Source organism: Trichosurus vulpecula, chromosome 2, assembly GCF_011100635.1.
Source record: "Trichosurus vulpecula isolate mTriVul1 chromosome 2, mTriVul1.pri, whole genome shotgun sequence".
Taxonomy (NCBI): domain Eukaryota; kingdom Metazoa; phylum Chordata; class Mammalia; order Diprotodontia; family Phalangeridae; genus Trichosurus; species Trichosurus vulpecula.
Window position 1 is genome coordinate 59687085 of NC_050574.1, and position 70299 is coordinate 59757383.

The window sequence follows — 70299 nt, forward strand, 5'->3', positions numbered from 1 at the left end:
CTGCTCCGCCCGGCTCCGGGTGCTCGGAAAGCAAAGCGAACCCAGAAGGTTCTACGCGGCGCCTCCCAGGGTCTGGGTCAGAGCCCAGATGCCAGCCAAGCGCCTTCCTCAGCTTAGTTAAACACTCTTTGTCTCTGCGGGGATGCGGGGGGAGGGGGTGTAGAGTAGCTGACGTTGGGTCATTTGCATCAGCCCCGCCTTGTCCTCAGCCCCGCCCCTCCTCGGGGTGCTCTTGCAGGTTCTGGGGTGGGTTGGGCGGGGCTTCATTTGCATTCTCCCGCCCCTCTTTGGGAGCGCGTGTGGGGGGAGCCCGAGCGGAGTAGGGGGCGGGGCTTGGTTCTGCGGGGCGGGGCGGAGCCAGGAGCGGGCGGTGCGCCTCGCTGGCCCCAGCGGAAAAGTTTTTCCAGGCGGAGAGTTTTGGCGGCGGCAGCGGCGGCGGCCGGAGCGGGGCCATGGACGCGCTCAAGTCGGCAGGCCGGGCGCTCATCCGCAGCCCCAGCATTGCTAAACAGACTTGGGGAGGCAGCGGGCGGCACCGGAGTGAGTGTGCGCGCCCCTTGGAGCCCCCTTTCCTCCCCTCCCCCTTCCCTCCCCGCCCCACCCCCCGGAGGGAGGCCTCCAGCTCGGAGTTTGGCAAAGTTTGGCGGCGGCCCCGGGAGGTCAGGGCCTGCCGTGGCAGGGGGTGCTGCACCTGCCCGGGGATGCGTGTGCGTGTGTGCATGAGTGCGCGCGCGTGAGTTTGAGTGTGCACGCGCCCGCGCGTGTGTGTGTGCGCGCAGTGCGCGCGGGGAGCACTTAACTTTCGGAAGAGCACTTGACACCCCCCCCCCTGGGCCAGCGTCCTTCCCGATCCCGGTGCTTGGGGGGCCCTGGGGCACCATCTTCCCACCCTCCGTAGACCCAGACTCGGGGGCCCCCACGCCGCGGGGGGGCATCTCCAGGAGACAGGACAAGCGCCCCCAACTTGTCCCTGAACATGTCCTAGCTGTGAGACTGTGTGCCCACTGCTCCTCAGTTTCTTTCCCTGTACGATGGGGGCAGTGATACTTGACCTCCCTGGCCCGCGCTGTCCGAGAGGCCGGGGCTGTGAGCGGACATGTGGCTTTGTCATCCTTTCGCCCTCCCATTCCTCCTCCCAGTTTCTGCGGGGGCGTGGGGAGGCCTTCGGGCTATTTTTAAAACCTGTTGTTCCCTACCTTCCCCCTAGGGCATCTGTCCCCTGGAGCCCCGCCGGCGTCACACCTTTGTCGGAGCTGGCAGCCGCCCGCACTGGTGTGCCCCCCTGGGGCACCGGCCCTCCGAGATGCCAGGGCCCAGCACCGTCTAGATCCTCGGCTCCACCTGGTTCTTTTGGCCAGGTCTGTGGGCCAGGATAGGGGAAACCGCCTTCCCCGGGCAGATCCTACAAGTCCGGCTTGGCTGAGCTGTGGAGGCCAGGGAAGCCCCCAGACGCTGACCGATGAGAAGTTGGGTGAGGGACAGATGGAGAGAGGCCCGGCTAGCACGCCAGAGTGGCCTCGGCAACCCTAGCCTCTTGCCGACAGCCCTGGGAGCCTAGGAGAGAGATTAGGAGGCCGGGATCTTAAATCTGCCCGGGACAGGCTGGTTGATCAGGTTGGGACTCTCGGACTATCCACCCTTTGGCCTGACACCCCAGGAATTGCAGCGTCTGTTTGTCTCCCAGGCCAGGCCCTTTGGGAGTGAGATTTACAAACAAACTTCTGAGGACGCTGGCCGAAAGCCGCTATTTGTACATAGGCTGGGGTTGGTCTGCCAATGGCCACTGCGTGGTCCCCTGCTGGCTTGTGGGGAGGGGACTAGATAGGAGAGCTGTGGGGGCTGGGGCACAGGCAGAGGGTATCACTTTTCCTTGGTCTGTGTGTGTGTGTGTGTATCACACACGTGTAAGTGTGTGGGGAAGACAGTTTTCTAGGTGGGAGAGGGGGACAAGCTGTTGATGTTTTAGGGATTTGGAGTCAGAGAAACCTGGGTTCAAGCCATGTCTCTCATATGACTTTGGATAAGTCAGTTTCCTCCAGTGTAAAGTGAAAGGATTAGAGTGATTGGTCTAAGACTCATTCTAGCTTGAAACCATAAGATCCAATAAATTACAGTGGTGTGTGTGTGTGTGGTCAGTTTTGGAGCTGGAGGGCAATGAGCTCCTTCCTGAGACGTGTGTCTCAGAGGTCCTGAGGGGGGGGGGGAGGGAGAGAATGAGTGTGTGTGTGTGTGTGTGTGTGTGTGAGTGTGTGTGTGAGTGTAGAGGGGCAGGAGGGAATGAAGGGGTCTTTAAGTAAGACCCTCCTCCCCTGGATCCACGATGGAGCCTGCTTCCTATGGTTTAGCTTCTAAGGATTCTTTGTCTCAGGCTTTGGCCATTCTTGTCCACTTTTCTCTGTAAATTCCACTAACATACGGCTCTTTCTTTTGATATTTTGTGGATTCCAGGTTCACAGTGCCCCACAGCCCTGACTTACTCGCTTTATCTATCTCTATTACTTGTCTTCGATCTCTAATATCTATCCATCCATCCATCACCTGTTTCTATCTATGCCTGTATCCTCCCCTCCCCTTTGTCTCTCTAACTCTGTCTTCTCTCTGTCTCTTTCTCTTCTCTCTGCCTCTCTCGCTCTCTCCCACTTCACTCTGGTTGTCGTACTATCACAGACTTAGAGCTGAAGAGACCTTTAGAAAATCCTGGCCAGGGAAACTAAGACCCAGGGAAGAACACTGAGTTTTCCTGAAGTCACCTTAGATGGAGCCAAGCTCAGAACTTGGGTCTTTTGACTATAGAGGCAGCATTCTCTCCCTGACTTACGCTGCTGTCCATCCATTTTCTCTTGTTCTTGAGCCTGTGTCTTTTTTTTTTTTTTAGTTGATGCTTTTTAAAACACTGTCACCCTTGTGACAAAGTACAGTTAAGCAAACAAAGTGCTCCATTGACCATGGCTGTGGCTCGAAGACTTTCTACCAGAGCAAGCACAAAATGCCCGGAGTTGAGCATTGGAAGGGATACCAGTCTCTATTTAATCCAGTTTATACCCCCTAAAGAAGGCTTAGGCTTACAGGCCTCCGAGGAAGGGAGCCCCATCGCCTCCTGAGGCAGCCTCTTCCATGCTGGGATGGCTCTCCTTGTTAGGAAGAGGATAGAGGCCCGTTTCCTCGGCACACCTCTGAAGTCAGACTCCCCGTGTCCTTTCTTGATCAGACCTGTCTTCGGCATCTTTTCTGCCGCTACTTGCCCCCAGCTCTCCTTTGCTTGAGCTGAGCCTAGAAGGAAGCTAAGTATTCTAAGCCTGGGAGAATGCATTCCAGGCAAAGCATGGAGATTGGAGAGAGAGGTCGTGGGGGGGGGGGGGCGGGGCAAGAGCAGGTCCCCTTTAGAGAATGTGGAAGAGAATAGCGTGAACTAAGTCTGCAAAGGTAGAAGGGGGAGCCAGATTGTGTAGGATTTTAAATTCTAGTCTGAGTAGTTGGTAGTTATCAGAGGCAATAGGGAACCATTGATGGTTTTTGAAGGTGGTTGTGGTGGTGTGACATGGTCAGAACTCGGGCTCTGTGTGTACTTGGGACCATAGAATGGAAATTCCATAAGGAGAAAGACTGTTTTGATTGTGACCTTGTTTTCCTGGCACAGAGCCTACAAAATGGTGGTTGCCCAATAAATGCGTATTGAATTGCCATCCTGACCGTACACATTGTCTTTTTAATCACCTGCCTCCTGGCCTGGGCCTTGGATCTAGTTAATCGATTTTGCTCTTCTCACGGGCAATGGGGAACAGACAACGGCGTCTATACCCGAGGAGGAGAGGAAATAATTGAGTTCAGAGGTTAGCCAGTCAATAAACGTTATCACCTACTATGTGCCTGGCACTGTGCTAAGCCCTGGGGATTAAAAAAAAAAAAGAGGCAAAAGGCAGGCTTTATTTTCAGGAAGCTCACAATCTAATAAAAAAAAAGGAACCAACAGGTCATCTCAAACCATTGACACTGCCTTCTTGGTTCATTCATTCATTCAACACTTTTTGTAGGACTTAACGTAAAGTACTTCCTCTGGGACCTGTAAGGTAGGCAGTAGGAGTCTGGTTGGTTCCATTCTACAGATGAAGACCCTGAGGGTTAAAGAGGTGGAGAAGGGGCTTGGTCCTGGAGCCAGTCCGGGTCAGCTGACCTATAAGGCCATAGAGGCAGAACTGAACAGTACCTTTGGGTTTGGGATCATCTTGTTTGACAGATGAGGAAACGGAGGCTCAGAGATAAAGAGACTTGCCCAAGTTCACACAGCATAAGAGGCAGGGTTTGGGTCCTCTTTCCCCGCCTCCCATCTCTGTGTTGTTGTTTTAATTGTCACCTGCCCATGACGAATTCAATAGGTATCTGCTGTATGTTTGTATGAGGCCTAGGTGGTCAGGGTTGGGGGGAGGGGAGGTGGTTACCAAGTTTTATCCTACTTTGGTCTGTTCCTGTCCTTGAGGCTTGGAATGCTGGAAAAGTGCTGGTTTAAAGGACTGGTTGGATGTGGTTGTTTTCAGGTTGTTTCCACCGTTAAGACCATGCTCCTTGGGGGCAGGGATTTTTTGGGCTTTCTTTGTGACTTCAGCGCTTGGCACCCTGCCTTGCATGCAGTAAAAGCTTAATAAATGCTTGTTGGCTGACTAAGGACCATGTAGGAAGAGTTCAGAGTGCCAGGGGAGCGCTGGGGAAGGAAATTGGCTAGGTGTGATGAAAGCGGAATCTGGGGGTGAGCCATAGGCCCCTCCCACTGCCAGCAAAAAGCCCCAGAAGCCTTGGCTTATGTCACTAGACCATAGGACTAGAGTTAGAAGGCAATCTAGTCCAACCCCGAGACCCTCATTTTGGAGATGAGGGCAGATGTGTTGAGCGCAGAACAGCCCCTTCTCTCCTCTGACCCGGCCACCCCCCGGTGCAGACCGTCATCACCTCATGCCCGGGACTACTACAGCAGCTGCTGGGGAGGCTGTCTGCCACAAGTCTCTCCCTACTTCAGTCCATCTTCCATTCAGACACTAGTGATTTTCCTACAGCCCTGGCTGACCATCTGACCGACCCTTCTGCCCATTAAACTCCAGGGGCTCCCTATTGCCTCCAGGAGCAAATACAAAATCCTCCGGGGTTCAGAAGCTTTCCTAAGCGAGCCTCCCCCTCACCTCTTCCCCACTCTGCTCCAGACATTCTCTCTGGCTGCCCCCCATGGCTGGGGCTCTCTCCCTGACTCTGACCTCTCTGCTAAAATCCCAGCTTTTGCTTGAAGGCTTTCCTGATCCCCCTTAAAGCTTGTGCCTTCCCTTTATGGAATACCTCCACATTACCCACTCCATTATGTTAACAGAATTTTACTGAGCCAGTCTCTAACCTGGGAATGACGAAACAGCAGGCCAGAGGCAAAGCGCTAGCAATCAAATAGTGGTTTAATTAATTAGTTTCATTATGAGGAAACAATTCTGTAAACCATACGGTAGGTATACACAATGTATCGATTAATATGAAAATGATAATGCCCTTCACAGTCAGTAGCAGATACATCTACTGTATGGTTTACAGAGTTGTTTCCACTACAGCTTGGTCCTACGTAGTTGTTATCATGTGTCTCTACCATTAGATTATGAGCCCTTAGAGGGCAGAGACTCCCCCCTCCCCCATCCCTAGCACTTAGCACCGTGGCTGGCACATAGTAGGTGCTTAATAAATGCTTGTTGGCTGACTTTAAGTGGCTTGCCGGGTCCCGATGGTAGTTGGTGTCAGAGGCGGGATCTAGACCTCAGTCTTCTCTCAGGGGTGTTCTTTCTTCTGTGCTGTACTGCCTTCCTCTAACATTTCTTTCCTGACAGAGTGGTCCATGAGGGTTCCCACCTGCTGGGACCTCCTAGTAGGCCTCCCTGCCCCATCTCCCTTCTGTATCCCTTCCATTCCAGAAGCCATATAGTATGAGGGGAAGAGCTGGGTTGGAGACCTGAGTTCCCATTCCAGTCCTGATACCAGCTGTGTGACCTTGACCTCTCTGACCCTCAGTTTCCTCGTCTGAAATGAGGATATTGTAATACCTCTGTTACCTCCCTCCCTGGGTCCTAGGACCAGAGGCCTGGAGCTGGAAGGGGCCTCAAAGGTCATCTAGTCCAACCCCCTCATTTTATACATGAGGAGCAGGGGGACAGAGAGAGGATGGGGCTTGTGCAAAGTCCACAGGCACTGAGTCTCAGAAGTGGGATTTGAACCCTAGAATCAGTGCTCTTTCCACTTCAGTAAATGCTCCCCATTATTATCATCGTCATCACTCCGCCTCCATTATAGATAGTGTTGTGTTGTTCTGAGGCTCAAAAACCTCCCTATTGCCTGCCATCTGGGGCTACCTTCCCTTTCTAGTTGCTGTATCTCCCCACTACATCCTCTCCATTCCAGCCAAACTGGACTGTCCTCAGAATGTGCACTGTGTTTCCTCAGCTCTTTGCTCACGCCTTAGGTGCGGAAGATTCAGGCCTTCCTCTCCTAAATTCCTATCTCCGTCAAAGTCGAACTGACACATCACCAACTCCAGGAAGCCTTCTGTCATTCCTCACTCTCCCCAAAGTCAGTAACATTCTTCTCCCTCAGATGGAAGACAGCACTTAGTTTGTGCCTGTCACTCGTGTGGATTTTCATCACTAGATTTCTGTGAGAGCCTCAACTTAGCTGAATTTAAGCTTTCTCTTAGCTCAACATGGTAGGCATTTAAAGAAATGCTTACGTGGAATTAAATTGTTGAGGAAGCCTCTGAGTTGCTGGTTGTGGTTTGTACCCTTTGGGGTTTGCAGGAGGGGAGCGCCATGGGTTTGGCATCGAGTCTCTGGGCCTCCTTAGATGGGCTGGTGGCTGACGTGGCTCCTGCCCCCAGCCCCAGGGACACATGGAAAATGTCAGCTTTTGAGAGAGACACTAGCATTTTGTCCAGGGAGACAGTTAATATTAGATCTGACCTCAGGTCACGATTGTAACTGGTCACAATTATCCTCAGAGATGGTCTCAGTTCTCTCTGAGGGGGAAGAGGGGAGGGCTCTTCCAACGCAGAATGTCAGAGCCTGGAGAAACCTCAGGAATCAGACTGTCCGAGCCCGGAGGGGTTTGGGACACATTGTCAGAGAAAGGATCTTAGAACAGAGAATGTCATCACTGGGAAAAGTCTTAGGACATAGAATAACAGAGCTGAGGCGGGATTCTTAGGATATCGAATGTAGGAGATGAGAGGGATATTAGTAAATATCAGAACTGGGAGGAGGAGGAATTTAGAACACAGTGTCAGAATTAGGAAGGGACCTTAGAACATAAATAATGCCGGAGCTGGGGTTGGGGCTTAGAACGTAGAATGTCAGCCAGAAAAGAATTTAGAACATAGACTTTCAGAGCTTGGAAGGATCTTAGAATAAAGAATGAAGACAGAATGTCAGAATTGAGAGGGAAAAGACAATTAGAGCTGGGAGGAGGGAGAAACTTAGAATGAAGAATGTCAGGGCTGGGAGGGCCCTTAGAACACAGGATGTCAGAACTGGGAGGGCCTTAGAACACAGGATGTCAGAGCTGGGAGGGCCCTTAGAACATAGAGTGTCAGAGCTGGGAGGGCCCTTAGAACATAGAATGTCAGAACTGGAAGGGCCCTTGGAACATAGGATGTCAGAGCTGGAGGGGCCTCAGAGACAACCTAGCTCTTTTTGTAGACATGGAGCATTGAGGCCCAGAGACAGAGGAAGGGGCAGGCCATGCAGGTAGTTCAGGCTAGGACTGGTGGCAGGGCTGGAGCTCCTAACTCGACGTCCAACCATCCTCCTTATGCCATTGACACTCTCTACCTCTTTGCCATCTTTGCAGCTTCTACTTCCCAGGGAATTTTAATAGGGCCATAAATATTCCAGGGCATTCTTCCCCTTGGGCCTGCTTGGGGAGCTGTTCCTAGTTCCTGGCTACCTTGATCTTGAGCCTTTGGGGTGGCCTGGGTCTGTGCTTAGGCCCTGAAGTGAGGGTAGGCCCATTCTATTAAACTGGCTCTTGGGGGAAGCTTTTGGTGGAATGTTTGCCAGCCCGCTCATTCCCTGAGCAGCGGCCCAGACTCCCCCAGGTGAGGAGGAAGGTCTTTCCTTTGGAGCTTTGGAGTCTTTCCTTTGGAGCTCAGGTGACAGAAGCGTTGACAGTATGGACCATTTGGAGTATGGGGGCTTTCACCTCCGGGAGGGTGAGCCAGAAAGCTGAGAGAGAGCGACCCTGAATTAAACTTTCCATCGGCACCCAGTCACAGGGTATCCTAGCTCTAGAGCTGGGAGGGACCTCCGAGGCCATCCAGGCCAACCCCTTCATTTTAGAGATGAGCAAACTGAGAGGCCCCAGAAGTGACCTGCCCAAGGTCCCACAGGTACTGATTGAGGTGGCATGAGAGGCACTGAGCATCAAGACAGAGCAAGGTTTCTCTGCGGCCCAGTTCTTCCCAGCTCCCCTCCTTCTCTTTGCCTGGGCCATACTGACAGCCGGGAGGATGAGAAACCCCCTTTTTGATATGCCCCTTTAAATAGCAGTAGTGATCGTTATGCAACACTGTCATTTATCTCGTTTTCTTCTTCCCTGGGACAGGTGGCATTATTCCCATTTGACAGATGAAACTGAGACTAGGTTATTTGCTTAAGGTTAGAGGCAGAGGTGGCGGTATATGTAACCTTGGGCTCTGGACTCCCACCCCTGTGGTTTTTTCTCCTACAGTATATTGCCCCCCTTGCCCATTTCATCCCTGAGAATTTGGTTCATGGGGGTTAGGATAGATTTCCAAGGGCCCTCCCAGTTCTGACATCCTGTGTTCTAAGGGCCCTCCCAGCTCTGGCATTCTGTGCCCTAAGGGCTCTCCCAGCTCTGACATTCTGGGTTCTAAGGGCCCTCCCAGTTCTGACATCCTGTGTTCTAAGGGCCCTCCCAGTTCTGACACCCTGTGTTCTAAGGGCCCTCCCAGCTCTGACATTCTGTGTTCTAAGATCCCTCCCAGCTCTGACATCCTGTGTTCTAAGGGCCCTCCCAGTTCTGACATCCTGTGTTCTAAGGGCCCTCCCAGCTCTGACATTCTGTGTTCTAAGGGCCCTCCCAGCTCTGACATTCTGTGTTCTAAGGGCCCTCTCAGCTCTGGCATTCTGTGCCCTAAGGGCTCTCCCAGCTCTGACATTCTGTGTTCTAAGGGCCCTCCCTTCTCTTACAGTCTGTGTTCTAAGGGCCCTCCCAGCTCTGACATCCTGTGTTGTAGGGGCCTTCCCTACTCTTACAGTCTGTGTTCTAAGGGCCCTCACAGTTCTGACATTCTGTGTTCTAAGGGCCCTCCCAGCTCTGGCATTCTGTGTCCTAAGGGCTCTACCAACTCTGACATTCTGTGTTCTAAGGGTCCTCCCAGCTCTGACATCCTGTGTTGTAGGGGCCTTCCCTACTCTTACAGTCTGTGTTCTAAGGGCCCTCCCAGTTTAGACATCCTATGAACATGCTAGCTTCCTGGAGGGGAAGAGGCAGGGTCCATGGGCCTATGGCCCATATGTGGCCCACAGTCCCTTTCAGTTGCCCTTCTAGGAATCCTCGCAGCATGAGGGCCTCTCCCTTCCATGGATGATACTCAGCCTGGAAAGGCACTGTATTGAGGCCTGGCCCTGCACATCCTTCGTGGGATCAGATGATAATGAGAATGGACAGATCTCATTAACATCTGCCCATGGACCAACCTGAGGTAAAAACTCAGATGGAGCATATGGTTTGTCCTCATTTAGCTTCAGCAGCAGGTCATCTGTAAAATGGTGGAGTTAAAACAGTGCCATCCCTCTGCATCTCTACCAACAGGGCCAGCTGGAGTGGGGGCTGTGGAAAGCGGGGCAGGGGGCACGTTTTTTTGAGGGGTTGGTATTAGGCCTAGTTTGAGGCTCACCCTTCCTCTTGCCCTAGAGAGTTTGAAGGCCCGAAGGAACTCCTCTTGGGTGAATCATGATGTTGCTGGATGGAGCAGCCATTAGGAACCCTTGGCTTAGGGAGAGTGAGGAGGCGAGGGGCTCTGAATTTCCTTTAATTAGGCAGATCTCCAATGATCTCCTCCCATATGCTCTCCCTTGTGTGAAGTATATGAGTCTTTGACTATAGAGTGAAGCTGACTTTGTTTTGGGGGAGCCTGTAGGACAGAGCCCAAGATGAAGTGGAGGAATGGAGGGAGGCTTCCTGGAGGCCTCGGAGAACTGTGCTGTACGGCATGGAGAACACTGCTCCGGAGTCACAGCCTTCCTCTGACACTTACTGCTTGTGCCACCTTGGGCAATCCGCTTGGCCTGTGTATGCCTCAGTTTCCATTTCTGTAAAATTAAAAGGTTACAAGGTGGTCTCAAGGGTCCCTTTCAGTTCTGTGATGTTGCTGTCACTTGAGGTGAGCCTTGAAAGAGGGATAGGATTGCAGTCAGTAGGAGGCTGGCTGGTGGGAGGTTACTATGTCAGGAAGGAGGACGAGGAAAGAAGGCTTGTGTTGGGACTCTGGGGAGGTGTGAGGTAGGGCAGGTAGGGGGCAGGTAGGGGCCCAGCTGCAGGTGGAGCGGAGGCTACAAGTGGAAAGGAATCTCTGTGGAGCTTTGGGAACAGGGTAACTAATTATATGTGATCAGTGTAGGCTGCTGCTGGTCTTCTGATTCATAATCCCCTCTGGGTCCGACCCCTCCATCAACCTCAGTCACCACCTGGGTGGCCCAGAGGACTCCAGACCTCTTCTCTGAAAAACTGGCTTAGACTAGATGTCCTCCGAGGTGCTTTCTGCTTTGAAGTCTTTGACCCAGTGTTGATCCTGTGTAACTGGTGTCCATTGTAGAAGCAGAATTCTGGGTCGTGGAATGTTCTAAGAACCTTAGAACATAAATGGCCAGAATTGAAAGGGATCTTAGAACCTAGAGTATCAGAGCAAGGAGGAATCTTGGAACACAAATTGTCAGAGTTGTCAGGCGGGAGGGCCCTTAGAACCCAGAATGTCAGAGCTGGGAGGGCCCTTAGAACCCAGAATGTCAGAGCTGGGAGGGCCCTTAGAACACAGGATGTCAGAGCTGGGAGGGCCCTTAGAACCCAGAATGTCAGAGCTGGGAGGGCCCTTAGAACCCAGGATGTCAGAGCTGGGAGGGCCCTTAGAACCCAGGATGTCAGAGCTGGGAGGGCCCTTAGAACATAGGATGTCAGAGCTGGGAGGGTCCTTAGAACCCAGAATGTCAGAGCTGGGAGGGCCTTTAGAACACAGGATGTCAGAGCTGGGAGGGCCCTTAGAACACAGGATGTCAGAGCTGGGATGGCCCTTAGAGCCCAGAATGTCAGAGCTGGGAGGACCCTTAGAAGACAGGATGTCAGAGCTGGGAGGGTCCTTAGAACCCAGAATGTCAGAGCCAGAAGAACCCTTAGAACCCAGGATGTCAGAGCTGGGAGGGCCCTTAGAACACAGGATGTCAGAGCTGGGAGGGCCCTTAGAACACAGGATGTCAGAGCTGGGAGGGTCCTTAGAACCCAGAATGTCAGAGCTAGGAGGGCCTTTAGAACACATGATGTCAGAGCTGGGAGGGTCCTTAGAACCCAGAATGTCAGAGCTGGGAGGGCCCTTAGAACCCAGAATGTCAGAGCTGGGAGGGTCCTTAGAACCCAGAATGTCAGAGCTGGGAGGGTCCTTAGAACCCAGAATATCAGGGCTGGGGGCAGGGGCGGCCCTTAGAGCACACATTGTGAGAGCTGAGAGAGCTCTTACAACATAAAATCTCGGCTTGGAAGGGCCTTAGGAGAAAGTCAGAGCTGGGAGGGGCCTTAGAGATCCTTTCATTTGGTCTCCTGATTTCAGGGGCTGTATTCCTGCCTCTCATGCCATTGAGTGTCTCCTTGTCCATTATGCTTCTCCTAAGTTCTTACTTCCCACCAGAAGGAGTAGTAGGGTGACCGCTCCACTGACATAGATGATAATGCCTTCTGTACCTAGTGTTGCTACATCCCCTAGAATTGGTCACCCCATAGGGAAATTGGTGATGAATGAGCCCCCCGGCAGGCATCAGGGCTAGGCCTCAAATGGCAGATAATAGGGGAGAGTCCCTCCCTGGGCCTGAACCCAAAGCCTCTTGAGCTTATAGGGCCCAGTAGGCCTTGAGTTCCATGAATGGGAACCTTGTCAGCCCACATTTTCCTGCCGCCTTTCTGCTGACCCCACAGTGTCTTACTTGGCACCATGTGATCTCAGGAGAGTTAGGGAGCCACTGGTACTCATTGAGGGGAAGGTCAGATTTAGAGTGCTGAGAGACTTGAAGCAGGGAGGCCAGTAAGAAGGTACAGTAGCATCGGTCCGGGAGAGTTCATGAGAGCCTCAGCTAGGGTTGTGGCTGCATGAGTAGAGAGAAGCGGACATAGGTGGGAGACATCGCCAAGATTGAAAGGTCAGGGTTTGGTGATAGATTGGATTTGGGGGTGAGGCAGAGTGAAGAGTTGAGGATGCCATTGAGGTTGTTAACCCCAGGTGCCTGGGAAAGTGATGGTATCCTTCCCAGAACAGGAAAGTTTGGAGGCAGGGATTGGGGGGATTAAATAATGAGTTCTGTTTGTGCATGTTGAGTTGGAGCTGTCTATAGGACACCCAGTTCAGATGTCTAGGAGATAGTTGGAGATGCCTGATTGTAGCCCAGGAGAGAGATTGGTGGCTTACTAGGTCTGAGAGCATAACTGAACCCACAGGAGCTAGTAAGATCACCAAGGGAGATTGAGAAGAGATGGGGATCCTGCTCAGAGCCCTGGGGGACACCCACAGTCAGAAGGCTTGGAAAGACTAAACCTGTTTTATGGTAGAACTAAGCAGTGAGTGGAAGTTTGAGGAAACATTTGGACTCACTGTAAAGAAGAACTTTAACAGTTTTAGCGGACCGAAAGTGGACTAGACTGTCTTCAGAGGTGGTAGGTTCTTCTCCCTAGAATTCTCCAAGCTAAGGCTGGGGTGTACTCCCCTGGCTGTGCTGGATCGTTTGGTGTTATTGGCTTTGGGGCTGATACAGTCTGGACCAAGTGGGCCCTGGGATCTCTTCCCAATCAGATTCTGTGAACCTTCCCCCACTGCAGAGGAGGAGAGTGGCAGCTTGCTAACCCAAGGGCAGGCGAGAGAATGAATGGTGGGGAGCACAATAGGTTCTAGTGCCCATGACGCTGTTCCCATTATTCCAGGAAGGCTTCTTTTCCTAGGAGGGATTTCAGATTTTTCATTTGGAAAGGAGGAAGTCTGGCCAGTCAGGGAGGAATTTTGCTTTCCTGAGTGCCAAGCATCCAGAAGTCAAAGGGGAGTGGCAAATGTTTTGAGACTGAGGAGGTCAACAGGCGACCTTGGCAAGTGCCTGTTGCCATGGATTGGAGGGAACGGAAACTACATTGGAGAGGGTCCAGAAGAGTGCTGGAAGCACAGCGTATATTCTAGAGGAAGGAGAGGAGACAGCAGGACTGTGGGGGGCCTAGCACAAGAGAGAGCAGGCTTGAAGTCCTCCACAATCTGTTAGCAGTGGATGGGAAAGGAGTGCTGGAAAATTTTACAGGCCCCCCCCGCCCCGGGGAGTTGGTCCTTTGGAAGGAAATAGGAGACCCCTCTAGTAGTTGGAAAGAGAGCTGGAACGGATCTCTGAGGCTGTCTCATCCAACCCCCTCACTTTAACAGTTGAGGAAATGGAGGCCCACAATTCCATGGATAAGTATCGACAACAGGCTTTCGCCTGGGGTCTTCTGAATTTTATAGCTAACTAGTGGGTTTTCTTATATATTTAAAAATAGGCATTACATTTTTTTCAATGAACAATTTATATTCTTCCTCCTACCTCCCTTCCACTTGTTAGGGGGAAAAAAAGAAAGGAAAGCAAGACTTTTGTAACACGTAGGCATAAGTCAAACAAAATGAATCCCTGAGTTGACTGTGTCCAGTACTTCATGCCTCATTCTTCATCACGGGTCCTTCACTTCTCTGTTAAGAGGTGTGGCTAGTGTGGTTCTGGGTCACGCTGAGGGCCACTTTCTGGTCTGCAGTTGGCAGACTGATGAAGTTCAAGGTCCAGCCCTGGCAGCGGGTCACTCCAAGCCCCAATGTTTAATCTACTTTGCTCCATATCATTTCCAAGGAGTGGAGGGTGGAGACAGCCTGAAACCACAGTGTCTTCTGGTACAGCCACCAGAGGGTTAATTAGATGAAAGTGCCACAGCTTGTTGTGGCTTAGCAAAGCACACATTTCCAGAGACGCCCTGTCCCAGCTGCCTGCTTGGTCTTCCTGCCAGTTTGCTCATCTTGAAGTGGTCTCGAAGGTCTCTTCTAGCTCCAGATCCGATTCTCTGATCCCTGGCTCTAAAGCCGTGAGCCCATGAAACCTACTTCACTACCCAGAGAGCTGTTGTGACAAAGAATAGAATAGAGGAAAAAAGGCACATCAGCAAAACTGAAAGTATCACCTGAGTCTAACAGTATAGTGTTTCTCACAGTGTTCCACCTCTGTAAGAGAAGAGAGGGAGGTTTGTTTATAATTACATATCTTTTATTTTAATTATTTACTTCTGTTTTTTACATTTACATTGTTAGAGTCATTGTCTGTTGCTTACTTTACTTTGTATCTGTTCATATAAATCTTCCCATGCTTCTCTGCATTCAGCATTGTTTCCAGACCTTTGCTTTTTTGAAAAGTGCTGCTGTATCTGACTTAGGCCTCAAGCCCAGCGATGGGTTTTCTCCCACCTCTCCACTCTGCCTCCCCTGTGAGGTCAGCAGGGCACTGCAGGGCACTAGTGTTTCCTCTTTATCAAGGGGGCATGGCCAAAATCAGGGAGCTAGGAAGTAGATAAGGCCAGACTCAAGCCCAGGCTTCCCAGGGCCCTGTCCATTGTACCCCAATGTGTGACCAGGGCGTATATTTCACTGGATCCAAATAGCGATCCCAGAAATTCAGGCTGGGAGTTCATGCCCCACGTTGAACTGCATTGAGTTGTAGCTTCTCCCATCCAGGGGCTTCCATCATAACCTCAGGTTGAGGCCACCGTTTGCCCTGAATCTCAAAACTCCCAACGTTCAGCCTAATCTCTATCTAAGCATATCTCTATCTCCTCAGCTCTGCTTGGAGATATCCATCAAGGGAGGACCGCCCCCCACCCCCACCCCAGGCCGCCCATCCCACTTTTGGATAACCCTGATTGTCAGGATGTTTTTTCTTAACCGGCTGCTCTTAAATCTTCCTCTCAGTAACTTCCCTTCATTGTTCCTAGCTCTGCTCTATAGGGCCAGATGGACCAAGGCTAGTCCTTTCTCCTCAGGAAAAGCCTTCAGAGGCTTGAAGACCGTGATTCTCCTCTCCCTCAGTCTTCTTCATTTAGGTTTTAGAAGCCCCGCAGTCTTGACCACTGCTCTGTGATCTAGCCAAACCAGCCTTTTCTCTGTTCCACACAGGACACTCATTTCCCATCTCTCTAACTTAGCTTGGGCTGTCACCAGTGCCTGGAGCACCCTTCTTCCTTCCCTCTGCCCTAGAGAGCCCATCTCTGCCTTTAAGACGCAGCCCAAGCACCAGCTCCTGTAAGAAGCTTTTTGCTGATTCCCCCAGCTACCAGTGCCTGCTTCCCCTCCCCAACTGCCTTGTGGTTAACTGCTTGCATTTGTTTATTCTAATTCCCTTTATGCTGTATGGATTTCTGTCTGGACTTGCTGTCTCCCTTGTTAAGTTCTCTACAAGTAGAGAGGTGATTTTTTTGGTTTGGTATCCCCAGTGCCTAGCACAGTGCCTAGTAAAGGTTTGGCAATTGATTGATTCTCCAGGTCAGATGCCCCCATTTCCTGTGACTCATTGCTGTATAATGTGGCCTCCCCATCTCCCACTCTTCCTCTGGCCCAGCACCAATTTGTTAATTGTCTTTTCTAAAACTTAGTGCTCAGAGTGAACCAGGTGTTTGGGTTTGGAGTTTTGTTTTTTGTTTTGTGGTTGTTGGGTTTGGGTTTGGTTTTTAATCCCCAGCACTCAGTGCGGTGCCTGGACCACAACAGGTGCTTAATAAATGCTTCTTGGCTGTCTGACACAGTGCATGGACGGTAGGACTCTCACCTGCTTTGTTGTGGATGGTAGACTCTGAGGACATGCAGGACCACGCCACTGGACCACCCCACTCTGTGGAGTCTCCTGCTGCCCTTCATCTTTCAGGTCCTCTCGGGCAGGTTGGGTGATCCTCTCTGTACGTGGCCTTTCACAGGCTCTCCTGCTCTGCTGACCCTCCAGGCTTTGTGGCCCATTTGAACCCAGACTGCCCTCTGTCTTTGGCACCCTCAGGACCCCCACTGTTCTTCGCTCAGCTTTGCTCATCTCCCTAGAAAGCTCCCAGATGTTGCCTCTCACAAAGCCCTCCTGAACTGCTTTTCCAGAGGGCAATGTGGCTTCCCAACATGGAGGAGGGAGGTAGGGTGTGAATGAAAACCAACTTATTCTGCCATGCTAGGTCCAGAACATTCCTCCTCCTGCCTGCTGAGGCCCCCCGGGCCTTTGCTGCCTGCTGTCTGCCTTTTCTTTCCGTTGAATCATAGGATTTCAGAGCTGATTAGTGGTCATCCAATCCCAGCTCAAATATATTCACCAGTGGGGAACTCCCTGCCTAATCAGGCTGCCCAGCCCTTTTCTGGATAGTTCCACTCGTCAGGAGGCTGTTTCTTACCTGCAGAGGCAGTGGGGTTCAGTGGGAAGCGTGTTGGGCTTGGGGTCAGAAGACTCAGGTTTGAGCCGCCACTGTGTGAGGGCACTATGGCAGCTGGGTGATCTTGGGTAGGTCCTTCGCCCTCCTGGAGGAGCCTTGGTTTCACTATTTGTCAGATGGTGGATATTGGTAGTTAAACTCACATGCTTCCCAAGGCAGGGGGTTGTGGCAAAAGCACCTGCTGCAGAAATGGGTCCTCCTCTTATGTTAGGATCAAATCTTCCTTATAAATACTTTTTATTTGCTTGGGATTTTCTCAGGGCTCAGATACTTTGGAGGCAGAGCTGGTGGTCTGAGAGTATCTGATCCTCGCGAGCTCGAGTGTGTGTGTGTGTGTGTGTGTGTGTGTGTGTGTGTGTGTGTGTGTCTGTCTGTCTGTCTGGCTGTCCCTGTAAAGTGTAGTACTCAGCCTGGACTCAGGAAGACCTGAGTTCTAATCTGGCCTCAGATACCTAGGAGCTTTATGAGCTTCTGTCTGCCTCGGTTTGCTCATCTGTAAAATGGGGATGATTAATAGCAGGGTTGTTGCTCACACCAATTAACAATTAACTAATTTTAATATAAGGTGTTTTAAAAAGAATTGAACACTTTGCAAAATGTATCATTCAGTAAGTTATCTGTGAAAATGTAGTCAATTCATCAGGAAACCATCAGAGAAATGTCCTGGGGTGACTCGCTACAGCTCGGTGCTTACAATGCGCTTGCATATAACCTGGTTACTGAGTAATGCATTTTGCAACGTGTTCTGTTCTCTCTGAATCACCCTGGATATGTGAAGTAATTTGCAGACCTGCAAGTGTGATATAAAGCTGTGCGCTGTTGCTGTTTACTGCATTATTATCATTCTTTTTGTCCTCCCTGTTTGACCCCCCGATGGTCTCTGGGGGTCCAGGGACTGCTCCCCCCACCTCCAGTCTCCCCAGGGATGCTCTCTTGAATCCTTATCATCCTTGGTGATCCACATGTGGTTGACCCCATCTGCCATCCAGTTAATAAGCTAATACAGCCCCCAGCAATCCCTGGATCCGTGGGGATGTGGGCAGCTGGGGGCCTGCGGAGATGTGATTCTGTCATTGCCAAACTCTGTCTAGTTTGATGAATTAAATAATGTTCTCCCCTACTCCCATCACCAATAAAGACTCCCCCCCCGACTGCCTTGTCTCTTACCTTGTCTCCTGCCTCCCCGAGAAGCCCTCCCTCGGTCCAGGACCAGATGAGGATGCTGTCTGGCTGGATGGGAGCATCTCTTTGATGTCACTGAGGGACCCCTGGGGCTCGTGGTTGCTTTGTCCCCCACCCCAGTACACACACTCATGTATACCCACACTCCCTCTCCTTCCCATCATGGGGATATCCTGGGATATAGTTGTAGGATGGGATGTCATTGGGCAGCTCCCATAGTCACGGGTCCTCATGGTTGCTCTGTCCCCCCTCCCTACCCTCCCCAACCAGAACTGCCTGAGAACTGGACAGACACTAGGGAGACGCTGCTGGAGGGGATGCTGTTCAACCTCAAATACCTGGGCATGACCCTGGTGGAGCAGCCCAAAGGGGAGGAGCTCTCGGCAGCCGCCGTGAAGCGCATCGTGGCCACGGTGAGTGCCCCGGCACTGGGCCAGTTTCTACCGCTCTGACTTAATGGATAAGTGAGGGTTGGGCCTTTGCCTGTAGCCTGCGGTGGGGTGGGCCGTGTGAAGGAGTGATAAGTGTGGCCTTCACCTTGGGTGATGGATTGGGGCGTGAAATGGAGAAATCTTGGCCTGCCCTAGCCACGGGTCCCAGGCCTTCGGCTGCCTCCATACCTAGGTGAGGAAGGGGCACAACGGCCTAGCGGAAAGAGCCCTGACCTTAGAATCAAAGCCCTGGGTTCACAGCCTACCTCTGCTAAGGCCTGGAAATGACATGGGACAGATCATTTCTCTGGGGCTCTGGTTCCCTCCAATACAAAATGAGAGTTGAACCAAATGCTTCTTTCAGTTCTGACAGTCGGAGTCTGTAAGAACCCATTGTTCTGAAATCCTCCGGGAGACAGGCGGTGGCAGCTCCTGCTGTTGTCTGGGGGCACCGAGGGGGTGGGGGTGGAGTTAGAGGCCAGACTTGTGTGTGTAGCCTCCAGTGGATTCTGGATCTGTTCCCTCTCCTGCCCAAGTATGTCAGAGATGAGGAGAGTGGGCCTTGGGCCCAAGTTCTTGGTGGAGGGCCCCAGATGACAGGGAAGAGGGGGATGTGAAGCCCCCAGGGGCTCACCAGGTGAGGAGGTGTTTCTCGATGGCCTCCTCTCCTGGCCCTTTCACAGGGGACAGGATTGGGGCTCTTCTACGGTGACCATAAGGGTGGGGCATCCTTCCTAGGACTCCTTGGTGAGTTCTGCTTTTTGTTTAATCTCTTCCAAAGCCTCCTGCTTGACATTTCCCAGTTCTTGCGCCAACTGTCATAGGACCTTAGGGCAGAGACGGGCAGGGAATCCCAGTGCTGAAGGGCTGGGCTTAGCATTCCAGAGACATCCCCCAAGGCCTGGTCCCTGGGCACAGCCTGCCCCTTCCCTTCAGCTAGGTCACAAAAAGCAACCTACAGATGATCAGCAGCTCCTGACTGGAGAGCAGGAAGGAAGAGGGAGTGGTAGGGAAGGTGGAGAGAAGCTGCTCCAGAATGGGCAGTGCTTCATTTTTTTCTTTCTTAAACTCAAGGTCTTCCCTTCTCCATTCATCTCACTCACTCCAATTATCAAATATCAGAGCTGGGAGGGCCCTTAGAACACAGAATGTCAGAGTTGGGAGGGCCCTTAGAACACAGAATATCAGAGCTGGGAGGGCCCTTATAGAACATAGAATGTCAGAGCTTGGAGGGCCCATAGAACACAGAATGTCAGAGTAGAGAGAGTCCTTAGAACACAGAACGAACATCAGAGCTGGGAGTGCCCTTGGAACACAGAATGTCAGAGCTGGGAGGGACAACAGAACAGAGTGTCTGAGCTGAGAGGGAGACAATAGTGCGCCAGTAGTGCAATACTGCTCCTCCCCATCCCAATAGAGAATTAACCTAAGGCCCAGATTGGGAAAGCAGTATGCCCAAGGTCAGTTATTGTTGGACTAGAACCCAGCTCTCCTGACTATTCCTGTTCCATCATGATGCCAGAGGCCTCTGGAGAAGGCTTCTTGAGACTCCAGACATGCCGACCCTGTCCAGTGATAAGAAGCCATGGAGGCAGCTACTTCTGCCTGCTTGGTGCTCAGACCTCTGCAATGTTGGTGTGGGTGTCCATCCAGGGGGTGAAGTGGGGGGTCAGGACCTTGGAGACAGCCCTGGGAGAGCGTGGGGTCTCCCTCAAAGGTGGTGAAGTGGCCAGGCCAGACTGTCAGCCAACTTTGTCCTCTTCTCTCCCTAAGGCCAAAGCTAGTGGGAAGAAGCTCCGGAAAGTGACCCTCCAAGTCTCCCCAAGGGGCATCATCTTACAAGACAGTGGCACCAGTGAGCTCATTGAGAACGTTTCCATCTACAGGTAGGCCCAGTCCCCAGCACTGCCATCTTGAAGTGTGGATGAGGGGGTGTCAGAGGGGGTCACGGGATCACTGACTGAGAGCTGGAAGGGGCCTGCCGAGGCCGTCGGTCCAGCTCCCTCGTTTTACAGGTGAGGAACCTGGGGCCCAGAGAGATTGAGCGATTCGCCCAAGGCCACACCGGTAGTAAGTGCATGCCAGGGGCAGAATCTGACCCCGGATCCTCCAACTCCAAAGCCACTGCCCTTTTCCGTACTGCGCTGTTTTTAATCTGTTCAATGCCTGGATTACATTAGTGATCACTGATTTTATTAGTGCATGTATTCCCTCCAGGGCCTAGCACAGCATATGGCACGTAGTATGTGCTTCCTAAGTGTTTGTTGCCTGCCTGATGCATGCTGCAGCCCCTCTGTGCCCTGGGTGATGAGCAAAGCTCTTACCCTCTGTTGGCCTCAGTTTCCTCGTCTGTAAAATGAAGCGATTGAATTTGATCTGTAACGTCCCTTTCAGTTGTAGATCAGTAGCACATAGTAGGTGCTTAATAAATGCTTATTAACTGAGTGACTAACTGGCTGGCTTTTGAGTGCTGCAGTGACTAAAAAAATGTATCTCCCGATGTCACACCGGCCCCCTGGAGACCTCCCTGGGCTGGTTCTCAGTCCTGAGGGCCCCGTTGCCTTTGCTCTCTTCTTCCTCCAACTCTGTTATCCTGCTAAGTAGGAGAAGGCACAGAGTGGAGCAGAAACGCTGCTAGGTTTGGCGGCAGATCCTGTCTCCACCATTTTACTGCTTCCTGTGTCACCTTGGGGGTGTCCCTGATTCCTCCCTTGTGGAACAGAGGGCTCCTGGGCCCCTTGGGGGCTCGGAGGAAACCTTGGACGTCTTCTGAGAAGAATGCCTTTGAATGCATGAAATCAGCTATGTAGGATTACATAGAAAAACCATTCTGTTGAAATACAGCTATCAAAATTAAAAACAACAAACCCAAACACATTCTTAGACCCCAGGTTAAGAATAGATGATCTCTGAGGTTACTAAATCTTTGATCCTAATGGAGGCCTTTTGAGGGCAAGGACTGTTCCGTATCCCCATCGGACCAGCACAGTGCCTGGCGCATAGTAGGTGCTTAATGAATGTTTGTGGAATTCCGTTGACTAAAGAGCTTTCTTCCCAACAGTCCTGTGGGTTGAGTAGTAAGGGTGTCATTAGCCTCTCCCACGGAGAAGTAAAGGGTTGAGCTCAAGGCCACACAACGAATGTCAGAATCGGGACTCTGTTATAACACACACACCATGCATGAGGTCTCCCTCCACTTGTGCCTTTTTCCTGACCTTGTCTCATTGTATCTGTGGATGGTTGGGCATCCACTGGTGCAGGTCCCTGCTGCCAAGGCACGCGAGGTTCTCAGTCTGCTTGGGCGCCACAAACTTGCTTTTCCAAATATTTTGATAAGTGTATTTCATTATAACTGGTTTCCTCTGCAACTGTATGGATTTTGTTTTTATGCATTTAAACATGTTCTACTGAGAAGACATCTGTGGGCTTTCCCAGACAGCCAAAGCGGGCATGACACAAAAAGACAGACCCTCAGTAAGAGAGTCACGTGGTCATTTGGCTTGTGTCAGCCAGTCTGCTGGCGATGAGCCTCTCTGAATGGAACTAGGCTGGCCCTCAGATGATGGCCAAGCCTTGCCCGGCTGGGGTAGGACTCAGGGCAGCCTGAGCTCAGCCAGTGGAGTCTTTGAAAATGTCCCTGCCACACTCAGTTGTCACTCTATGTCACGGGACCTCTGTGGTTAGAGCTTCTGCATTTGAAAATTATTTTAGACTTCCCTTCCCTTGAAACAACCCTGGGAGCTGGAGTGTGGGAGTTTTGTATTATCTATTTCACAGATGAGGAAATCGAGTCTTAGAGAGGGGAAATGACCTGATGAGTGTCACACAGGCTTGTCTGAACAACAGGTTTCATTAATAAGGACAAGCATTCCTGTTTGAACCAGGGCCCTTGTTCTGTCACCAGTTTTGATTGTGTGTGCGTGCACATATGTGCACATGTGTGCATGTTTTTGTGTGTGTGTGTGCATGTATGTATGTACATATGTGTGTGTATGTGGTGTGTGTGTGTGTGTGTGTGTGTGTGAGGTCTGGTCAGGCCCAGCTGGAGCTGGTTAGCAGCGTCTCTCAAAACCTATGGCTACAGGTTCTTTAGGCACTGGGTGCAGACCTGTATTCTTTGGGGACCAGCCTCCCAGCAAACAACTTAGACATGGTCCTTGGTCAAGACGAATGGCCCCTGGACTCTGAGGTTGCTGCCCTCTGGTTTCTTGATCTGCGCCTAGAAGGCCCCAGGCGGCGGTATCAGATGACAGAGGAGGCCCTGTTGCCGGCCCTGAGCAGAATGCCGCCTTGTCATCCTTCCCCTTCCGTGGAAACATCATGGCTCCCATCGAGTCAACCAGAGGGCCTGAGGAAGAGGCCCTGGGGAGCCTTTCCTGGGTGATTCTCCCTGACCATCTTCTCCCTGGGCTGCAGCATGGGGCAGGGAGCTGGGAGCTGTCTGGCTGTGGGGCCAATCGGGACCTGAGCGTGGACGATGTCAGTCATTCCCCTTCCCTTGGTCGGCCTCAGTGTCCTCGGCTGTAAGAGGTTGGACTGGATGGGACCGTGTGGTCTCTACCGTCCCCTTTTACAGATGAGGACACTGAGACCAGCCAAAGGAAGGGATGGTGACTTTGCTGTGTCCTGGCACCCGGTGCCCTTGACTATACCATCTGTTCTGCCCCTCTCTAATCATCCATTTGAGCTGTCCAGCAACACGCTGCTGCTGAACCATTGTGGGGCCCTTACCCTATTGCTGTTTCTGTTGTGGTTATTGTTATCATCACCCTTTGGAGACTGTATGGAGCGGGGGTAGAGTTAAAAGGGACACAGTTTCTCCCCTGAGAAAGCTCAGGCCTGGCACACTCCTGGGCTCAGTCTAGAACCGTGGGAGGTAACACAGCCTTGTGGATCATTGGGCAGGGCCCCGACACGGTGGAAAGTGGTGGATTTGGGGGCGGAGGACCTGGGCTTGAAACCACCCCTGCTACCCCCTCCGCCTTCTCCTTCCTGTGTGACTGTGGGTCAGCGGCATTATCTGTCTGGGTCTTCATTTCCTCATCTGTGAAATGAGGCATTGGGCCAGCTGGGTCTCCTGTCTCTAAAGTGGGGGCTGAAGATCTTTACCCCACCTGCCTCCACGGGTCACTGAAAGGATGTGGTAACTCATTCTCACTAAAGCGCCTGCTGTTCCAGAAGCCTGGCCTGTTGTTTGGTCATGTCTGACTTTTCATCGCCCCGTTTGGGGTTTTCTTGACTGACATACTGGAGAGATTTGCCATTTCCTTCTCCAGCTCATTTTATACATGAGGAAACTGAGGCAAACAGGGTTCAGTGACTTCCAGGGTCACACAGACTCTTATGCATGTGAGGCCAGATTTGAACTCTAGCTACCCTTGAAGCCTGGCCAACTTCCATCACTCAGTGAATGATGGCCTGAGGCTGAGGGCGTGGGGAGTAGGGCCCCAGGTTCTCGCTTCTTTTTTGAAGCCTGCTGGCTTTTCTTCAGATCAGATCAGGATGGAGTCATTGAGACCCAGAGGACAATTCTTGCCTAAGCTTGTGTGATGAGACAGTAGGGCAGGATGTGGCAGGGAGCTAAGCTGAGTGAGCCCAGGCATGGGCTATCCTGGGGGAGGAAGCCAGAGAGAAGGTGGGAGTAAGTGTTCTCCTCTGATCAGCCTCTTCTCTCTCATCACACACAGGGACACACATGCACAGACACATGTACACACACATGGACATACACGTACTTATGCATGCACACTTGTGCATGCCCACATGTAATTGGAGAGGAAAACCTCTGGTCTTTTCTTTCTTTGCCAGTAACTTGGTGTATAAACTTAAGCTGCTTCTCTTCTGTGGTCCTCAGTTTATTCATCTGAGTCCCTCCCAGCTGTGACATCCTGTGTTCTAAGGGCCCTCCCAGGTCTGACATTCTGTGTTCTTAGGCTCCTCCTAGTTCTGACATCCTGTGTTCTAAGGGCCCTCCCGGCTCTGACATTCTCTGTTCTAAGGTCCCTCCTAGCTCTGACATTTTCTGTTGTAAGGACCCTCCCACTCTTAACATCCTGTGTTCTGAGGCCCTCTTAGCTCTGACATTCTGTGTTCTAAGGGTTCTCCCAGCTCTGACATTCTGTGTTCTAAGGGCCCTCCCATCTCTGGCATTCTGTGTTCTAAGGGCCCCCCCTTCTCTTACAGTCTGTGTTCTAAGGGCCCTCCCAGCTCTGACATCCTGTGTTGTAGGGGCCTTCCCTACTCTTACAGTCTGTGTTCTAAGGGCCCTCACAGTTCTGACATTCTGTGTTCTAAGGGCCCTCCCAGCTCTGGCATTCTCTGTTTTTAGGCTCCTCCCAGTTCTGACATCCTGTGTTCTAAGGCCCTCCCAGCTTTGGCATTCTGGGTTCTAAGAGTCTTTCCAGCTCTGACATTCTTTGTTCTAAGGACTCTCCCACTCTTAACATTCTGTGTTCTAAGGGCCCTCTCAGCTCCGACATTCTGGATTTTAAGGGTCCTCCTAGCTCTGACATTGTGTTCTAAGGGTCCTCCCACCTCTGCCAGTCTCTGTTCTAATTCTGTGACTTAACTTCAGTAGATGTTTATGGGGCATCTGCCATGGGGCCTTAGGGCTGGGTATGCTTTGAGGCCTTTTGAAGCCTGAAGTAGTTCACAGTAGCCTGGCTCCCATTTTTCTTCTAGCACATTAAGGCTCCCAAAAAGGTTTTCTCACGGCAGCCCTGCCAGGCAGGAAGGGCAGGTGGTTATCCCCACTGTCCAGATGAAGAACCAGGCAGACAGAGGAGTTGTGGGGCCCAGCAGCTGGCCAGTGCCCCAGGCAGGGCTCCAGCCGAGGTCTCCTGAATCCAACACTAACAGCTGCCCTCACAGCCTAACCCACAGCCTCCTGCTAATGCCCTTTCTAAGAGTCACTGTTAAGAAATAACAATGCTTACCATTTATAGGGCACTTTACAGTTTGCAAGAACACTTCTATTAACTTTTTTGAGCTTTATTCCTAAGAAGGAGAAATAAAGACTTGCAAAGCAAGACAGGAATTGAGTGAGTGGCCTGGGGTTCCTGATGGCAGCAGGAGCTGGGGGGAGGGGAGGCTGGGATGGGGCCAGGGTGGAGGAGCCACACTGGGAGAGCAGCCCCTATTCTAGGACAGTCTGAGCTTCTCACAATTAACATTTATGCCCAGGGTAAGATGGGATGGGTGAGCACTACTACCGGCCTAAGCTATGATAGTTCTTCCCACCTTCACTTACTCCCTGCTCTTTTGGCCTCACAACTTTGTCCCAGATCTAATGAGTCGCTTCTCTGCTCAAAGACATTCAGTGGCTCCCTGTTGCCTGCCAAGTAAAGGCTTGTGCTTGCTAATTGAGGCCCTCCTTGTCTGGGCTCCAGAGCAGGAGGAAGAAGAGGGGGAGGCTGGCGAGTGCCCAGGTCCTCTGATTTCCAATCCAGCTCTCTGTTCGCTGACCTATACTAGTACCCCCGGAAGTGGGGGGGGGAGCATCTGCTATCATTCTGCCTTCTAGCTCTGATACCCCCCTAAGTCAGCAATAACAGCTCACATCACTATAATGCTTTGCAATACCAAAATGCCTTCTTCGTAACCCTGCTCTGGTGCAGGCAATGAAAAAATCACTTTTCTCCTTTTGGAAATTAGAAAATTGACACTTGAAGAGTTAACTGACTCACCCAAGGTCATACAGGTCACATGTGGCAGAACCAGGGTGTGAAGTCAGGTGTTTTGCTAGACCATTGTTCTGTCCACGCTCATGTTCTATATCAGCTGAATCTGTATGTGACCCTGCTTGGTGGCAGGGGGATGAATCAGATGACCTAACTTTTCCAGCCTTGGCCTCCCCAGAGAGCCAGCTTGGTGAAATCCAGCCAGCCTGCCTCTCCCTTCCCACTGCTACTCACTCCCTAGGCTGGAAGGTGTGGACCTGCCTGGGGGAGGGTCTGGGGTTGGACCAGGGAGCGGGCTCCTAACCCTGTCCCCTCTCTGCACTTCTAGGATTTCCTACTGCACTGCAGACAAGATGCATGACAAGGTTTTCGCATACATTGCCCAGAACCAGCAGAGTGAGAGTCTGGAGTGCCACGCTTTTCTCTGCTCCAAGCGGAAAATGGTTAGTGGGAGACCCAGGGCTCTGGAGGTGTGAGCTGCTTGAGGTCTTGGGGAGGGAGAGGGGGAAGAGCGGGAGTTGGGAGTCACTTGTTTGGGGCCTACACACCTCCCTCCACTCCCCTCCATTCCTTATTTCTTCCCCCAGGACCTTGGACTCAGGGCATCATTTCATTTGTCTTCTGAGACCTACGGAAATCTAGAGCAATATATGACAGTTAGTCTTTGTCCTCAGGGAGACCCTAGGCTGGAGGTGGGGATGGAAAGACTTCCTGTTCTTAGCTTGAGAAGGAGGAGACACAAGACCCTGCCCTCGGGGATCAGTCCCCTGGTTTGATCATGGAGGCATAGCCCCCTCTCCTCCTAGGAGGGGAGAAAGAACATGGATGAGAAAGTGTCTTAACCCTCAGAATGCAACTGGGCATGAGGTCCTGTATGCTGGGGGCAGGAGGGGCCTCCAGGGTTGCCCCTGGCATACTGACCAGGGGACTCGGGGCCAGGCCTTTGACCTGTTCCCTAGATAGAAACTCTCCAAGACTGTAAGTTGCAGAGCAGATTCCAACCTGCTTGGGCAGAGGGAGTTTCTTCATGGAGAGTTCCCTTTGTGAATGACGGCACAGATCCAGGAGATCACGAAACAAAACTGGGTCAGGGTGAAGTCAGACAGGTGGGGTCTGCCAGGGAGAACACTTCTTTTGCATCTCCCAGCCCTCTAGCTATGTACAGTCAGTCTCCTGTGTTCTGCCTATGGGACGGGCCTGCTCTCTCCACCTTTTCCTTTCCTGCCAAGTCCATGCTGAGTCCTCTAGAATCCTAGAGTTATGGAATATCAGAACTGGGAGGGCCCTTAGAACACAGAATGTCAGAGCGGGGAGGGGCCTTAGAACATAGAATATCAGAGCTGGGAGGGCCCTTAGGACACAATGTCAGAGCTGGGAAGGGCCTTAGAACACAATGTCAGAGCTGGGAAGGGCCTTAGAACATGGAATGTCAGAGTTGGCAGGGCATTCAGAAACAGAAAATGTCAGAGCTGAGAGGGATCTCAGAACTCGGAATATCAGAGCTGGGAGGGCCCTTAGAACATAGACTATCAGAGCTGGGAGTGGCCTTAGAACATAGAATGTCAGAGCTGGGAGTGGCCTTAGAACATAGAATGTCAGAGCTGGGAGTGGCCTTAGAACAGAGAATGTCAGAGCTGGGAGGGTCCTTAGAACATAGACTATCAGAGCTGGGAGTGGCCTTAGAACATAGAATGTCAGAGTTGGGAGATATAGTCTATCTTTATTATACAGAGTAAGAAAACAAGGCCCAAACTTACACATTGAGTTAGCTGCTGAGCTAGGACTGCAGCCGACATCCCTGGCCCTGTCTAGGGTTCTGTCTGCTGCTCACATTTGCCCCGTATCTAAGGAACGCTATATGGCCCTGGTAGGAGGGTCAGGAGAGGCCAGGGTGTCCCCCTATCTCCTCCTCTGTAAAGTGGGGTGATGATGAACCTAGAACCCTGTGAGTCAGGGGGGATGAGCAGTCTGTAAGGGCTGAGCGTGAGCCTCCCCAGAGCAGCTTCCGGGGGGAGGTCAAAGGTCACCGGACAGACTCGGCCATCTCCAGAGTGTGGGCATTCTTGCTCTTGGCTGCCCCTCCCCAGGTTTGGTGGCCTGCTCTGCCCACAGCCTCTCACATGATGCCCAAGCAGCAGGGCCCAGAGAGGCCCCCTCATCTCAGTGCCCTTTATGGCATGGCAAGAGAAACTGAGACCCAGGAAAGTGACTGGTCCGAGGCCCAGCCTTGAGTCAGGGGCTGCACTCGTACCTCGGCCTCCTGCCTTTGCCTCTGTGCTGCTCTGAGACCCTCACCAAGGTGCGTCCTGGGAGACCTTCCTCCTGAGGGGCTCCAGAATTGGAGTGGCAGAGTGGATAGAGCTCTGGGCTTGGTATCAGAAGAACTGAGTTCAAATATCACCTCAGACATTAGCTGGGTGACCTTGGGTGAGGCCTCTAAGTTCTTTCAGCCTCAGTTTCCTTAGCTGCAAAATGGGATAATAATTGCAGTCATCTCAAGGTTTCAAGGGTCAAATGAACAAATATTTGAAAAGTGCTTTGCAAACCTTAGAGCCTCATAGAAATGTTAGCCTTTATTATCATTAAATTATTTTGGGAAAATATTGGTTTGGTCCAAATCTTCACTTTGTGAACTCAGGTTCCTTGGTGTTATGGGCTATCTCATTTTTTCACTTCTCTCTCCAGTACCTGGCACCTAGTAGGTGCTTAAGAAATGTGTACTTTTCGGTTGGTGTCATTCTTTAGTACATAAGGACTTCACACTCTGAGGAGAGCACAGGACTTGGAGGTGGAAAGGTCTGAATTCAATTCATGTGCTTGCCAGCCTTGGGACCCTGGGTCCTCCTAAAACCTCCCTCCGCCTTGGTTTCTCCAACTGTAAACTGAACCTGGTGATAGCACCTACCTCCCAGGCTTGCAAAACCTTTAAAGCAGGAGATCTCAGACATTCGTGTGTCATGGACCTTTTGGGCACTCTTGTGAGATCTATGGATGCCTTCTTGAAATAATGTGTTTGTTTAAAAAAAGTTCATAATTGACTGAAATGCTATAACTTCCTGCTAGAGGTTAGCGAAAATAAAGATGTTGGTTTTTTGCCCATCCAAGCTCATAGATCCACGAAAACATCCCATGGCCCCCCGGTTAAGACCTCCTACTTTAAAGCAGTATATAGAGCTTAGCGGTTAGTATTTTGAAATTCAGATGAACACTGTGTAAATCATGTCGCAGTTCTTCAGGGGACCTCTGTCACTGAGAGCTCGATGAGGAAGGTGAGGCCCCTGGTGGGATGGAGGAGGTGACTAAGGTGGCACAGCAGTCCTCTGCTTCCCCCTCTAGCACTTTCCCTACCGTTTGGGGCCGTCTCTGTCCATCTCTCTCTCTGTGTCTTGTGATGCCTGCAGTTCTGGGATGGGGCACGTTTCTTTCACATTTCTGTTCCCTGAGCTGAGTCACCAGTGGCCAATTGCTCAGCTTCTGAGATTCTGCTGGCTCAGATTTAAAAATACCAGCTCATTAATCCTCTTTGTTACCCTCATCCTCCCATCCTGGCATGTGCAGCTGGCCAGGCTTGGGGCCTGGGGATGGGTTGCAGGTGGGAGGCAGGATTGGGACTGAGGGAGCAGGGGCAGGTTTCTCAGAAGCTTAGCTCCTTCTCGGGCTGGCAGAGTTTATAACTTGACTAAGAGTAAGGGAAAGATAGAGCCAAGAGTGAGTGGCTCAGTCCTGTAAGTAGTCAGTGTGTATTAAGCACCTACTATGTGTTAGGTGTGGGCTGAGGCTACAAAGAAAGGCAAATGTGCCCTCAAGGAGCTCGTAATTTGATGGGGGATGGGGGGGGTGGTCCTAGCCTAATGGGCCGGCCTGGGAGGGGTGAGGGCAGGAAGGAATCAGAGCAAGTAGGAAAGCATTGATGGAAACAGAAATGACTGGCCAGCACTGGCTAAGTGGTCTGCCTGGGAATTTTGGGGCCTGGGTGGTTCCTTTCTTTTTTTATTGGCACAATCTACTCCAAGTTATTCCAAAACTTGATAGTTTGTGCATTATTGAGATCCCCCTTCTTGGCTTTTCTCTTCCTGCCTCAGCCTTTTAGATTTCATTGCTTTTGCATCTGGAGGACTTTCCAAGCTTGATCAGATCTATGACACCTCCTCCCTCCCCTCTCTCAGGGCAGCATGGGAGGGGAGTGGCAATGAAGCCTCCCACCATCTAAGCCCAGCTCTTTCTTGTACAGATATCTTAAAAAACAGGGGGTTTTGTTTTGTTTTGTTTTTCTTCTAAGAAGGACCTCAGCTCCCTTAGCCTCAATGGATGAGCAGATAAGTGAGACATAGATTGTCAGAGCCAGAAGAGCCCTTAGAACCCAGGATGTCAGAGCTGGGAGGGCCCTTAGAACACAGAATGTCAGAGCTGGGAGGGCCATTAGAACACAGAATGTCAGAGCTGGGAGGGCCATTAGAATACAGAATGTCAGAGCTGGGAGGGCCATTAGAACACAGAAGGTCAGAGCTGGGAGGGCCCTTGGAACACAGAATGTCAGAGCTGGGAGGGCCCTTAGAACCCAGGATGTCAGAGCTGGGAGGGCCCTTAGAACACAGAATGTCAGAGCTGGGAGGGCCATTAGAACACAGAAGGTCAGAGCTGGGAGGGCCATTAGAATACAGAAGGTCAGAGCTGGGAGGGCCATTAGAACATAGAATGTCAGAGCTGGGAGGGCCATTAGAACATAGAATGTCAGAGCTGGGAGGGCCATTAGAACACAGAAGGTCAGAGCTGGGAGAAACCTTGGAACAGGGAGTGTCAGAGCTGGGAGGGATCTTAGGGACTGTGTGGTTTGCTCCTCCCACCTCCCTCATCGCCCGAGTTAACACTAAGAATTCGAGGCCAAGCTGAGAATATATTCCCAGACTCCTAATTCTTTGTCCAGCATTCTTGTCACCCTACCATCATCGTCATTATAATGTTTTTTAAAAACCCTCTACATTTATTAATTTCTTACTGTATGCCTGGCAGTCAAAAACTGCACCTGCCCTCAGGGAGCTCCCTTTGTATAGGAGGGGGCAGCAGGGAAACTTCCTGTATTGGGGCTGTTGGAGCATCCATTTTCCTGGCTCGTGGTGTTTGAAGGAGGCCTCCCTTCAGCACAGAGAAAAAGATGCCTACCAAGAGAACTTGGCCACCTGCTGTGGCCCCTGCCGAGGAAGGCATTGAGCTGCCAGTCTTCTTTGGAGATGACGCTCACACACCTAGGCCTCCCTCGGCACAGAGCAGCCCCTAGCCCTGCTCTGCTAAGATAAGGTTCTCTACAAATTAACATTGGCCTGGAAAAATCTTACCGTCAGCGCCAAGCCTGTCTCTGCGAGGCTAGAGGAGAGGAGAGGGAAGCATGAGGGTGTGTGGGTGGGTGTGGGTTTCCTGGAGCCGTCCCCTCCCTCCCTCCCCTCGGCCTTCAGCAAACATTTACTGAGCACCTGGGAGGGCCAAGCCTTTATCTAGGTTCGGTGAGTCACTGAGTGATCAATGAGGCTCTGTTGTTGGCCCCAGAAATAAATGTCACATTTTTTTCTAATTATTCTGAGTAATGGCCCAGCCCCCATTATGTAGCCTGTTCAGTTTGCAAATCACCTTCATATATATTGATCCTCATAACCAGGTTTCCAGGTGTCATTATCATTGGTCCCATTTAACATGTGAAGACTCTGAGGCTGACAGATTCAGTAATAACAGCGTCATTGTTACTGAGTTGTTCAGTTGTGTCTGGCTCTGTGACCCCATTTGGGTTTTTTGGGCAGAGATACTGGAATGGTTTGCCATTTCCTTCTCCAGCTCATTTTACAGATGAGGAAACTGAGGCACACAGAGGTTAAGTGACTTGCCCAGGGTCACACAGCTAGAAAGTATCTGAGGCTGGATTTGGACTCAGGTCTTCCTGACTCCAGGCCCACCGCTCTGTCTACTGTGCCCCCTAACTGCTTGTTACTCTGGTGGCAATATAGTTATTTATTCCAGAGGGTCATAGATTTAGTATCAGAAGGGGGTCTAGAGGTAATTTAATCCACCCCCACACTGGTTAGGTCCAGAGGCCCACCAAGGTTAGAGGATGAGTAGAATGAGAAGCTCCTTGAGGACAGGACAGGGCCTGACAAGTCCTGGCTAGCGGCAGGCACTTCACAAATGGACATCGATAGGTTTCTGGTGGTCAGGTTGGATACTGGTCCTCCTCTGTCTGTTACATTATCGGGTACTCTCAGCATCACTGCGAGATAAGGAATATTCCCCCCCCCCCCATTTTGCAAATGAAGAAACTGAGGTTCATAGAAATCAGGTGAGTTATTAAAGTCATACAGCTGGCCAGTAATGGGGGTGGGACTTGACCCAGGTCTTCTGACTCTAGGTCTGGCCCACTTTGCACTAACAGAAACAATGTGGAACTTGGTATCAAAAGATTCAAGCTCAGATTCCTGGCCTGACACCAACTAGGTAACCTTAAGGTTAAGCCTTACAACCTCTGGGCCTCAGTTTGTACAGCTGTAAAATGGGAGTGATTATCTGCTGTGTTCCTCACCAGGTTATTGTGAGAAAGAAATGAGGTATTGTAGGCAAAGGGCTTTGCAAACCTCCCAGGAGCTGTGCAAAGTGAGTCCCCTCCCATTGTCCCTGTGGTCACTGATAGCCATCTCAACTCTCAGGATTCCTATGAGAGAAAGTGAAGTGCCTTACATGTGATGGGACAGGAAGAGGATCTGGCCCTGTCATTTCATTAGTAATAAGGAACTCCCAGAGGGGGAAACTCCCTCTCCCAATTCCTTAGGTCCTCAGGTCTCCCTATGTCCATCTCCAGTTCCCAGGCCTTGCCCCAGATCCTGCTTCTCCCCTCCAGAGTCTAGACCTGCTTATTCTGCTTTATTTACCACATTAAGCCTGGACTGAAAGACTAGGGACTGGGGTTTTAAGCCCAGCTCAGCCCCCAGCTCATTGTGGGACTTTAGGCAGATTCTTTGATTTTTGGGGCCTCCCCTTCTCCATCTGTAAAATGAGGGGGCATTGAAGGTAGGGGTCATTTTCGTCTCCTCATCCCTAGTGCCTTGTGCTGCAGCTCAAAGACAGTGGGTGCTTAATAAATGCTTGTGACGCTCCAAGGTCCCTTCCACTCTGGCATTTTCTCTTTTGGGGCAGCCCCTTCTGACTCTGACATTCATTGCTTTAAAATCCCTTTTGGCTGTCCGATTCTGGGATGCTCTCAAATCTCTCTCCCTTCCAGACTACAGCCGAGTCAAACTTCGTCCTCTGTAGGGAAGCCCAGTTTCAGGGTCCCCTCCTGCTTTTAATGGCAGTTGTCACAGGAGTCAGGGCCCAGGTACAAATCTGGCCTCTGCCTTTTACTGTGTGGCCTTGGGGAGTCAGTTCGCCTCCTCTCTGAGCTTCCATTTGTTTCTTTATACAATGAAGACTGGATGAGATGAGCTTGTAGGGCCCTTCCTGCTGGATGGCGTGTCTGTGACTGGCCTTGTCATTTCTGGGTTTTGGTGACTCTCAATGGCTCCGGGTGAGTCTGTCGAGGGTTGTTTGGAGCATGTGGCCTTGGTTCTATCTGGGCCTGTCTTATGCTTGGAGGAAGCTCCATTGAAAGCACCTAGGCCTGGGCAGAAAGTCTTAGCCTAACTCCCCATCCCTTGTTCCCTTGTGGAGTATCTGGACAGTCAGCTCAGATATCCCTCTTCCCTCCCCTCCCTACCCCTTCCTGAGCCTTCCCTCCATTCCCCAAGGTCCATTCCCCAAAACAACATGATTTAATTGAGATGTGAATTGTCGCCTATTGCCTTTTTTTAAAAAAGAAATAAAAGTGGGTTTTTTTGTTTTGTTTTTAACATTGAAAATCCCCCAACAGGCTGAGTGATTTGTGCCAATTAAACTTCATGAAGTCTAAAATCTCATTTGAATGTCTCTGGCATTTACATTTTTGATGGAAATGCGAACACTTTATGGCAAAACTCAAATATGGTAATTAAGTATGAAACTCTTCCCAGCTGTTTACAATTTAAGCTGTCACGTTGGAATCAAGTTTAATAGATCCAGTTACCATCGAGAATTGGCCATGAACTAAAAATATGGACTAATTATATACCCGAGTCAGACAGCCCTGCATCTTGGCAAGACTTGGGTGCCCGATGCTAGATTCCATACCCCAGCCCCTCCCAGGAAATCAAGGGTGAGTGAGGGCTTTTGGTCCCGGTCCCTTTGTATGGTCTGCAGGTTCATTTACAAATAGTCCCATCTTCCTGCCCAAAGGCTCTGATCCCCCGCTGACACCCACATCGTAGGTGCAGTGAATGTTGAAGTTACAGGGGACGTTGAGTCATAGAGATGTCAGCTCTGGAAGGGTTCTTAGAACCTAATGGGCCTTTAGAACATGGGGTAGTGGAGCTAGAAATGGCCTTAGAACAGCTGCATGTGGCTCCCTCAGGCTGGGCCTATACAAGAAGCAGGGAAGAAGAAAAAGGAACCCTTGGGGGAAGTGTGGGTATCTTGTCTACCAGTCTGGTGGGATGGGCATTGGGAAATGAGCCCACAATGAGTGTGCAGAGGGCTGGGAGGACCCTCATATCAGAATGTCAGAGCCAGGAGGGCCCTTAGAACACAGAGTATGGAACTGGGAGGAGTCTTAGAACAGAATGTCAGAACTAAGAATCTTAGAACACAGGCTGTCAGAGCCAGGAGGGGCCTTAGAACACAGCACATCAGAGCTGGGAGGGCCCTTGGAACACAGAACATCAGAGCCAGGAGGACACAGCGTGTCAGAGATGGGAGGGTCTTTATACTTAGAATACAGAGTTTCAGAGCTTAGAATACAAATATCAGAACTGGGAGGGCCCTTAGAACATAGCATGTCAGGGTTATACCTGAAGTGTCAGTGAACTCAGGTGTCTTGACTGACCCCAGTCCAAAATTCTTGTTCCTTAAAGAAGGGGGCACTGTATAAGCTAAGGCCAAGAAAGCAGGTTGAGCAAGGGGTGGGTACCCTGAGATGGTGACTCTCTTTGGTGAGCAGTAGGAAATGAGGTGGGTGATTCCTGCCCTTTGCTGCTTCTGGAACCAGAATCTTTGGTTTCATTTCTTACTTATTTATTTCTCCCTGTTGAGCTGCCTGGATCATGTGTGTTATTCCTCATTAGGGATCCCAGATCCTTTCTGAAGACTGGTTCTGTAGGAGTCAGTCTGGAAAAAAAGAAACCTGAGGGAGCTGAGCTGATGCCCTCAGGCTTCCCCTGTGGCCTTCCAGTTCCTCCTGGCTGGGAGCTGCAAGCAGCCCTCCAGCTTGGCATTCTGCCCCAGCCCTTCGTGGTAACCCACCCTCCCCAGCCACTGCTGAGTCACCCAGTTTGTGGCCCCTTGTCTCATGGTCTGGCTCTGTCACAACCCTCTCCCTCCGCCCCCAGCACTGCCTGCTTGCCAAACCCCAGAAGGAGAAGGCCTTGGTGGGGGAATGAGACTGGAGCTGCATCATCCCAGGAAGTCAACAGAGGCTTAGAGAAAGTACTTCACAGGGCAGTGTTCAGGTTAGGAAAGCCGAGGAACAAGGCTTCTTTCTGGCGTCCTTTGTTTTTGTTTCTCTCGTTTTGCAAAGCGCTGTTGTCTTGTTCTTTTCCGCTAATCTCCCAGCATCCCTGCTGAGGGATCCCAGCGCCTCCCTCAGCTAGAGGCTGGGTCTTAGTGGACTGCAAGCTCATTGCAAGTCAGCCGTGTGTCCAGGAGGGCCCGGGATCTGAACAAGGAGCCGATAGCACTGCTTGTTCCTCTGTCTTTGCCAGACCTCAGCCGTCCCTTCGTGTTCCCTTCTGGGGGGCCGCGGTTCAGGAAGGAGGCTGATGAATTGAGCTCATCTGGGGAGGGAGATCAGAGAGCACCTGAGAGTTGGGGGTGAAGGGGAGAACCAACAAGGTTGGTTAACTAGGCTTCCTTAGGCTGGAGGGGAGCCGTCTTGGAAAGAGAGAGCAAAGGATACAAAGAGGGGAGAAAGGAAACAAGCATTTATTGAGCACCTGCTGTGTGCCAGGCACTGTGCTGGACACTTTACAAATAGTATCTCATTTGCTCCTCACCACAACCCTGGAAGGTAGGTGCTGTTCCCTTTTTACAGATGAGGACGTTGAGGCTGGTGGAGATTAAGGGATTTGTGCAGGGTCACATAGCTAGTAAGTGTCTGAGGGTGGATTTGAACCCAAGTCTTCCTGACTCCAGGCCCAGCACTGTATCCCACCTTGCTGTCTCTTAGGAGGTGATGTGACTGGCTTTCGCATATTTGAAGGGTTGTCATGTGGAAGAAACGGGTGGACTTTTTTTGGTGTAGCCACAGAAGGCAAGACGTGGAACACTGGTGTGAAATTCCAGGAGGGAGGATTTCAGTCTTAGTTTGAGGAATGGGTGTCAAAACAAACAGCTGACCCCAAATAGAGTGGACTGCCTCAGGGGGTAGTGAGTTCCCTGCCCCTGGAGTCCTTCAAGGAAAGGCTGCATAGCCATTTTTAGAATTTATTTTCAGAAAAACGTTCAGTTAAGCAAAATAAATCCCCGTCTGGAAACGTCATCCCCATTCAGCATCTGTAGGTCACCACGTCTGCTGATGGGCAGGAGGCACGCCTCTCCATCACTCCTCCGTCTTAGTTCTGAAGTTTTTCATTGGAAGCCCATTTGACGACAATGTTCTAGAGGGAATTCCTGTTTTGGGTACAGGTTGCAGGTACTAGGTACTTTCTGACGATGCCCTACCTCTGAGGTCCTGTGATGCTGGGTCCCCCACATCTGGCCACTAGGATCTCCCCAGACAGGCCCTCTTCATCCATTGGCAGTGGTTCAGGGTTCATCTCTGTTGGCACTTGCAGGGTTGGGGGTTGGGGGATGACTCCCTCAGCCCAGGAGGGGAGTCGACACTTCCTTTGCCAGGCCCCAGGTACGTTGTCTCCCCAGAGGGGCCTCTTGAGTTCTAGACCTCAGCCCAGGACCTCCTGGCTCCATTCCATATTTCAGCCAGTGTAAACTAACACGTTACTCCAGGCTGCTGTAGGGCCTCATCTGGCTGAGTGCTCGACCTCTTCCTTTTCCTCTCCCACAGGCACAGGCAGTAACCCTCACAGTGGCCCAGGCCTTCAAAGTCGCCTTTGAGCTTTGGCAGGTGTCTAAGGAAGGTGAGTCTTGCCTGGGCATGGAAGGGGAACTCACAGGCTCAGTCCTGGCAGTTTGATCGGTGGACATGCTCACCCCATTCCTCGTTTGCCCGGCTCCATGACCTCTATCCTCAGCCTTCCCAGACTGCCAAAAAATCCTTCCTTCCCCGACCCCCCTGGTGCTCCTTCCCCTGATAGTCCAGGCCCTTCCCCTGCCTTCCCCCCAAGACCCTGACCGCTGTGCTGTTGCTGCTTGTAGAGAAGGAGAAACGAGAGAAGGCCAGCTTGGAAGAGGTCGCCTGTGGGGCTCGGCTGGACGCTCCCCCTTCCCTGAAAGGCCGTGAGTCTCTGGGTTTGGGCGGGGTGGGCTTGGGCCGGCAGGGGGCTCCTGGGGAGCTGCAGCAGAAATCCAGCTCTGCTCTGAACACCTGCATGTGGGCTGTCTCTCCTCCCAGCTCCCAAGGCACAGTCCACAGATCCCAGGGGTGTCCATGGTTTCTGCCACCTGCAGAGGAGTTTTTGTGGGTGTGCTGTTCACGGCCTGAAATAGTGACTTGCTCTGTGACCCCGGACAAATCACTGACCTCAGGTTTCCTCGTCTCTAAAGTGGGCATAATCAGCTCTCATTTATTTAGCCTACTGTATGGTGGGAACTGTGCTAAGCTTGGATAACATAATACCTACATCTAATACCTTGCCCACAGAGTATTGTGAGGGTCAGATGAGATCTGGTTTGCCAAGGGCTTTAAAGGACTGAACAGATGGAACCAGCTATTCTTGATTTATCTGTCATTCTCATTAATAAGGCACCCGCTTTAAGGGCCTAAGGATGAAACAGCAGTTCTGCTGAGGACAGGAATGGAGCTGGAAGGAGCCTCAGGCGGCTCCCTCAGGCTGGGCCCAAACAAGAAGCAGGGAAAAGAAAAAGAGGGACCTTTGGGGGAAGTGTGGACACCTTGTCTGCCAGGCTGGTGGGGTCGGCATTGGGGCAGTCTGAAGGAAACTTGTGAGCTCCTGAGGAGTGTGTAGAGCTGAGAGGGTCCTTAGAAAACAGGATGTCAGAGCTTGGAGGGCCCTTAGAACACAGAATGTCAGAGCTGGGATGCACCTTAGAACACAGGATGTCAGGGCTGGGAGGGCCTTTAGAACAGTGAATGTTGGTGTAGAGCTTGGCAGAAGACCCTGTAGTTAGTGTGAAGGTTGGAAGATGTTGGGGTGAACAGTAGGGCCAAGACCAAGATCTGCTCCTTGGCACCTCTGTGACCTTGAACAAATCCCTGAGCCCTGTTTGGTCTGGGTCTATTTCTCTGTGAAGAGGCAGACATTGCAGGTGACCTCTTAGGTGCTTCCCAGCTCTGACACTGTGCCCTCATCCTACTCTGAGCTGTCTGGTCAGTGGTGACAGGCCATTCCTTTCCCACTCAGGACACATGGCGAGAGTTGAGGGGAGGGGTCTGTCTGCCTAACTTCTTTTACTTTGGGGTCTCCTCCATAGCAATCACTACTGGAAACCTGCTGGACCTGGAGGAAACAGCCAAGGCTCCCCTGTCCACTGTGAGTGCCAATGCCACCAACCTGGATGAGGTGGGGAAGCCTGAGCCCCTAGCCAATAACAACGTGGTCTGGGTGAGTCCCCTGAGTGGGAGGATACTGAGCCTGGGGAGGCTGGCACGGTCACTCCACCCCATTCACCTTGACTGTCCTGTCTGACCCACCTTGCTGTCTGCTCAGACAGCTCCAGTGCCCAGCCCTACCTGGGCTTTGTAGGGTGTCAGTGTTCTATTTGGGCTCCCAGATGCCTGGGGGGAGAGGGAGGGAAAGACCTCTTGGAACAGAATACTTCCTCTCTAATGGGACTGGTCTTCAGGGTCCAGCTATGTCCGTACAGAGCTTCCCTCTCACCCACAGCTGCTGTAACTTGCCCTGATCTGCTCATGTCCAACCCAGCCTGGGAGATTAGCTCCAAAGCCCTTGCCCCTGGCCCAGACACGGGAAGTTAACCTCCCTGATGGCCGAAAGCTCTCCTTCCCGGTGCTCAAAAGGGGAACCTCTGGGAACAAGAAGGTCTTAAGTGCAAGGCAGTGTGTTTTAGAAATCTGGGAAACCTGACTTTCAGATCCAGCTTGTTCTCTGCCTTGCTGTGTCACCATGGACAGGTCCGTTCCCCTCAGCCTCAGTCTCTTCACCTGTAGAAAGGGCATTTTTATAGTACCTGCTTTGCAGGCAAGGATCAGCCAAGATAATTATGTGCAGCTCCTTAAAAAATACAAAGTCTGGGATAATTGCAGAATGGCATTTTGGAAGATAACCCAGATATTTCATAAGAAGCGTAGATTTATAGCTAGAAGACTTTGAGGTCAGCCATCCTCACCCTTTCATTTTACAGATGGAGAAACTGAGGTCCAAGGTCCCTTCTGACTATCAGCTATAGGATGCTGTCATCAGTTATTTGAGGATAGAGGCCCTCAGCCCCAAGTACCCAGGCTAAGGGCGGGTTTGGGAGTCCCCTCAGCCTTAAGACACACAGCCATATGGCAGTCATTGCCTGCCCCTTCTAATTCTGGAGAGCGGAGGTGAAGTGGATGGCAGTCCAAGGACAAGTCCTAATGCAGGCCTTTTGTTTTGTCTTAGGAACTCGATGACGGCCTTGAGGAAGCCTTCTCAAGGTAACTGAATTGACGCTGTCTTTGTTAGGAAGAGCTTAGAGGGACGCCAGAGGGAGGCCTCTTGGGGGAAGGTGGAGAGACCCTCCCTAGATTGATGGGCAGAGAGAGACAGAGACCAACCGAGGCAGACAGAACCTTCCCCTTTTAATCAGGAAAAGGGAAAGATGAGAAAAGGGGGAGGGAGGGAGAGAGAAAGAGAAAAAGGAGATGGGGGAGGGAGAGAGAGAAAGAAAAAGGGGGAGGGAGAGAAAGAAAGAAATAGAAAAGAGGGGGAGGGAGAGTAAGGAGAAAGAAAGAAAGGGGAAGGAGAGAGAAAGAGGAAGAAGGAAGAAGAGAAAGAGAGGAAAGGAGAGAAAGAGAGAAAAGGAGGGAGAGACAGGAAGAAGGAAAACTGGCCCCTTTCATCAGGGGAGGAGGAAGCCCTGGTGAGTGAAGAGGGATGAGGAGGTATCGCTGCCCACTAGACAGAATGACCCCTCTTGTGTTCCATTCTCTTCTCTTCTCCCCTTGTCATGGCACAGACCACAGGGCGAGTCCCAAGCCCCCACGCCCCAGCTTCCATGTTAGCCCTTGGCATTTATATTTGAAGGGCCGCCAGGGGTCATGGGAAGCCCAGGGATTTGTAGCAACTGAAGCCCCGAGAAGGGTGGGAGGGAGGCAGCCCCTCTTCCTCTCCCCCACTGCCTCCACTAACAGGAAGGGGAGAACAGTAACGCATCATTGTGTGGCACTTTCTGGTTTAGCAAACTCTTGTTTTAGTGTTCTGTTTTTGTTGCCATCTCTGGTTTGTATATCCCCATTTCCAAATGGATCCCTTCTCCTGTCTTCCCCGATGTGGAGCCATACCTTGTAACAAAGAACTAAAAAAAGGAAGACAGACAGTTCAGCCAACTCGAGCGAGACATCAGCTGAGTCTGGCATCGTGTGTAGGTTTCCACAGCCATAGCCCCCCACCTCTGCCAGGAAAGGGAGGTAGCTGCATTTTTCTCCTCTCTTCTTCGGGGATGCAGATGGTCATTCCATTCATCGTTGTGGTTGCTCTTGACATTTGCATTCCCGTGGTCATTCTCTAATGTTCTTTTTAAAAATAGAATTTGTTGATATCTTTTGTTTATGTTTTAACATCACCCAGATTTCCCCATGGCAGCTCTCCCCTCCCGCTATCCACAGAGCCATCCCTTAGAATAGAGAGGTTTTTTTTTTTTTTTTTTTAAGAAAAAAAGAAAAGAGAGAGAAAAAAAGTCATCACAACCAATCAACCCCTGGAAAAAAATCTGATGTTCTGTGCTGCGCTCCGACCGCCCCCTTCAGAGGCTGGGTTTTCTCCTAGCGCTTGTGTTGGAGTCAGCTTGGTTCCTTATCATTTCACAATGTTTGGTTTTGTGGTTTTGAGTTGACTTGTTGTCTGACTTTGTTGTCACCCACGTGTGCTGTTTGCCTGGCTCGGCCTCCTTCACTTTGCCTCCCCTGCTTTGAATTCATCCTATTCGACGTTTTCTTGCAAAAACTGCGAGTGTCCTCTCCCATTCACAGGCCATCCCCCGATCAATGGGTGTTTGCTTTTTCTCCCAGTCCTTAGCACTTCCCCTGCCTATGAGATAGGCTGGTCTAGAGATGTCCCGTTTTACTGACGAGGAACTCGAGAGGTTCAGAGAATTTAGATGGGTTGCCCAGACAGTAATTACTGAGCCCCGCCACCCAAACCCGGGTCTTCTGACTCCAAGACCCAAGTTGTCTCAGGCAGGATATGGGGCGGAGAGAGGTTGGGTCAAGAGACAGCTGACTTTTTTCTTTCCTTTCGTCGTGACGTGGCTGAGTAGAAGGCCTTGGTCATTAGAATCTGTTTCTTTTTCCCCACTCGGGGGATCTCTCTTCCCCAACTTTCCCACCCCCTACTTCCTCTTTAAGTTCCTACTCTTACTCAGGGCATTTCTTAACCCAAGCCCTCTTAGGGAATGGTATAACATTCACCCTACTGTTCTTACCGCCAGGATTAAGGGAAGGAGCCCCAGCCTGCAAGGCAGGAGGTGGGATTTTGTAACCCAGCCCACCTACTAACTAACTCTTGTGACCTTGGACATACCGTAGACTCCGTTTTCTCATCTAGGAAGGGAACAAGTTGGATTAAATTTAAAAATATTTTTTTTTCAATTAACAAGCATTTATTTTTCTCTCCCTCCCACTTCCCCTACAAAAAAAGAAAGAAAAGAAAGGAAGGAAGGAAGGCAGGGGAAAGGAAAGAAGGGAAAAAAGAAAGAAAATCTCTTGTAACAAGTAGGTAGAATCAAGCAAAACAAATTCCCCCAGGCTAGAGTTTATGTCATGGGTCCCTTTAGTAGTCTAGGGGAGCCTCTGGACCCTTTCTCAAAAGAATGTTTTTAAATGCATAAGATAAAATACATAGTTTTACAAAAGAAACCTGCTGAAACACAGTAATCAACTTATAAGTTCATGGACCCCTGGTCGAGAAGGTCCCTCCCAGCTCTGTGTTCTAAGGTCCAAAGGCCCCAATCTGGTTAAAGCCAACGGCATTTTGTATATACTCCCAATAGGCCAGGTGGAAGCGGTCAGAGACAGTCTTTGTTCTGTGTCTGTCCTTGCTGCTGCTAAGTCTTGTAGTGTTCTTCCAGGCCTGTGGGCCTCCGTTCTCACATTGCTCTCTTGGACTCTTCCAGGCTGGCCCAATCACGGACGAATCCACAGGTGCTGGACATTGGGTTGACGGCCCAGGACATCCAGTACGCCCAATGCCTCTCCCCTGTGGACTGGGACAAGCCGGACTTGGGTGCCTCGGAGCAGGACGACCTCTTTGGCTTCTGATCGTCCCTCGGGCCAGTGAGGACAGCAACCACTACGCAAATGGACCAAAGTCATGCTCCTGGGGAAGGGGAGGAGCAGGTCCCCTCATGCTCAGAACGTCGGCAGCCCCCCGTGGCCCCGTCAACCACTAGACCAAAGGCATTATTAACACAGCTCTTTTTTTTTATCCTGCTTTTTTTCTTCTTTACAAACTATAGGATGCTTCAAGCCTATTTATTCAGTGGATTCCCACTCAGACACAAGCGTTGTTGAGAGTTTCCTGCCGTGTAACATGTACAGTGTTATAACCAGCCTTTTGGCTCCTCTCAGGGGGAGGCTAGCTTTTCTTTTACCTCCTCTTTCTACAAAAGCAGGTCCGCTTGGTCTTAACTTGTTCCTTCCCCAAAGAGCCACCTTGGGGTCTCCTCCCGTTCTCCTATGGAGAAGAGGGGCCAAGGAGGGAGGGTGGGAGCCCTGCCGGCCTAGGTGAGTGGACTTTCCTTCCACAGATGCCAGCTGGGAGCTGGAGGCCAGAATACTTCTCATGTAACAGCCCAAGTAAGAGCTGACTCCAAGAGCCTTTCTTCATCCAAAGACTCAACAGCTTTGCACTTTAAGAAACAAACCCAAAGCCAGGTCTGAAGATTGCAAAAGGAAGGTGCTGAGTCTGTAGACAGCTTTTAGTTCTCATCCTCAGGATGGGTTAGGGTTTAGACCCCTTGCAGCGGCTCACCCAGAACTGAGAAAAACAGGGTAGTGTGGTGGGTGGAGCTGGTGCCGGGGAGGCAGCCCTGCCACCTCCTCTTCATGACCTTGAGCCAGGCCCTTTCATTCACCTTGCTGGGCCTCAGTTTCCCCATTCAGCAAAGGGGGAGAGGGCTGGACGTCCAAGTCTAGCATCTTGTGATTCTGCCTTATTAAAAGTTAACTGACCTCTGACTTCTGTTGTGCCGTTCCGTCACATTGATGAGACTTGTCCTGTGACTGGCCTTAGACCTGGCTTCTGCCAGACTCTTCCCTGCTCCCACTGGGGTGGAGAAAAGCAGCCCCTCGTGGCTGTGAATTTCAGGAGCTCTGGGTCCCTTTTCTCTCAGTTCCTTGTGGCGGGGAAGTCACTAGTATGACATTCGTCCTGTTGGTATTGGCCGGGTCCTCCCTCTTCTCTCTCTGTCCCCCAATAAAAGAGCACACTGGGTCTGGGCTTTGGTTTTCTGCTGGCCCATGCCAGGTACCCAGCCCCCTGTGCCTTGGCTGCCCCGGAGGGGGCCCGAGGAAGCCCCTGGGCCCTGCTCTTCCACCGTAGACATGAGCATTCATGGTAACGTGTGAGCCCTGCTGATGAAACCCAGTGGGCGAGGAGATTGTTCTTAGGGGCCTTGTTATGACCTGGTTGGTTGAAACACAAAGTTTATGAAATTTGGCATTTGGCTTTAAAATATTTACTTGTTGTGTGGCTGAGGGCAAGCTTCTTCCCTTGGTTTTTCTTCGTCTGTTTGATGTGGGGGTTGGGTTAAGTCATTCCTTCCAGCTGTTGTCATGCTTTAAGATCTTTTCCAGTTATGACATTTTATATCCTAAGTAAGTATCCTCCCAGTTCTGATATTCTGTATTCCAAGGGCCCTCCCAGCTGTGATATTCTGTGTTCTAAGGGCCCTCCCTGCTCTGATATTCTGTGTTCTAAGGGCCCTCCCAGCTCTGACAGTCTGTGTTCTAAAGGCCCTTCCAGCTCTGACATCTTGTGTTCTATGGCCCCTTCCAGCTCTACTATCCTCTGTTCTAAGGCCTCTGCCAACTCTAACATTTTGGGTTCTAAGGGACATTCCAGTTCTGACATCTGTGTTCTAAAGGCCCACCCAGCTCTGACATCTTGTGTTTTAAGGGCCCTTTTGGCTTTGACCTTGTGTAGCTACCATTCTGTCTTGTCCCACCCCAAGACGTCCTTCAGCTCCCTAAAACACATGAGCTGAGAACAATGCTAGAACATCTCAACATCCTACAGGCCTGTTAGCAGAGCCCATCACCTCTGGCTGGGAAAGTTGTTTTCCTCTGTGTTCCTGCCTCCTCAGGGCTTGAATTTGTACTTGACCCAAGTGGCAGCCCCCCAGGGGTCTGGCAGAGGCCTTGGCACAGCCTGGAAGGGGAGGTGCAGTCGTTGGGGGAGGGGGACACAGGAATTCTTTCGAGAAAGATCAGCCCAGGCATCTGCACCATACTCGGGTAGCTCCTTTCCTTGGGGGTCACTGGTGTCTGCTGCTAGCCCTGCTGCTGGCTGACTCTTATTGGGATTTTGTTTTTTAATGTTGTAAAGAGCATTTTGTCGAGGAAAAGAATTAAAAAGTTCACTCCCTTTGGGGAGGGGGGAATAGAAATAGATCTAGTACATTGAGGTTTGCAAAGCACTTTAGATTAAGCAGTGAATCAACCAGCTGAGCTGCCCTCCACCAGCCAGTTTTATGGTGAGACTGTGCATATGTATACAAACACAATAAATTTGGCATAGTGGATAGAAAGCTGGCCTCGGGATGACCACCTGGGTTCAAACCCCACCTCCGATGGTCTATGTGACTGTGGACAAGTCACTTAACCTCTTAGTGTGCTAGGCAATTGTCAAAAGATGGCAGTTCTTTTTGTGTGTGTTATTATGGACCCCTGTGGCGGTCTGATAAAGCCTCTCACAATCATGTTTTTAAATACATCAAATAAAAACACAGGATGACAAAGTAAACCAGTTAGGTTGAAATAGAATGATCAAAGTGGTTAATGAATGGAGTAAACAAATGGAAGAAGCCTGACTGTCCAGCCTCCAGAATAGGTGCCTTTGAGGTAAGGAGAGAAGGTCAGGCTGGCTGCCTTGATAAGCTCCAGGAACACTGAGATCCTCGTTAGAGAAGGGATGTGTCCAGGACAGGATTTGAGCAGGACCTGCTTGTTAATTTAGTGAGAGAGGGTGTGGGCAGAAATGTGAATAATTCTGCCTTCCGGTCTTTGAAGGGCTGCTGTGGGGAAGAGGGCAGAATTGGGAACGTGGGTTCAGCTACAGAGGCAGAACCAGGTGGAGGTAAGAGCTTCCTAGCTATTGTGTGGCACTCCCTTTCAGCTCCCCTAACCCCAGCCTGCACTGGAAGGTTGGGTTCCCTGGGGGTGAGAACTCCAGGTTCAAGGTACCCTCTGGGTCCACACTCCTAAAAACTATAGCTCATGAGCCTGCATAGATGTGTTTTCCCCATTTCTTAAGCCAGAGAACACAATTAGCTTGAAGCAAAGGCATTTATTGGAATGACAGTGTGAGAACAGTAACAATAAAACTCCCCCCTCCCATAAACCCAGGGTTCACTGTCATACCTACAGCATCAGTGCACATGCATAGATAGGGTTAACATATCGAGGGCCACATAAATGTTCAGAGAGGTACTATAGGGCTACAGGTTCTTGGTCTCTATCGGATGCTGCTTTATTCATTGCCATCTCCGTCTTTGAGCTCGCCAGGTGTCCTGCCCTGGAGTGCCCTGCCAAGCCCCTTAAGGAAAGTGAAGCCCACAGCCCAAGACCAGCACGAATCTTGTTTCAGGAGCTTGTCGTTTCCCGAGCAGCAGAGTCCAGGCTCTAGCTGCCAGCCTCTCTCGATGCCAACTTGACCCTCCCTCGGTCGGCCCCCACTCCTTTGGCATTACCGAGTATTCCTACCACAAGACGGCAATATTGCTGATTTTGGAGGGAGGAGAGAGAACTCGTTTCACCTGGATGCGTGTGCAAGAAATAGAAGGCAGAAACGCATGGGCAAACACAGCTGGATTCACTCCTTCATCCAAAGGCCTTGGTGTTCCCTCAGATGGATCGAGAAACTCCTTTACATTTGGTTGTTGGGTCTAGAAAGGCTCCTTAATTTGATCAGAAATCGATCTACCCCTTTCACCACCTACATTACAATCAGCAATGTCCAAACAACAGGCTGCCTCAGAAGGCAGTGAGTTCCCCATCCCTGGAGGTGTTCAAGCAGAGGCCAGATGACCAGTTGTTGGGAATGTTGTAGCTGAATGTTCATTTGTTAGAAGAGGCGTTGGGCTTGATCACCTCCTGGGTGGTGTCCCAGCTGCAGGATCTGAGCAATTTTACCTTGCTTTTAAGGCCTCGAGATCGCTTGGTGGGTATAGACCAAGTAAGCTGTTGGGGGCAGCTAGGTGGCAAAGTGGATAGAGCTCTGGACAAACAGAAAGACTCTTCTTAATGAGTTCACATCTGGCCTTAGACTCTAGCTTTGTGACCCTGGGCAAGTCACTTCACCCTGTCTGCCTCAGTTTCCTCATCTATCAAGTGAGCTGGAAAAGGAAATGGCAAACCTCTCCAGTATCTCTGCCAAGAAAATCCCAAACGACTCACGGATAGTCAAACAAGACTGAAAACAACTGAACAACTGGTGTTATGGGGCTGAACACCATTTATTAAGTACCTGCTGTGTGCAAAGCACTGACCATTCAGGCAGGACTTGAGACCCCGTGACGAAAATTGACTGTTGTTCCCCTTCAAGGGGTTTACAGTCCAGTGGCGTGTCAGTAGAAGATAAAACACGCCCGTGAGAGAGGATGAGACGAGGTGATGGAGGCAGGAGAGCTCTGGCGATGCACTGTATCCCGTTTGAAGTGGAAGAAGGCACTTTTACCTGGGGAAAGGCAGAAAAGGATGCACAGCTGGGACTCAAAGGAAGGATGGGAGGGACTTCAGCAGATGGGGCAGAAGGAAAGGAAGAGAGAGGGCAGGACAAGCGCAGAAATAAAGAATATTGGAGTTGGAAATGAAGCTGGGAGCTAGATTGTAAAAGGCCTTGAATGCCAGAGCCAGCAAGGTTGGAAAGGATGAAATAAGCATTTATTAAACACCATGTGCCAGGCACTATGCTAAGTGCTTTAAAAATCTCACAACAACCTGGGGAGGTAGGTGCTGTTATCCCCATTTTACAGAAGAGGAAACTGAGTTAGGAAGGTTAAGTGACTTGTCCAGGGTCACCCAGCTAGTAAGTGTCTGGGGCCTGATTTGAATTCTAGTTTACCAACTCCAAGCCTAGGGCTCTGCACTATGGCGCCACCTGGTGGCAGTGATAAGAGTTTCTTAAAATGAAGAGCAACCTTCTGGAATCCCAGCAAACTGGAAAAAACAGTGGAGGGATCTCCAACTGGTTCAGTAACTAGGTTAAGCCTTTTGAGTTCTACCCAGGTCCTAGGAGGTCTATCGGGAACCATCTCTCGCTCGGGATAGGAGATCTCGTGTGATAGGAAGCTTTAGGGTCGGAGGACCTAGATTCAGATTTTCGACCCGATGCTTTTGAGTGGTTTGGAAGAAAGTCTCTTCTCAGAGGCTCAGCTCCTTGCTCTCCCACTGGTCTCTAGACCCAGTAGCAGCCTGAGCTGTGTGGAGGAGTGTCTTTGGCTAGAAGTCTGCCGAAACCATCTTGTTCTTGGTGGCAGGAGCTGAAATTCCCTGACGAGTCACACCTGGTTATATCTTGCCTTTGACTCCCTGGGTTGACCCTTAATGGATAAACAAGACCCTTTCAAGTTCCTTCCAAAGTCAGAATTGACATCCTGGCCCAGAGGGCACTCATGCCCTTCTTGTGCCAGTCTGTGCCTTGTGAAGGTTTCCTTTCCCATTTATCTTTCAGTCTCTTTCAAGTGTTGGAGATATAAAATATTTGCTGCTTGCAAGTGGCTCCCAGAACATAAGACCCAGACACACCGAGGTTTGATGTCGGGCATTGGACAGATACGTGCAGCATTCTGAGTGGATAGGAGATGGCAGGGAAATTGGCTCCTTTCTCCCTCTTCCCCTAATCTGAAAAGACACCCAACAAGTTCAACTTTCTAGTTAAATTGGGCCAGTCCTTCCAGTCTCCTGATATCTCCAATTATAGATGCTAAGTGTATTTGCCATCTGGCTGTTCATGCATAACTGATAATAGTGGGGAAAGAACAAAGGCATCTTTTTGCTTTGATATGACCTTTTCCGTTTGATGGTGCACATCTTGGGGGTCCCTGTTTCCTTTAAGGAAGCAATCTTTCCCAATTAAGTCTTTCAGGGGACTTGTAATCTCTGATAAACGGCAGTGTTCCCTGTGCCCGGGTGGGCCTGCCAGGATGAGTTAGAAGGCCAGTTCTGCTGGCTGCCCTGCCTGCCCCTGGCAAGCTCCAGCCCAGCTGCCCAGATACAAGTCAGAATGGTAATTTCCTTAAAGAACTAGGAAGAGTCTTCTCCGGAAGCCAAAGCACATGAGCTCAGTCCCTCAGCCTCAATAATGCTGTCAGTCCTCTTAAGCACCTACTATGCGCCAGGCAATGTTAAGTGCCAGAAGGGGTGGGGGTGGGGGTAGGGGTAGGAGGAACATACCATAACAAGAAAGGTGGCCAGATGCCTGTCTTGGCTAGTCTCTGGTGCCCTTCTGGGTGGCTGGATGGGGTGAAGCACAGTCTGATGGGGGTTGGAATTGGCATACCACCTTAGGAGGTAGTGAGTTCCCCAATATTTGGAGGTATTCAAATAGAGGCTGAATGACTAATTATTAGGCAATAGTAGGCATTTTCTATAACCATGAAATCACTGGTCTGGTCCCATTTTTCTCAATTCGGACCAGTCTTCCCTTACCATCATGATTTTATATTTGGCAGTGAGGGTAGACAACTAAAGATCCATCATGGTGTAACAGGAAGATTTGGAATCACAACCAGGGTTCAATTCCCTAGTCTCTGCCTAGCTGCAGTCATTGAGCCTCTCTTCATGTTCCACCTCCATAAAGGGGGGAGGGGTTGGAGTAGATGGTCCCTAAGGTCCCTGATCAATATATGTTAGCAATGACTGGCCCCTTTGTAATCACACCTTAAAACAAATAGGCCAGAGGTTCTACCAAGTGAGGGCTGTCCCCTTGAGAGGCCACACATGAGAGGGCTAATGGGATTTCCACTACTCAAAGCCATTGTGAACTCTTTGGGAATAGCCTTTAGAGCCAATTAACAAGCCCCTAGCAATGTCACTGCCCTATTGATCATAGTAATTTGGACAAGGTGCCTTCTAGGGCTATTATTCTTTGTTCCAATGTTGTGTGGCTTAGCTTCGATGTTTGAAAGCCTTTCCCAGCTCTGACATTCTGTGTTCTAAGGGCCCTCCCAGCTCTGACATCCTGTGTTCTAAGGCCCTCCCAGCTCTGACATTCTGTGTTCTAAGGCCCTCCCAGCTCTGACATTCTGTGTTCTAAGCGCCCTCCCAGCTCTGACATTCTCTTCCTTCAAGGCCCCTGATTAGGTGTCATCTCCTACATGAAGCCTTCCATGATTTCCCTCAACTAGAAGAGAGTTTTTCATTGAAATTTCTATGGAATTTTTAGAAATTCCATTTGATCTGTGCTATGCACTTATTGTAACTTGTATTAGAGTCAATCATGGACACATTCCTACCCCTTCCCATCCTCAACTAGATTCTAAACTCCTAAAAGGCTGTTACCTCATGTGATCCACGGGGCTTGATCGTGATGGGTGCTTAATCATTATTGTTGGAATGGGGGTTGATTTGGGGGAATCCCTGATCAATTAGATGACAGGCCATAGACCTTCATTGGAAGGGGCACCTCTCGTGGGGGTGGGGCCTTGCTGAGAGAACACAGGAAACTCCTCTGATTGTTCCCCAGTGACTGGGCTTCCTCTGAGCTCACTAGTGACTGAGGGTCAGAGGGTGGAGAGGCACTCTGGTTAGAAGTGGTGTCCCCTCTGCTCTGTGTGATCAAACTGGAAAACAGCCGTCACTTCTTTTTTTCTTTTCTCTTGCTTTTTCTCCCTTAGACTCCCATCCTGACCAGCAGCAAGGGGGAGGGGGGAACGCAGGAATTTCTTTCTCTCTTCAACTAGAAAAGAAAATGGTCATTTTTCAGGGGAAGCAAATATCAAGTGTTTGGCATGCTTGGCTATTTGTTAGGACGTGTGCTCTCCACTCCAGGGTAGGATGAGGGGTAAAGAGGACTCCTACCTGTGCCTCCAAGGAAGGATCTGCTGACTGTGACACATCCTCTACGTTCATGGCCATGACAGGTGCCAACAAATGAAGAGAAACCCAATAGAATTTCAGAACTTGGGGGGTCCTAAGAACCTAGAATGTCAACGAAGGAGAGGATCTTAATTCCGAGGAATGTCAGAGCTGGAAGGGCCCTTAGAACACAGGATGTCAGAGCTGGAAGGGCCCTTAGAACACAGGATGTCAGAGCTGGGAGGGCCCTTAGAACACAGAATGTCAGAGCCAGAAGAACCCTTAGAACCCAGGATGTCAGAGCTGGGAGGGCCCCTAGAAAACAGTGTCAGAATTAAGAGGGACTTGAGAACATGAATGTCAGAGCTGGGAGGGGCATTAGAATGGGGGAATATAATAGTTTAAGAGGAACCTTAGAACCGAGAATTTCAGAGCTAGAACTGGACCTCCAATTCCTGGCTACTGTCTCCTGCCTTTTTCTTTGCTTAGTCATCCTGACAATAGACATTTCCAAACTTGCAACTTTCGTCATGGGTAATTCCAAATTCAAGAACCCCCAAGAAATCTGATTTGAGATTTTTTTGAGTTCAAGAAAGGGGTGCTGGTCCCCTAAAAGGAGATTTCCTTATCATCCCAAATCTCAGAGAAGAGAACAGGATGTTCTTACAAGTGAAAGACTAAGGGGCTGAGAGAGCTGGCCCTTGCTATCCTTCCATGATTTCTTACTATCAGTCCCTGGGATGGTCCAGGTCAGAGATGAATTAGAAATGTTTGGTCATCGGTCCCACAAAGTGCCTTTACCTTCTGGGGAGAGGCTAGTGAGTCCAGTGGACCATGGGAATGTTTTCTATTTCCTGCATTTGTTCATTCAGGCCTGTGAGTCACAGAATCTCTGCATTTAGAGTTGGCAGGGACCTTCGTACCATCCAGTCTAACCCACAGTGCAAAATAATAACCATTGTCACATACCTGATACGTGACGATCCAGCCTCTCTCTGTGGCTTCAGCTTTTTCTGTGATGGGGAAATAAAAAAAGATGCCCCCGTGTCTGATTCTTGTATTGAATACATTGAATATCTTTGCAGGAAGGGACCCTGTTACCCTCATTTGGGGGCATCTCGATACTAGCCACATTTAATGTTTATTCAGGAGATTTCCCCAGCGTTTCCTGATGGGGATAAGCACCAAAGAGAAAAGGGTCAGGCCTCTAGGATAGGATTGAACCTGGTCTTGGCCCAGATTACCTTGGGGGGCCCTCAGCCATGGGGGATATTGTGTTGAATCCTTCAAAATGAGCCTGTGTCCAGGCCCCCTCCCTATTGTTTTTGCTGCTGCTGCTTCCAAAGTGGGGCCTGAGGCCAACCTTGCCCTCGATGGGGGTCCCAAATAAGCTATTTGAGTCCAGATAGGGAGCAGGAACTATCAGATGAAAGAGGGTGGATGGAAACGAAGATTATTATGCACTGAAGGAGAGAGAAAGGCCAGCCTCTGTTTCCAAGCACTTACATGAATATTAACTAATCAGCTCTTCATTTTCCCTTCTTGAGGGCCCTGGATGATCATCTATGACTCTCAAGCTCCACAGAGACCCGGCCGATGCTGATGTTGCTGGTACCAGGGATGACACTTGTTCTCTGCTCCAGGGCAAGATGGGGAGTAGAGAGGACTCCTGCATGTGCCTCCAAGGTGGGGCGACGTGGGGAGGTGCCCCTGGCCACCACATTGTTGGCCATTTCTTCTCTTTCTTGGCATCTGTCGACAAAAGAAGGGAAACCGATAGACTGTCAGGGCTGGGAGGGGCCTAGGAACCTAGAATGTGAAGCTGGAGAGGATCTTAAGAACACAGGATGTCAGGGCTTGGAGGGAGCTTAGAACATGGGGTGTCAGAGCTGAGAGGGCCCTTAGAACAGGGGATGTCAGAGCTGAGAGGGCCCTTAAAACACAGGATGTCAGAGCTGAGAGGGCCCTTAGAACAGGGGATGTCAGAGCTGAGAGGGCCCTTAGAATACAGGATGTCAGAGCTAAGAGGGCCCTTTTAGAACACAGGATGTCAGAGCTGGGAGGGAGCCTTAGAACACAGAATGTGAGAGCTGGGAAGACCCTTAGAACACAGAATGTCAGAGCAGGGAGGGGCCTTAAAAACACAGGATGTCAGGTCTGGGAGGGCCCTTAGAACACAGGATGTCAGAGCTGAGAGGGCCCTTAGAACCCAGGATGTCAGAGCCGGGAGGGCCCTTAGAACAGAGAATGTCAGAGCTGAGAGGGCCCTTAGAACACAGGATGTCAGAGTTAGGAGGGCCCTTTTAGAACACAGGATGTCAGAGCTGGGAGGGCCCTTTTAGAACACAGGACGTCAGAGCTGGGAGGGCCCTTAGAACCCAGGATGTCAGAGCAGGGAGGGGCCTTAAAACATAGGATGTCAGAGTTGGGAGGGCCCTTAGAACACAGGATGTCAGAGCTGAGAGGGCCCTTAGAACACAGGATGTCAGAGTTAGGAGGGCCCTTTTAGAACACAGGATGTCAGAGCTGGGAGGGAGCCTTAGAACACAGAATGTGAGAGCTGGGAAGACCCCTAGAACACAGAATGTCAGAGCAAGGAGGGGCCTTAAAACACAGGATGTGAGGTCTGGGAGGGCCCTTAGGACACAGGACGTCAGAGCTGGGAGGGCCCTTAGAATCCAGGATGTCAGAGATGGGAGGACCCTGAGAACACAGGATGTCAGAGTTGGGAGGGCCCTTAGAACAGAGGACATCAGAGCTGAAAAGGCCCTTAGGACAGAGGATGTCAGAGCTAGGAGGGCCCTTAGGACACAGGACGTCAGAGCTGGGAGGGCCCTTAGAATCCAGGATGTCAGAGATGGGAGGACCCTGAGAACACAGGATGTCAGAGCTAAGAACAGCCTTATAATCAATATTTATTAAGTGCTTCCTACGTGCCAGGCACTGTGCTAAGCCCTGGGGATACAAAAAGAGACAAAAGCCAGTCCATACTCTCAAGGAGCTCACAGTCTAAGGGAACATGGGGCATCAGAGCTGGAAGGGGTCTCGTAGACTGGAATGTCAGAGGGTGTGGGGAAGGATGGAAACTTCCAAGACCATCCAATCCATTTCTCTCATTTCATAGAAAATCCCAGGCTGGGGAAGGGAAGGAACTCGCCCAGAGTCGCACACTGAGTTAGCGGCAGGGCCAAGGGTAACATCCAGATCTCTTGATTCCAAGTCTCGTGTTTCAGGGACTCAGTTCCTCATCTGTAGTGGGATGCTGTGTAGGGGTTCCATGTTGGGCTTGATCAGAGTAGGTTTCTCCAGGGTGAAGAATTTGCCTCCAAAGGGCATCTGGGCAATTCTTTCAAACTCACACTCTTAGTTGCCCAGGGGTAGTGTGGGGGATGGGAGTGATGTGGAGAGGTGGGCTGACTTTCCCATGGTTACACTAGTAACTTGTGTCAGGGGCAAAACTTGAACCCAGGCCTTCCTGATTCCAAGGCTGCTCTTCCATCCAACGTCTCAGATCTGTATTTTATATGTGAGGAAACTGAGAATGGTTTTAAGTTACTTGTCCAGGGTGACACAGCTTATAAATATCAGAGACAGAATTTGAACTCGAGTCTTTTTGCCCGAGTCCATCATGTTATCTGAATTGCCCAGGCCCCTTCAGCTCTAACACTCATGATCCCTCCCAAGATGCCTCCTTCACCAGGGAAGTCATGCATTTGAAGTCCCTTGGAGATGAATGAATTACTACCCGAAGGGGGCAGTCCAATCATAGGCCATAGAATTTAGAGTTGGGGGGGGACCTAAGAGATTGATCAGTCCCTCCACCCCCCACCCAGTTTACAGAGGAGGAACCTGGAGCTTAGATCTAGGACGTGACCTGCTCAAAGTCACGCAGTCTGCCAGCCACTACGCCTGAGGTTTGCCTTCAGCCCCTTCCTCACCTCTCACCCCACTGGGTGCCCTAACAGGACCTGGTTATTTCCCGGGCCTCATGCCAGCGATGTTTCTCATCGACACGTAGCACTGTCGTCTGCGCTCTAGACGTCCATTTGGGAGCCTGCACGTATGTGTCCATCTGCCTGCCCATCTGTCACCCAGGGCCCTGGGAGGTTGTGATGGCAGAGCATCATCGTGCTCAGGAGCCAAAAGAGACCTGAGACATTTCCCGGTCCTACCCCTTCATCTGAGAGGGGATCGAGGTGATGACCGGAGTTCAGAACTAACTTGCAAGGATAATAAGTCACAAATGAGAGGCAGCCGAGTGTGAAGCAGCAGATGTAGAAGCTACTTAATCTCTGCCTGCCTCAGTTTCCACGTCTATAAAATGGGGATAATCATAGCACCTACTTCCCAAGATCAAAGGACAGAACACAGGTACAGTGCTTCGCAAACCTTCAAGAGCTGTGTAAATACTAGTCTCTACTTCGGGGCCGGCCTGGGTATCTGGAAGTGCTGGGTTCAAGTGTAGCCTCTGAAATACAGTGGCTTAATCTTCGGTGCCTCTCTCTCTCTCTCTCTCTCTCTCTCTCTCTCTCTCTCTCTCTCTCTCTCTCTCTCTCTCTCTCTCTCTCTCTCTCTCTGGCGTGGCCAGCAGAAAGCCTGGTCTGGAGACAGGGCTGGGACCTGGGCTGGACGGGCACTTAGAACAGAACTCTGCCTCTGCCTCCCTGGCATCGGGAGCACACAGGACACCCCTTTTGGGCCTCACCCCAGTTTTTGTTCCCTGTGGCTGGGGAAGGAAGGAAGATTGAATGGGAACACTTGGGATTCTCTCACAAAAGAGACTGTAGGCAAACTGGGGTGTTGCCAGGGATCCCATTGAGGGAGATTTCACCCACGGATGAAAACGGTGACCCAGGCCCCACTTTCTATTCTTCCGGTTTTCTAGGGCATTGGAGACACTGGCCCAGCAACTTAGAGAAGACCATTCTTGGGTCTGCCCCTGAGGGCCTCCGAGGTCTCTGCAAACAATCTCCCCCTTCAGAGCTTTGGTTTCCTCTCTGTGCAGAGGGGGAGACAATCTGAACGAATTGTAAGGTCCATCTATGATCTGAGGTTCCTCCCAGGCCTGACCTTCCCTGGTCCAACGTCCCTTCCAGCTTGGACATTCTGTTGTTGCAGGTTCCCTCTGGTTCTAGTAGTCTACATTCTAAAGTCCCTTCCCTCTCTGACTTTCCCTGTTGGAAGAATTCTCTCCGCTTTGATGCTCTGTGCAATAAGTGGTGTAGTGAATAGAGAGGTGGGCCTGGAGTCAGGGAGAGCTGAGTTCAAATCCAGCCTCAGACACTTACTAAATGTGTGACCCTGGGCAAGTCGTTAATATTGTCGTTTTTTGTCCTTTGTTTTGGAAGAGGACCCTGACATCGGGAAGGTGATGCCATGACTCGCAAGTGAATTGGATTTAAGAAAGGCAGGGCTGTGCAAAGTCACCAGCCTCACTCTCTCCTCCAGAGCCAGCTGGGTCCGGTGGCCAGAGATGGATCAGGACAACTGGAGATGGCCCCGGCCCCCGGGCAAGTCATGTCCCCACTGTCCGCCTCAGTTTCCTCAAAGGTAAAATGAGTATAATAATAGAACCTGCTTCCCAGGGTTGTTGTGAGAAGCATTTGGCACAGTGCCCACTACCTAATGGGCATCGAATGTTTGTTCCCTTCCCTCCCTTCTTCCCCCTCAGGTCCTTTCCAGCTCAACATTCTGTATTCTAACGTTCCTCCTATGTTCTAAATTCCTCCCAGCTCTGCCATTCTATGCTCTAACGTCCTTCCGACTTTTCTAATAGCTTCCATTTTTACAGTGGTTTAAGTCTGCAAAGGATTTTACACGTTCCCTCATTTGAGCCTCAGCACAACCCTGGGAGAGTAGGTACTGTTATTATCCCCGCTTAACAGAAAGGGAAATTAAGATTAATTGGCTTGCCTTAGGTCTCACAGCCAGTGAGGATCTGAGCTAGAATTCAATTCAGGGCTTCTTGACCCCACTCTATCCCCGGTGCCTCTAAACTGCCTGGTCCTTCCTACTTTACCATCCTGCGATTGAATGAAACTATCAGATCCCTCAATGTCCTCGTCACCTCCCCAGGGTCTCAAGACCAAGTGCTCAATTCAAGGCATAATTGGACACTAAGGGAAAGTTCCAGCATGGAACTCCTCCTTGTCCCCCAAGACTTCCTTGGGCCAGAGAAAGGTCCTGGCCTAGGGTTGGTGCCTGGATATATCAGAGCTGGGAAAAGAGACAGAGCTCCTGAAATGCCTCTGGAGTGTAACGGGTCCTCTTGTTCACTCTGGGTTGGATTGGGACTTTTGACCGAAGGTCTTAGGGATGGCACTGCGTTTACTTCTGGGTACCATGTTCTAGGAAGGACTTATTCATACTGGAGAAGGAAAGGACAAACTACTCTGGCGTCTTTGCCAAGAAAACCCCAAATGGGGTCACGAAGAGTCGGACGTGACTGAAAAATATTCAAACTGGCACGTCCGGAGGAGGGAGACCAAGATGAAGAGATGAGAGACTAGATCAGAACCAGTTGGAGGAATTGGAGGGTGGTTAGGCCAGAGAAGAGAAGGGGAAGAGGGAGGTAGCGGGCGCCGTGCCCAATGCTTCTCATTTAGTCTTCACAACAATCCTGGGAAGCAGATGCTTTTACTTTACTCATTTTACCTTTGAGGAAACTGAGGCAGACAGTGGGGACATGACCTGCCCAGGGGCTGGGACCATCTCCAGTTGTCCTGGTGAATATCGTGCCACTGGACCCAGATGGCTGCGGAGGAGAGAGTGAGGCTGGTGACTTTGCACAGTCCTGCCTCTCTTAAATCCAATTCACTCGTTATAGTCTTTAAACATTCGAATGGCTATACAGTAAAGAGAAAGAGGGGGTAGATCTGTGCCACTTGACCCCAGAGGGTAGGAACTGAAATCATTGGGGAGGGGAGGGCATGAAGGAAGCAGCTTTTGACCCAGTATAAGGAATGACCTCCTCACAATGAGGGCGGTTAATGATGGAATCGGGTGCCTAGAGAAGTCACAAGCTCCTTGTCCCTGGATGTATTCAGGCAGTCTTCATGACCACTTGTCCAAGATGCAAAGGCACTGTCGATATAATAAGGGGAGCTGTTGGGACAGGTTGTTCTCATCCACCCCTCCTTGGCAGGGGAGTCTTCATATGGTTGGGGTAGACACCCCCGCCCCTAACTCCCTGAGAGGTTTGAGGCCTGTTGGTTACCCTCAACTTGGGGTGTCTGAGGTGTTCGGGAAGGACTAACACCTCTGGTGTGAGGAGCGCTTAGAGCTCGGTCAGACACTGAAGACACCAAGGTCATCCACTGCATCCCGCTATCACCGGTTGTCTTGACTTTCGTCCTGCCCCTGGACCTCAGTGACTCTGAAAGAGAATGAGGCTGATGACTTTGTGCAGCTCTGCCTCGCTTCAGTCCAATTCACCGGCAAGTCAGGACACCATCCTGTGCTGTCCCTGGTCTTCTTCAAAAACAGAGGGTGAACAACCACCACCAAGGTTGGGGTCAGCCGAGGTCCCTTTCAGCTCTAAGGTTCTATCCACTGGTGCTTTCAGAGGGCTCCAATCTAACGCTAAAATCATAGAAAACCCACAGGCTTCCCAGACAGGACCAGCAGAGACCTGCCTGGCTTTAGTCCCAAGGAAGAGGGGGCCCACCGAGGAAAAGAGTTGGTAGGTCTGGCTTTCTAGCACGGTGAATGTGCTTCACTCCAGCAAACCTGATACATTAAATTCTTGGTTGGGTTACACAAGAAATAAAAGAAAGGACTGGAGTGGATGACCAGAGAGGGTGCCCCAAATCACAGGGCTATGTAACTTCCAACACAAGTGAGTTCTATGATCCTGTGATGGTTAGCAGCTTTTCAATTCAATCCAACGAGCATTTATTAAGCACCACATATATACATAGCCAGGTAGTAGGAGGTGCAGTAGATAGAGCACCGGCCCTGGAGTCAGGAGGACCTGAGTTCAAATCCAGCCTCAGATACTTCCTAGGCAAGTCACTTAACTGCTGTTTGCCTCAGTCTCCTCAACTGTAAAATGGGGGTGATAATAACAGCACCTCCTTGCCAGGGCCGTTGTGAGGCTCAAATAAGACAATATTGGTAAGGAGCTCAGCACAGTGCCCGGCACATAGTAGGTGCTTAATAAATGCTTATTTCCTTCCTTGGGGGCTGGTTTTTCAGGATTCCTTCAAAGTCTTAAAATAATCCGAGTGAAAACAGCTCACATCTTGCACTGTCCTTACAAAGTGCCTTCAACGCCCTGTGAAGTGAGTTATCCCCTATTGTACAGATGGGGAAACTGAGACTCGAAATGAACTTGTCATACATGCAGTGAGTGTTGAAGTCAGGACTTGAACTCGGGCTTCTGGACTCTAGGCTTGGTGTTCTGTCCCCTGCCCCGGGCCAGTTCTACCTTCCTCTCACCCAGTTCTCTTAAAATGGGATGTGATATAGGAACACTTGATTCACAATGGCTTGGGAATCCTCTCACTAGGACAATGGGGGTTCAATGACTCGCCCAAGGTCACACAACTAGTAAGTGTGCCAAGTGTCTGAGGCCGGATTTGAACTCAGGTCCTCCCGACTCCAGGGCCGGTGCACCACGCCCTGCACCACCCGGCTGCTCCATCACCTCACCTGCATCCGCATCAAAGCTCACCAGCATCCTCCCTTCCCACTTCCTCCCTCCCTGGGTGCCCCCATCTTTCCTCAGCTTTGTCAGGGCTGGACCAATTCAGGTAACCAGGAAGCGTTCCGCCTTGAGGTATCTATAGTAACCAGAGTCTCTGGTGAGGCTTCCCTCGTAGCCTGAGGGCTGGTGTTCAGCTCGAGCCTCCAAGAGGACTGAACACCTGGAGGCCGCTGGGTGGTGCCTTAGGTGACCATTCTGGACTTGGAGGCAGGAAGCCCTCAGTTCAAATCTAGCCTCTCTCTCAGCCTGCTTCCCCATCTGTAAAATCTCCTAGGGTTGGCGTGAGGGTAAAATGAGTCGGGGTTTTACTAGATAGATAAATGCTAGCTGTTTGTATTATTGTGCTGGACTTTGAGTTAGGAAGACATGAGTTCAAATCCCGCTATAGACTCCACCTGGGTGACCCTGGGCAAATCACTTGCCCTCTCTTGGCCTGGGTTCCCTAATCTGTAAAATGGGGATAAGTTATTATGAGGATCGAATGAAATAACATGTGTAAAGGGGCTTCGCAAACCTTAAACGCCCTACTAGGGGGCAGCGAGGTGGCTCGGTAGATAGAGTGCTGGTCCTGGAGTCAGGAGGATCTGAGTTCAAATCCAGCCTCAGGCACTTAGTACTGTGTGACCTTGGGCAAGTCTGTTTGCTTTAACCCACTGGAGAAGGCAGGCAAACCACTCCGGTATCTCTGCCAAGAAAATGCCATGGACGGTATGGTCCACGGGGTCGTGGAGAATCTGACACGACTGAATAGTCATTCAACAAAACCGCCAGCTTTTATTATGTTAGAGACGATGTGATTCCCCAATCAGGCAGGGGCTGGGCCTTGGGCTCCCGTTACACTGGTCCAGGGTTCAAATCTCACCCCTAACACTTACTACATAAAAGGGGAGGGCAGGACTAGATGGTCTCTTAAGGTCCCTCCCAGACTAGACCTGGGATCTTGTGATTCTCCCGATGTTGGGGGTACAGTGGGGCCTAGGGAGGGGGTGCCCCATTTGGGTGTACTTTCTCCTCCAGCGGTGACGCTCTAGGTGAGTTCTCCTCTGACCCAGCCCAGATCACTCAGCCCTGTTTCCTCAGAGGTGGCTTTGTGATCCCCCAAGGTCTCTACCCACAGGAGTTACCCTCTTTCCTCACCCTGAGACATTGTCGGCTCCTAAGAGCACAGATGTACAGCTGGAGCTCATCGTCTAGTCCCGCCTCCCTGTTTTACAGATGAAGAAACTGAGGCTTGGAGAGGATCATAGATTCAGAGGGATAGTCTAGGCCGGGCTGGGGGGCCTGCAGCCTCGAGGCCGTATGTGGCCTTCTAGGTCCTCGGGTGTGGCCTTTTAGACTGAGTCCAAGTTTTACAGAACAAATCCTTTTATGAAGGAGATTTGTTCTGTGAAGTTTGGATTCAGTCAAAGGGCCACACTCGAGGGCCTAGAGGGCCACATGGGGCCTTGGGGCCATAGGTTCCTCACCCCTGGCCTACACTATCCCTGAGGGCCAAACCCCTAGCCCAAGCTCAAACAGATAGTAGGTGGTAAAATCTGGAACTAAACTCAGGTCTAGGGTCCTTTTCCAATGTACCTTGGTGCCCCTCAGTGAATGGTTTTCCGTTGTTTGCCTGGGGCAGATTTTAGGTGGCTTCTATCCAAGATACACAAATTACTAGTCAAAGCTCTGTTCTAGACCTGTTAACACACACACACATGCACATGTGCATGCACGCACACATGTACACATAACCCCCCCCCACACACACACACACATACACGCATGCCAGCCACCATCATGAGTCTGAATTTTATGCCCTGGGAGAGAAAGGGGAGAAATGGAAGTTGGTCAATTGTTCAGTTCTGACTTGGAGAGTGCCTTGAATACAGCTTTATCTCTATAAGTAAGTTGATCCAGCTCATTAAATTTAATTAAAATTATTCAATTAAAATCTTAATAAAAGAGCCAGGCAGGAAAGACATGAAAAAGCAGAGATGAGGGAATTGGTAATAGAGAGGGAGTTATTTTTTTTTTCTTAAAGAAGTAGGCAGGAGTCACCAGGGTAGCCAAGCTGTGCCACAGATGGGCATGGGCATCCTCATGCCCATCAGCATCCATAAGGTACAAAGAGAAGGTCCCTGAAGGGGAGCCCTCAGAGTAAGAGAGCCAATTGAGAGGGCGGACATGAGGAAATCTTAGAGCTGGTCATGGAATCGGACCCCCTGATTTTGTAAATGGGGGAAGTGGGGCCCGGAGAGGAGGAAGAGGCTCTGCACCCCATCTCCCTCCAGCTCAAAGCAGCCAAGGAACAAAATGAACCGTGCTGCTCCTGAGCCTAATGGCCAAGGATAGCTTGGTCAACTAGAATTCTACAGCACTTATGTGCGGGTGGATTATATGTCACCTGCAGTTCTCTCCATTCCCAGCCTTGCCCACGGGGAGCTTCCAGTCTGAAGGGGGAGGCACAATTCCTGCCCTCAGGGAGTTTCCAATACTCTTTTCTACCTTCTCCTCTTCCTGACTTGTTTCCTTTTCTTCTTCTCGTCTTTCTCACTCCATCCTGCTTTCATCCTCCTTTCCTCTCTTCTCTTCCTGCCCCTTCATCTCCTCCTCTTCCTCCCTCTTCTCCTTCTCCCTTCCCCCTTTCTACTCTTTTTCCTTCTCCTTCTTTCTCCTCCTCCTCCTCATCTTTTTTTCTCTTCCTCATTCACCTCCTCCTCTTTCCTCTCTCTCCCTTCTCCCCCACTGAATGCCACAGCCTGGTAGAAAGAACTCTGGGTTATCTTTGCTCCAGCTCACTTCAGGGAGCACAGGATTCTAGCACTACTCCTCTTAGGCCCAGAAGCCAGGCTCCTTAGGAGCTTCCCAGGGTTCTCTGAGGAAAGCTACAACCTGCTGTGAAGGCCACCTGCTCCATTGTCTGGGCCTGCTTCCTGGGTGGTTGCCAGCGCCACAGACTACCAACAGATGTGAGAAAAGGGTGGGGGTGGGGAAGTATAAGGGCTTCTGAGCTCCAGCTGTGGATGCCTGGAGACCCAAATGCAGCAAAGGAGTATAGCCCGTGAGATCTATGGCCCCTAGAAGATAGCGTTCATTTTCCTTAGTCAAAAGATCATAAGATTTGAAGCCAAGAGTGATATTAGGACAGAGCATTGGAGCTAGGAGGGCCCTTAGAACAGAGAATGTCAGAGCTGGGAAGGGCTCTTAGAACACAGGATGTCAGAACTGGAAGGACCTTAGAACCCAGAATGTCAGAGCTGGGAGGGCTCTTAGAACAGAGAATGTCAGAACTGGGAGGGCTCTTAGGACAGAGAATGTCAGAGCTGGGAGGGCCCTTAGAACCCAGAACATCAGGGTTGGGAGGGCCCTTAGAACCCAGAATGTCAGAGCTGGGAGGCCCTTAGAACCCAGAATGTCAGAGCTGGGAGGGCCCATAGAACACAGAATGTCAGAGCTGGGAGGACTCTTAGAACATGGAATGTCAGATCTAAGGGAAGGCCCTTAGAACACAGAACATCAGAACTGTGAGGGGCCTTAGAACATACAAAGTCAGAATTAAAAGGAACTTTAGAGATTTTCTAGTCTCAAGCCCTCATTTTACAGAGAAAGAAAATAAAACTCAGAATTTTCTGTCATATGAATGAGTGAGTGACAGAGTCTGGGCTAGAACCCTGGTTTCCAGACTCTTTTTTTTTCTATCCTTCTTCCTTTTAAAAAAATTGCCACCCCCCCACATTAGTCATTTCTAGATAGTCTTCTCACACGCCCCCTCCTGCACCTCCATTGTCTCTGAGCACTCTCTTGTAACAAAGGAAAATGATTGACCGAACTGACTCTGGAAAAGCAACTGGATTCATAATGTATGATGCATTTTACAGCCGTAGTACCCTGTCTCTTTCACAAAGAGGGAAATGTGCTTCGCGGTCGGGTTTTCAGGACCAGGTGTGGTCAGTGTGGCCAATCTGATTGTGTTCTTTTTATCCACAGCTTCCTAGTACAGTCATCTTTTCTTGGGTTAGGTCATACAAATCCTTTCGGCTTTCTGGGAATTCCTAGTATCCGTCCTATCCTTCCTTCTCTTCCCCCCGCCCCCCCCCCCCACCTTTGATTTCATCAATATAGAGAACTCCCAGTGGGAAAACTCCTCGGCCTGTACCGACCAGTAATTGTCCTATGATTCAGGTGGAGGTGACTGGGTCTCAGAGAAGTGCCATACAACCTGCATCCGTCTGACGTAGGATTTGAACAAAGGCCATCCTGACTCCAAGACCATAATGAGACTCTCCCTCTCTCCGCTACACCATCATGGTTCCTGTGATCTCTTAGGACAAAATTATATTCCATTCTTGTACCACGATTGGTTAGGCCATTCCCCTATTGATGGGCTCTCATTTGGTTTCCTGTTTTGTTTTGGGGGGAAGGTTCTTTTGGCTGCCCAAAGGGTGATGCTAGTAATGTCTTGTTAAAGAGGGGACTCTTTGTCGTGCCTTTGACCTCCTTGGAGCGTAAATGCTCAGTACAGGGATTGATGGAGCGCTTCGCTGATTGGATCCTCAATCTAGAGCTAGAAAGGACCTTTGAGGTTTCCTAGTCCAACTTCTCACTTTAAGGAAACTGAGGCCTAGGTTACATGTCTTGCTCAGGGTCATACAGGGAATAAATACTCAAGGTAGGATTCGAACATAGGTCTCCCTGATTCCAAGTCCTCTCTATCCTCTATTCTGGAAGTATTTACCCTTGGTTCTTTCCATTGTGCTGCCCTGCCTCTCCTGTGTAATGCAGAGGACAGAGCTCTGGATGTTCAGAAGCCCCAGAGTCTGTATTTTCCCAGGATGTCTGGGATTGCTAGACTGAGCCAGGGCTGCTTAATAGCCAATCTCCCTCCACCTGCTCAGACACCTGAAGGCTGACTGGGATGTCCCCGGGGGCTCGTCCTCCTTTGCACTGACACGATTTCCTGCAGGCTTCCATCCAGAATCTCTCCCTCCTCTGCTGCTGCTAATACAGGCATTGCTGATGGGTCTCCCCTAACACCAGCGGGTGGTGCAGAACCCAGCCCTGATGAATGAGCTTTTGAGGTTTCAGCTCGGCCTCATTTCCTCAGATTTTTCAAGTCTGAAAAGATGATGAGATCAGAGGATAGCACCAGAAGGGAGCTTTTGCAGATCAGGAGACTGAGGCCCAAAGTAACTCAATGACAGAGGTAGTTTTGAACCCAGGTCCTGGGACTCCCAGGCCAAGACTCATGGCCAGAGGCAGCTAGACCAGGCCAGTGTTGATGATGCTATTCCACTAATTAGATTCCTTTTAGGAACTGTCGGCAGAGATGTGCAGAGGAAGAGACAATTCCTATCCTGGAACAGACTCAGCCCTGAGTCCCGGGGGCATCAAGTCCACCCTGAATCTGAACATGCATCACTCCAATATTCTCAGGAAAACCTCCAGTCTCTGCTTGGAGACCTTTAGCAAGGGGGGATATTTAGGGCTGGATGCCTGGCCTTTGCCAAGGGTACTGACATCCAGGGGCAAGGACCCTCCCTTTGGACATCCCCACACCCTCAGTGCTATGCCAGCCAGTCCTATGCCACAGTGCCCCCCACATCCCACAGAATGGTTGCTCCCTCCCGCCTCCCATTCTATCTCCTGGCCCCAGGCAGCTATGCCTTTCCCAGGGCCCACCTTCTCCCAGGAGCTGCCTTTCCTGGTTGCTGGGGAGTCTGGGGATACTTGGCTACACAAAGGAGGCACAGGCTGGGACTCGGATGCTCCTCTTCCCAAGTGTCACTGTGTGTGACTTCCTGCATTGTCGGTGACCACACTCCTCCTCCAATGGCCCATCTGAATTCACCTGGGGACCCATCATCGCTAGTGAGGACTCTGGAATCCACTCCATCTATCCCCTTCTGCTTCTGGAAGGCTCTAATGGGGGTTCCCCTGCAGCTTTCTGATGGTTCTGTCCTCCAGAGCCAACCAGACCAAAGCTTTCTACATGGCAGAGCCCAGCTTTTGGGTCCCTCTGAGCCTTTTCTTCTCCAGATAAACACACCCAGTTTCCTCAGCTGATTCTCATATGGCATGAAATGGAAGCCCTTCACCATCCCCATTGCCATCCTCTGCTCTCTTTAGCTTATCAATGTCTTTGGTACCTAATTTCTGTTTTGGAGAGATCTGAAAGGTCCTGGGGATCGGAGAAAAAATCTAGCCTGCCATTTTATTGATCATGTGACCCACTCACTCCCCTATGGTGTCCAGAACTGAATACAATAGTCCATATTTTGTCTGATCAGGACAGAGGAGAGTAGGACTACCACTTTCCTCATCCTAGATACCGTGCCCCTCGTTGCAATTTAAGATTGTGTTAGCTTTGGAGTCAAAAGCCCCAAGTTCAAATCCTGCTTCAGCAGATGTGACCTTGGGCATAGCAATCTCTCTGGGCCTCAGTTTCCTTATGTGTAAAATGAGAGTCAGATTAAATAACTTCTAGCACCTCTTCTGGCTTTAAATCTGTGATCTATGATCTTACCTTCCACGGATGACTCATGTTGAACTTGCGCTCTGCTAAACCCTAGATATTTTTTCAGACCATCTGCTGTCTAGCCGTGCATCCTCCGCCGTGGACACGTACAATTTACTTTTTGAATCCAAGTGTAAATGTTTACTATCATCCCTATTAAATTTCCCTGGATGAGATTCAGCCCAACATTCCAGCCTGTCAAAAGCTTTTTGGATCCTGTTGTTGTGCCTACTGTCGAGCTATCGATAGCTCCTGGATCTTTTTTCACCTTGAAATTTGATCCGCATGCCTTGGGTGTCTGTCTTTATCTAAGTCATGGAATAAAACGTTACACATCACAGGGTCAAACCGAGACATCTTGGATGTTCTAAGATCCCTGAGGTACTCCAGGGATCCTGGAGATGCTGTTCTAAGTTGATGTTGGACCATTATGACTAATGACTCTGGGTCTGGCCTTTCATCCAGGTTAGAATCCACCTAACTGTAAGACGGGTGAGTCCACACCTTCATCTCTTCTGCGAAAATAGCATGAGAAACTTTGTTGAATACTTTGTGAAAATCTATATCATATACACAACGATATGCATAATTCTATATAGCGATATAGAGGTATATATATGTGTGTGTGTGTATAACACAGAAATACATCTGATTCTCTCTTTCTGTCTCTGTGTCTCTCTGTCTGTCTCAGCATCTCAGTCTGTCTCTGTCTCTTTTTCTCTATACCATTTTCCCTTTCACATCATGACTTTCCCCATTGCAGTTTTGATGTATTGTGGGTCAAGATTGATAGGGATGAGATCTGGACCGCAAAAGGAAAAGCCCCTGGACTTTGCCACATGGCTCAGGTCCCTGGTGTTTGCCTGGGGCAATCAGCCCTTCCTGGTTAATTAACTGCCCTTTCATTGTCTTTACATGATCCACTACTAAGACCACCACTCCTTAATTCTATCTAGATCTCTTTGTTTCCACAGTCTTTGCGTATATAAAGTCCATCTTGCCCCCCCTCCATTAAAATGATCAGATTTGATCTGGCCTGCTTGTCAATACAAGTGTCACAAATGTTCAGATTCCTTAAGGGTCTAGCCAATATGGCGGACTTTTAGAATCATGCCCACCCTGACCAGTGTTCTAATAAACCTCATCTTTGGCTGAAAGAAGGCTTGGGTTGAATTCATTCGAGGCAGGACCTGCATGTTACTATTTCAGGGTCACAGAATCCCTAAACCTCAACAAACGTAAGAAATTAAATGGGCATTTTTGGGAGTTTTGCAAAGCCATAGATGATATGCAAAGGCCAACAGACAGCACACAAAAGCCAGCAGATGACAAAGAAAAAGTTTAGAAATTCAGAAATGCGTGTGTAGCATTATGTAATATCAACCCAAATTTCACAATATGGTACTGTAAACAACTCACAAAAAAAGAAAAGAAAAAATTTGGATTTCTTCTCTGGTACAAAGGGAGGGCCAAAAATTATACACAGATTTTTTAGATCATGGGGGCGCCATGCCCCTAATCCCCGTGATGTAGAAGGGATAACTGTATGTATACTTCTCTTTCTCTTTAAATAAATTTATGTTTGAGATGGCTGGTGGCTGGTGGATAGAGTACTAGACCTGGAGTCAGAAAGTTGCTGCTGTTCAGTCATATCAGTCGTGTCTGACTCTCATCGTGACCCTATTTGGGGTTTTCTTGGCAAAGACACTAGAGTGGTTTGCCATTTCCTTCTGCGGCTCATTTTACAGATGAGGAAACTGAGGCAGGCAGGATGAAGTGACTTGCCCAGGATCACACATCTAGGAAGTGTCTGAGGCTGGATTTCAACCCAGGTTTTCCTGACTCTGGGAAGTTAGGTGGTGAAGTGGATAGAGTGCCAGATCTGGAATCAGGAAGATCTGAGTTCAAATCCAGCCTCAGACACTTACTAGCTGTGTGACTCCGGGTAAGTTATATAAGTGCTGTCTGTCTCAGTTTTCTCATCAATAGCACCTGTCTCCCCAAGTTGTTATGAGGACCAAATATAGAGATGGTATTATTTTTTATCATTATTACTTGTAGTAGTAGTAGTAGTGGTAGTAGTGGTAGTAGTAGCTGTAGTAGTAGTAGTTCTACACTTTATCTCTTGACCATAGTGAAACCAATAAGAGAGTGTGGATGGCTCAGTGTAAATCCACTCCCACTGAGTCTACACAAAGAATTTACCTTTTTTTTAAACAAGTAAAATATTATTGATATCTTTTGTTATATCACATTTCCCAATGTATCCCTCCCCTTCCCCTTTTAGAGAGCCACCCTTTATAAAAAAGAATTTTAAAAAGGAAAAGAAAGCAGCTCAGCAAAACGGATCAACATCTCAAAAAGTCTGACGTTATCTGCAATGTTCCATACCCATGGTCTCTGCAAAATAAATGGTGTGTGTTTGTGTATGTGCGTGTTCGTGTGTGTGCACGCACGCGTGTGTAAGGCAGGGGATGGGCTGGGGGAATAGGAGTGGGGGGAGGGAGGGAGAGGCCTTCTCACATCTCTAGGACCAAGCTTGGCCATTAGGCTTTTGCAACGTTCAATTTTGATTGATTTTGTGTCATTCTTTTTACTTCCATTGTTTTGGTCACTGTGTCTACAGTTAGGTCCCTCTCAATTAGTCCTAATAACAGTTCCCTGAAATAGTCAAATGTATTCAAATTTGCACTCTTTGAAATTATAATGATGTAAAATACGGTCATTGGTTCCAACCCAATGGAAAAATACAGTTCGAATTTGAATAATGTGATCCCATCAGGGATTCATTATTTGCACTAATGGGGAGGGACCTGGTTGTATCTAGTTCTCCTTCCTCTTCTGGAGCTCACCCTAGTCCTCAGTCCTTTGTGGTTACCATGTTCCTCATTTCTCACCACACAGCAATAAATATCCCATTCTATTCATATGTGCCAATTGTCTAGTCATTCCCCTATCTGGGTGCGTCTGCTTGGTCCTCTCCTAAAGCGATGCTATAAAATATGGTGGGATGGATGACCTTGCCATTGACAGAATTTGTCCTATTGATGGGCAGGTAGAAGCAGTCAGTGTTTGGGAATGGAATTACCTAATGTGGTGTTTCTCTCCTCCCTGGAGGCTGTGCCTCATAGGGCAGAGAGCCCAAGGAACACAGAGGTCAGGGCCCTAGGGGTCTTGCTCCACATCTGCCACTTGTTCTTTGTGTGATCCTGGTTACCTCACTCCTGATAATCTGTTTTTTCCTCTGTAAAATGAGTGTTTCAACATTCTGTGTTAGAGAGAAAGTGAGCCTTAGAGTCAGGGATAAACAGATGGATGAATGAATGGAAGGTTGGATGGATGAATGAAAAGGCAGTTATCAAGTACTCACTCTGCGCCCTGCTGGGAATACAAATACTGAAGTAGAGATGGGTTTTGCCCTCAGCTAACATTTTAATAAAAGGAGACAACACATACAAAGGAATATTGGTCAGGGAGGGATATTTTGCTTAGGGAGTAGAGGGTATGCTGTTGATAGCAGGGAGGCTGGCCAGAAGAATAAAGGGAAACACATCTGGAGTTGGCCTGGTTATAGAGGGCCACATGAAACACTCACCAATCAGAAGTGTGGAAGACCTGGGTTTGGGTTTTGCCCCTGATACACAATGGCTCTGGGATTATGGACAATTCATTTAACCTCTGGGTGCCCCAGGTTCCTGTCTAAGACTGAGCTGTAGAAAAGTTGCAGACCTACATCTGTAGGTATTTTCACGCCTACAGTGATGAGATGACAGGCCCTTTCCAGCTCTGACATTCTGCATTCTGAAGTCCCTTGCAGACCTAATAGTCTAGGTTTCTGTGATGGTGGGTTAATGGCATCATGTTCCTATGCAAACAATGGAACATTAATATTCTATCCATGGTTACCCCATAGCTCAGTGTCAAGGGCTATCTCTGCCTCCAGCTTGCCCTCTGCCCCCATCTGCCTCCCCCCTTGACTCCAACGTAAATACTTCTCCTATGCTCATGTATGTTCAAGGTTTTTTTCGTTGTTGTGCAGGACTCAGCAGGCAGTGCAGAGGGCCTAGCCAGGAACAGAAGACAAGAAAGGATGAGACAACAAAGCGGACCCTCAAGGGTGGGTCTAACAATCCATACACGAGGAGGAAATCTGGAAGGAGTGGGAGATCTGGCGACATAGGCTAGACAGAGATTCCAATGGGCAGGCCAGTGGTTTGGGGACAAGACAGTAAACAGGCAGGGGGCTGGGAATGGGGCATGGGCTTCAGCAGATGCATAGAACTTGGCATCGGGTAGTTTAGGTGGCAGGCTTTGGGCAAAGGCTGGAGCAAGCAAGTGGGCAGTGACAGAAAGCAGGGTCTAACATGGATAGAGGAGCAGGAAGGATGTTTGATTGGGTGGGTGGAGTATGAGGCCAGGGTGGTTTGGGAAGGGAACCAAAT

At 50.2% G+C, this 70299-nt stretch overlaps 1 protein-coding gene across 1 annotated transcript; it reads left to right on the forward strand.

The window, feature by feature from the left end:
• The first annotated feature begins 345 nt into the window (after nt 1-345).
• Nucleotides 346-43595, forward strand: LDLRAP1 (low density lipoprotein receptor adaptor protein 1). Its single transcript, XM_036742600.1, has 9 exons — nt 346-540; nt 18193-18335; nt 20127-20239; nt 26361-26475; nt 37140-37212; nt 37451-37531; nt 38687-38817; nt 39823-39857; nt 42533-43595. Exons 1-9 carry the CDS (start codon nt 453-455, stop codon nt 42675-42677), a joined length of 924 nt encoding a protein of 307 aa, XP_036598495.1. The 5' UTR covers nt 346-452; the 3' UTR covers nt 42678-43595.
• Nucleotides 43596-70299: the final 26704 nt, after the last annotated feature.

Excerpts from the sequence above, each read along its gene's own strand:
- LDLRAP1 (XM_036742600.1), top strand. The coding sequence starts at position 453 with ATGGACGCGCTCAAGTCGGCAGGCCGGGCGCTCATCCGCAGCCCCAGC. Across the intron at positions 18,336-20,126 it reads TGAAGCGCATCGTGGCCACG|GCCAAAGCTAGTGGGAAGAA; the intron begins GTGAGTGCCCCG and ends TCTCTCCCTAAG. Across the intron at positions 37,213-37,450 it reads TTGGCAGGTGTCTAAGGAAG|AGAAGGAGAAACGAGAGAAG; the intron begins GTGAGTCTTGCC and ends TGCTGCTTGTAG.